The sequence below is a fragment of the Schistocerca nitens genome, chromosome 9, assembly GCF_023898315.1.
Source record: "Schistocerca nitens isolate TAMUIC-IGC-003100 chromosome 9, iqSchNite1.1, whole genome shotgun sequence".
In the NCBI taxonomy this organism is placed as follows: domain Eukaryota; kingdom Metazoa; phylum Arthropoda; class Insecta; order Orthoptera; family Acrididae; genus Schistocerca; species Schistocerca nitens.
The window spans coordinates 386,456,772-386,528,860 of NC_064622.1; the positions used below are offsets into that span (position 1 = coordinate 386,456,772).

Below are 72,089 nucleotides of genomic sequence, written 5' to 3' on the forward strand. Positions count from 1 at the left end.
TTTATTTTATTGTTCGACCTCAAACAGCGCGGTATCAATCATGACAAAATGAAGAACAGTATACAAGATATTAATATTTACTGCTACAGGTACAGTGTGCTCTTTTGCAGTAAATGAAATACACATTTGTATGAAATACACCAACACATTCAGTTGTACTAAGAATTTGTAGGCGACTGACTTTGCCGCACTTACCTCGCTGTCTGCATTTTTTTAACTTTTTTGTTTTGCGTTTTCTGGTGATTATATATGTTAGCTGCGCCGAGTAACTAATGGGGACAGACGTAAAAACACCGAAATTGTCATTGACACAATTTCAGTCATAGGCAATAAATCTGTTTCAGATTCTCTTCGTATGAGCTTGAAACTATGTGATTTCGAGACTTCTTATTATATTGTTGATTTGTGTTGGCTACCCTGTTTGTTTCAACTGACGTGTCTGTAGGCGAAAAGGTTTGATATGGAGGCGGCGAAGTAGTTGTATTGTTGTTTAGACAGGAGGGAAGATGTTGGCGTTGGTTCTGGTGTTTCTTTTCTGCAATTCCTTGTCCGCCGAAGTTATAAACTGTAAAGGATGTGTGCCTTTAGACTCCTATTCATTTGACAAAGTAAGTACACTTAGTTATGTAGTATGATGTACGGTAATTTTATGTGGCACATGATCAATAACGAAAGTAACCGGTGTTAAATTCTTGAGGATTAAACTGTTAATTTCTTTACGAAACTAAGCGTTTCAATTTGAAATTGAACTAACGTTATGTAGTACAGTTCAACAGTATACTATACAGAGATTACTATATCAACTTCTATGAAACTGTGTAACACTCTGTTGTTCTGCGATGACGGAAACAAAATTCGTGGATACCCACCACTTTTATTACCCATGTATCCAACAAGTCTTAAGTATTTCTTTTGTGTTATTTCTGTAAAAGGCTAATGACCACACTACAGCGGTGAAAAAAAAAATAAAGGCCATTGACAGCTAATGTTACAAAGAATAAGACGAAAGGAAGTTACAAAATTGCAGTTTCTTTAATGTGGTACAAAAGCTTTTGTATGTATTTGCTGACTTGCGGAATACTAGATGTTTCCGGAGTGCAGAGAAGTACCTTCGGAAATACGGCTAGAAATTGCAAAAACGAAGTGCAACTTGTTAACCTTAGAGACTGTAACCTCACGATCTGTTGGAATATGAGCGCACGTTTCACTGGATAGAGTGGACGAAAAGTGAAAATTTAAAGATTATTGAGCTTTTATTAATGTAACAGGATATTTTCACATTTTAACGAACTTCACAATTCCATTTTTGCCCTCAACTGTGACACATTACAGAAGTTAGTCATTGATGTATTGCGCTCCAAAATGGAATCTACTTTGCAGCAAAACTGAAAACATCCAGGAAAAAAATTCGTTTAAGGAGACAGTGACAGGGGTAATTTCACGTCAAATCACGCAATAATTAAAGTATTTGTAACCCTCTATCTCAGATTTTCGCAAAACTTTGTGCATTTGCTTATACTTATAACATAGGATCTTCTGCAAAGTATTTTTAGTCCCAGACTGCATCTTTATTTTGTGTCGAATTTTAAATGTAGTGATATTCTGATTACTGGGCTCCCCAATAATGTCAATGCAAAATGGTACTTATCTACATAAATTCCCATAGCTCAGGTGTTGGCGATGCTTTTGATTTGGAATTTTTTCAAAGTTATGTTAGGCATATAGTTAACAGATAGGCCAATAAATGCCATACGATCATTTCATTTTATTGATGCAGTAAAGTTACAAAGTACATTTTTAAGAAATGTTAATGTATGTCAGTTTTCGATTTCAGGAAAATTGCGAGGATGTGGAAAAATGCCTGTATCACATGTCTTCAACCTACTGGGAACCTTATTTTGGTCTAAAATAATCCCTTAGATTGTAAGCTTTCCAATAAAAAAATTCGGGCCTTCTACTACTTGATACACACATCTGAAATCAAAATACCTTTTGCTTTGATGGAAAAGTGTCATTTTAAGTAAGTTCACCCACTCACTTTTCCGTTACCTCAGATGCAATGGTACCAAATTAGCAAATTTAAGTATAACTCATTCTAGGCAGGAAGGTTAACTTTATGTGTGAAAATTTATTTCCTTTCATTTGACTTATTCAGTGACTGAAGACTATAATATATATAATTTATATCTTCAGCCAGTCACCTGCTCACAGTGGTAAAAAAGTGTTCTTAGACAGCAGTAGCTTCTTTGAAACCTTTATAGGCATGAAAACAATGCAACAATTGCTGAAATTCATTGTTGAAAATAAGTGGCATGCAACAATTAGTCTATTTGGCTTCAGTTGCTGTTTGTCTTTCTGTGAGACAGATCATATCTGTTTGTGGTGCTGGCCATGTCATTTCACTTGTATAAAGTATGTTATAGGTGAATTAGTGCTCAGTTAATTGCAGTGGAAAATTTGAATTCATGCACTGTTGGAAAATTGCTTAAAACCGCCATGTCATTTGACACCCTATACCTTAGTAAAAACTACCAAAAATATAAGAGCTGAGAGAAGACTAATGAGATTTTGCTGCGGTTCAGTATAAGTTTTCCACAAGATCAAGAAAGTGCTACTATATGTGGACATCACAGATAGTGATATCCGAAAGTTTTTGAAAGTCATCAAAGAACTTGTTGATTCTTCAAAATATGCAGACAAACAGTTAAAAATCTTTGAGGTCAGTTTGTTTGTCTTTGTCTAAGACATTGTGCTAAAAGAATCTATGTAAAACTAGGCCAGAACATGTGCACATGTTATAAGTTTTGTGAACAGAAAACTGATGTCACTGGTAGAAATGAAAGTGGTGCAGAGACATTTCACGAATCAGTACAAACAAAATGTCGAAGTATTGAGGGTGCAAATAGAACCTCACATGATTTGGGGGTGCTCTCCCTTAAAGCTTCACTCCATCCAAATCACAAGGCTACACATGGCATAAGAAGCTAGAAAAAGGAAGCATGTTTTGGAAAGAAAAGTGTGTAGGGCATAAAATGGCAGTAGTAGATTCTGACTGTAGAGGAGAAAAATTTGATGATGAAATTGTTGAGAAAGCCAAACATTTTGATGCCATGATATTGTTAATGGAAGAAAAAGTGACTAGCATAAGAATACCCGAAAAAATTCAGATTTTAATTTTAGCTCCACCCTCTTGGTCAACAGAAAAGATAATGTCAGAATTCAATGTTGGTGAGCACATGGTTTGACAAGTAAGGAAACTGTAAACAGAAATGGGTATTTTATCAATTCCTAAACCGAAAAGGGGGAAGTTATTGCTTATGAAATGGTGAAGATTGTCACTTATTTCTGCAAAAATGATGAATATACTATAATAACAAGCAGCAGCTCTACGAACCATCCTGCGTGTGGTAATGTGGTAAATGAAGAAAGTAAATAGGTAATTGTGAACCACTGCTTTATAAGTACTGATATGGAACATGATGTAGAATATGTAAATGCTGGCCAGAAAGAAATGTTCAAGTGCCTGGTGGAGCATTACTGACAAGTGAATAAAGTGCATTATATCAGTGATAGATGTGCTGCTCAATATATGAATAGAAAAAGCTTTAAAAATGTGTGAGCACAAAAATTGATGCTGAGCATTCTTTTATTTGCCACTATCCACAGTAAATGTGTGTGTGATGGTTTAGGAGGAATTATAAAATGTATATGGAGAAGAGCTAGTCTTCAATTAGCAGATGATTCACAAATAACAACTGCATCTGGTTTCCACGATTTCTGCAAAGCTAATATTGACATATGTTGTTTTCACCACTTACTGAAAGTTGGTGTAGGATTTCATATGCACAAACCTCAAGAAGAGATTTTCAACATGTGATCCTGTGGAGATTGGAAGAGTAACTTCTTCTGGAAAGCCTTCCTTGATTTTCTTTCATTAATTGAAAATGCCCCACAATTGACATGCACTCGTCCTCAACAAAATTCTTTTGCATCAGCTGTACTTTGCCTTTGTCAGAAATGTCTGTGATGAAGGAGACGTCAAACTGTTTTCTCCGCCCACTTGGACCAGCAGTGTCCTTTTTTTATCCTGAGAAGGAAGACTTTGTCTTTGGAAAACATTTGATGTAATATTGGTGCACCCAGATCAACATCATTAGGAAGAAAGTATTACTTTAATTAAGAAAATATTAGGTTAACACAATATAATTTGTCATAGTGGATTAAAAACAGAGTTGTTCTTAAGAAGTTTCATAGATAGTTTCAGTGATCTTCACTGCTAAACGTGTACATTTTTAATTAACATTGTTGTGGCTAGAATAGTTTGTTAAAGATTTGACATCCTAAATAAAGTTAACCTGTGTAATGAAAATGTTTCAGTTAAATTTATAACTTTTGGTTCTGTACTTTCATGAGGCAGCCTTCCTGAAAGTTTACGTACTCTGATTTCAGTGCTCTTCTGGACAGTGGTGTCATATATTAAAAAACGGTTTCGATAAAAAAAAATGTTGTATCAGCTGTCAGTGTTTTAGATATTTAATAATCATTGTTTGGACCACAACAGCTTAATTCGATTTTCTATATTACCATAAGTGAAGAACAGTTCAGTAAGAAGTGACCGGACATGGACTGCAAGGGGATATCCTGTTCTGGGCCACCGTTGCGAGAGATGGATCGCCGTGTTAGGAAAAAGGAGATGGTAATTACGATGGTGAGGTGAACTATGAACGTGGGCAGTATAATTTGCAAGCAGTAGTTTCCACCGGAGCTGCAATGGGGGAATGTCAGCTTTCACGAGGAGGCTGTTCACTGGGCTCATTTGGGAAGCTCCCATTGCAAGCTGAGCTCCACAACGGTGGATAGGGTCTAGCAGCTGCAGCACGGAAGGTGATGCTGAGCCATTCGAGTCTCTACAAGACTGTATGAGGGCTTTGTACAGCTGCAGCGGTGTATGGTGATCAGCATCCCAGTCAGTGTGGCTGAGGCATCGAATAATATTAAGATGCCACCAGCACTTTTCCTTAAGCAGGCTAAGATGGGGAACCCAAGTTAAGTGGGTGTCGATGATCAGTCCCAAAAAGCGGTAAGTCTCCAATACGTCAAGTAGTTGGTCATCGAGGTAAAGACCTGGATGGGGGTGGAAAATAATGACGACGACAAAAGTTCATGATGTAAATCTTGGCTGCAAAAAACTGAAAAGCCATGCGTGAGGGTCCATGACTGCACCTTTCTTATGGCTTCCCTTTGCTGTTTGTATTGACGTTCTTGTTGTCTCTGTCAATTGTGACTTCTCTTTTAGGGTGGAGATTTTAGTGTGTTACAGAGTGGCTGGTTAATTCTTTTTTTGTTCTTGTAATTAGCCAGCCTTGGCTATCTGCTATATTATTTTGCTACCTCCCACTACTTTTAACTTTAGTGTATGTTTTCCCCATTTGGGTAGCTTGATTAGTTTCCTCTTTCTGTGTGGTTTCCTGTTAGTTTTCTGCCCTTTTCCTTTCCTCTACTCCTTTTGGGAATTGTTTTAACTTGAGCCTCGTTTACATGAGAAAAAAGGGACTGATGACCCCATAGTTTGGTCCCTTTATACCCCAAACCAACCAGCTAATAGTTACTAATCTTTTTTCCAATAAAGATACATCCCTTCTCTGATCTAGGAAAATATGAGAGTGATGTGTTGAAAACAAGATATTTATTGTTGTTGTTATTATTTTTGCCTGGAGTAATGCAATCCAAATGACAAACTCAAGTTGCAGCATTTGCATTTGTAAAAAAATTTCCATTTTTTCCCCCCCTCAAACTACATGAAGTATGTGGAGAAATTTTGCATTCACTATTGCCATGCAAAAAGTAACAAGTAGAAAAAGTTTTGTGAAAATCTGAAGCAGTGGGCGTCATGTATGGATGATCATACCTAGAACTAATTTTTTTCCCCCATCACAACGCAAAGTATTGATTTCAAATTTATGTGTGTGTCCATTCGTAAAAACCCATTAATCATTTTATTTTATCACATTGTGTGCTCTCTTGGGAATGATTTAAGACCAATAATAAGTTCCCACCAGGTTCAAGAAATGTTATACAGGTATTTTCAATGTGTGTGTTCTTTTCTGGAAGTTGGAAAGTAACACATTAAATTTTTTTGTATTGTTCTTTGTAACTTTACTGCTTAAATAATTACATGTTTTAAATATATGCCTCTCTTAACTTATGAAAAAAAAAATTTCCAAAGTAAAAGCTTCGTAAAGACCTGAGTTATGGGCATTATATAGATAAGTAACATCTTGCATTGACATTCTTGCAGAGCCCACTTATCAAAATATCACCACATTTAAAATTAGATGTAAAAAAAGTTTGCCTTAGAGCAAAAGGATTTTGCACAAGTTCTTGGAAGTATAAGAAAATGTACAAGGTTTCATGAAAATTTGAGATGATGGGTGACATGGCCTGCATGATTTGACATGGAATGACTCATAGACTTACTATAGTTTCTCATAAGATTGTCAAAATTATAACCAGAAAAAGGCATCTGAGTTACTCTGTATGTTGCTGTGATTTGAATACTTACCAGAAACTGCAGTGTGTTACCACATCTTTCTCTTCTGCTTTGTCATAGGTACTCAGTTGTTGACACAAATGGCTAAGTAGTGTAAGTCTTGTACATCAATAACAGTGTCCATGTTAAAACATCACAGGGTGTATTTATTATATTATTCAAAGAATTGAGACTTTTTAAGAAATATTTCTAAATGATTCAGCTAGGTCATTAGTGAAGTATGTTCAGGTGTTTAGAAGCTTAAAAATTTTTTGTCATGTGCATCCTTGAGGGCATATAATTTAGTATGTCTTAACGGGCACTATGTTCCTTCTCTCTTTTAGTTTCATATTGACTAAAAGGTAAAAGCTTGTGTTATTTAGGACAGTTGCAAAATTTTGTTATCATAATTGTCAATGGCTCAATTTTGGCTATTTTGATATAATTGACCTGTAATTGTTTTATGTAACTGACAGATTTTCATTTTTTCTCCAGATTATTTCGAGGTTTAAAGCATCAGTGATAAAATTTGATGTTGCATACCCTTATGGTGAAAAGCATGAAGAATTTGCAAAAGTCTCCCATGCTACCCATGACATTCCTGACCTGCTTATTGGTGAAGTTGGTGTAAAGGACTATGGTGAAAAAGAAAACTCTGATCTTGCTGAACGTTTCAAAGTCACCAAAGATGATTTTCCAGTTGTGAAATTATTTCTGCAGGGGAAGGAAGAGCCAGTTACTTTCACAGACACAGATTTCACTGCAGACAATATAAAGAAATTCATCCGCAAATATTCAGGAATCCATATAGGATTACCTGGATGTCTGGAAACTTTTGACAAACTAGCAGGAAAATTTTCAGAAACAAATGATAAAGAAGCAAAGAAAACAATTTTGAGAGAAGCAGAAGATGAGTGGGATAAGACAAAAGGTAAGGTAGATCAACAAAAAGCAGAAACCTACGTCAAAATGATGCGAAAAGCCCTGGAGAAAGGGGACGAGTTCATTCCCAACGAAATGAAGAGAGTGCAAAATTTGGCAAAAGGCAAGCTGAGTAAAGAAAAGAAAGAGGAAATGCAACATCGACTTAATATCTTGCAGTCATTCACACACGATGAACTATAATATCCTATTTGTTCGGATATCAGCTATCAGCAGAAAGACTGAGATAAGGCAAACATTCCAGCACAACAAAACAAGAGTGTGAATAGTTTGGTTGAGTGACTTGTATGTATGACAGTAGTGATAAAATTTTGTGTAAACATGGTACCACTCTTCAGAAATGTTACTTGCTCAGTGGTGTAATTAAATTTTAAAAAGTTCTATAAAATTACCATACTTTTAAATCATTGCCTTTTATTGATACAAATTGTGTTCAGAAAATTATGTTGTATAAGCTACTCATAGCATAAACTAAAAGGTAAATACTAGTAGGTAATTTTGGTGCAATACGGAAGATGATGTCTCACCTTTTCATGTTTCTTTAAAGCCATAAAACACATTACACATTTCCTTTTAATTATGGCCCGATTTGAATGTGTTTTTGCCTACTCTGTATCTTTCCATTACTGTTATGTGTAGCAGACTCCTACAAAGATGGAATGGTTGTGCTTTTGTTTTTAAGGACATGTGTATTTGCTGTCTAATATGTGCAAATTGGCTGTTTGTTGTTTTTGTTGCAGTTTGTATTTTTTAAATACAATGGATTTAAACACGTGTTTGGTTTCCATTTTTCATAGAAGTAGAATGAACCCATTTGTAATTTTCAGGTGTTCTCCTGTATTGAATTCTGTGCGGTGAAGGTAGGGGGACTCTTACATGAAGTACGAGTGAGTCTGATGTTATAACGGAGTTGGCGTAAGTTGATCCCCGACAGTTACAGTGGGCTGGGTACCGCAGCTTAGGGGGGCTACCTCAACGAGTAATGTAATGTGATTTTGTAAACATCTCTATGGAAACACCACGGTGGTATTACAACTCTGCAAGCACCAACTGGTTTCACTTGTAGCCCTTAGCACTTGGCAATTAAAAGCCAGCGACACTGCTGCGAGCTGTCAGACATCAGCTTACGCTGTCTCAACTATGGTGAGCAACAGCCGACAGTCAACTCTAGGTCAAAAATGTAGTTAAAAAGTAACATCAATATAACTGGAGACAGATGTAAATTAATAAGTAACTGTTCCATGGTTTTTATACACTTTCTTCAAGTGGTCTACATGCAAAAATGCGATTTTTTTGCTAAGAATTTACTGGCAGATGCAGTTGTAACCTGTATGTGGCTTAGTATTCCAAGTCTGATCCTCAGTTACTAGGATCTTCTTCCAGCACATAATCACCATACTTGACAATGTACTATGCACACAAAAATTCACTACTGTTTTGTTAACTCACTGAAAATTTGAAGATATTGGAACTTCCCCTCCCTGCATACAGACACAAGCAGACTCTTTGCCTTTACAAATGTCTGCGCGCGCGCGCGCGTGTGTGTGTGTGTGTGTGTGTGTCCTTTTTTCCCCCTAAGGTAAGTCTTTCCGCTCCCAGGATTGGAATGACTCCTTACCCTCTCCAACCCACATCCTTTCGTCTTTCCCTCTCTTTCCTGATGAAGCAACCGTTTGTTGCGAAAGCTTGAATTTTGTGTGTATGTTTGTGTTTGTTTGTGTGTCTATCGACCTGCCAGCACTTTCGTTTGGTAAGTCACACAATCTTTGTTTTAGATATATTTTTCCCACGTGGAATGTTTCCCTCTATTATATAGAGGAAGTAATATGATAATTAAATAATTAACATTCCATATACATAAATTTTTTTAAGGTAATCTGAGGCAAGAGCTTCCCCACAAGCAGCAGAACTTCCACAGAAACAAACATCTGCCTCTATAATGACTTCCCTACAGTATAATTAAAATTTACACTTTTTAATCTACTATCGTCTGCATTATAATAATGTGCTCTGCCTGCATACAGTTTTTGGCTTACATGTCCATACATTTGACAGACTTTTAAATGAAATGGAGAATTTTGACAAACTTCATATACCCTTAACACATTGCTTTTAGCACTCTCAGGAAGTATGAAAAAAAATATAATAATAATAATCCAGTATTACGATGCAATCAAAGTAAATACACTGACATTCAATAAAATTCTAGGTTAGTGCTTCATTTGTCCCACAGCTAACTCCAACAGTGGAGCCACAGCAACAAACTAAAATTAGTTCTATCATGGAGATCACCTCTTATTTGTGTCAAACTAATTTGTTATGGGTTAATTAATGAATTCCTCATAGATCATTAGATAGCACACTAAATAAAAATGAACACACAGAATTATAAGAAACAGAATGGCTACCCAGCACTTATCCTCAAAAGGGTGAAGTTTCAAGGCTACCAATAGACAAAAAAGCACAAAAATTTATCATTTTGGAACTTACCTTCATCCTTAGCAAGGTAAGATGATTAAACTAGGGAAGCTCAGTAAGAAGGGGCAGGTCATTCACTCATGTTTAGAAGCACCCACCTCTAGAGGACTTTCACTCCAGAGATGAGACAACAAAGTGAGAAGTATAATACTAAGAATTGGGAGGAAAGTGAGGATTCAGTTGGCCTTTTAGTGAAGCAGATACTCCAATTTGAATCATGTGAAAGCATGTTCAACAACTTGATACTGGGTATCACCAAAGCAGATTCTTATTTGTGCAAGTTCATGTACTCATCCATTTTAATGGTTGTGACTCCTATGCAAAAATGGAGTGAAAACATGCATAATTTTACATGTTGCTCTGCTTTTGATGGGTTTATCACAGGTGGAGCTCACAAAAGTTATGTGGGTGCATACATGTGACTTAAAGCAGGAATAATCATATGCTATGGATAATGGACTGGCAGTGTCCTGTTTTATAATGATGTAAGAAGGGCAACAGAAGGTGAAGGGCATTGGGGAAAGGATCACATTTCAGAAAGTGATACCCTTAATAAAGTAATGTGTTGAAGTATTAAAAGGTCTACTAGGTATTTTGTAACAAGGCAGTGCTTTTTGGAATTAGAGAGTTGTATTTATTGTGTATGACAAAAGTGCAGTACCTGGATGATTTGTTAATGGACAGGATCTGTGGCCTTGTGCACCCACAGCTTTCTACCTGAGATCTCTGTGTGGTAACCATAGATTCTGCAATGCTTTATTGCGACCGAATATTTAAATGCCGAGTTGCTTAATATGACTGTGGGTACAAACTGCATTCTTGAGTATGTAATAAATATCTTCCCATTAATGCTACATCAGAATAGACAATGCTGAGTATAAATATACAAAAAATATTAAGGTGTCAGTGTGGGAGATTACTAAAGGTCAACCATATGTGACTGACAGTTGAGCATAGAAGATGGCAATATTTCATCTTGGCCAAGTGCATACATTATGGCTGCAGCAGCAGATTCTACATTTCCATTCTTGACACATTTACATATCCTTAGTTTAGGTGTAGTATTGTTTGCTTAATAGGATGTAATAGATTTATCACTACTCTCTGCATTTTTGCAACATGTAAAATAAACATGCCACATGAAAATGAATCATTTATGTTACCACCTGTCAGCATTGTCTGCAAGTGAAATTTGAGGGAGAGGAATTGAGAACAGGGAACAGAACAGATGTGACCACACTCATTCTCTGACTGGCTGAAGCTATGGTAATGACATACACAAATGACTATTGTGTATTTTATGTACCTGTGTGTACAGACTATTTGACATTGATTCTTATATCGGACTACTAATAATCTGATGACAGTAGAAAGCCAAAACCAGTCATCGTGAATTATGCACTTTCATTGAATTACAGTGGACGTTTATGAATAACATACTGAACACGATTGTGGACTCATTTAGACGAGTAATGACTGTCATTCACTTTGTTGTTCTGATCCTGGTATAAACTACCAAAGAGCAAAGTCTGTTAAACTTAGCTGTTTGACCTAATTAATGTGTCATCCAGTTAGAAGTTTCATCAACATGAACAATCTAAAAATTGACGCCCGTTACAGCAATATCTAAAACAGTGTTTAAAATAACCCAAGTATCATTGATTCAAAATGTTTTGGAGCCCACTTTTTTTTCCTTCGAAGTTTTGCTTTTACTCACAAAGTAAGGTCCAATTGAAGCAACACTGGCAGCATAACTACTATACTTTGCCTTCTGATTATTAACAATACTTGGCACATTATTGGAGTAGCATTATTAGCCCAGTGATACTACCAGCATTGCTGGAGCTTTGTGTTTCTCCCTTCATTTGCAGAGCTACATTTTTCCTACCCACAGTGGTAATTTTTTCTAGATTTTCCATTTTACAGGAAAGTAAATTTTTAAATTTCTGGAATCAGGGATTCAGCCATTTTTAATGGTTTCATCAGCACTTAGTAATGTATAGTGGCAACATTTGACATGTTCATTAATTACAACTGAAATTTTGGCAAACTTATGAACAATGTGCAACTCTCAAGGAATTCTACAAACAGGAAACCTCTGTTGTTGCTATTTCAACAGATTGCCTGTATTGGAAACTTAATTTGCTATCACCACATTGTCATTGTTGGTACTTACAGAATACAGTGTACTTTTAATCAGTCTTATTAAATCAGCACTCAAAACCAACTTACAATGATGACATTACTTCACCCTGTAGCAGTTTCTTTTAACTACTGATCAATGCTTTATACCCTTATTACCTAAGGTATTAAAGATCACTCACTACTAAGCAGAAGTGTTACATCAATAAGTATGCACACACACACAGTAAAAATTAAATAAAATAAATCAATAGCTCTCAGAGTAATCCTTCCACAAACAATAGTTTTATCAGTGCAATTAACAATTAGTTATACAGTGGATGAATGATCACTGACAAACTGGTGGCACAACATACTCAATTTCAATTGCTGTTTCACAATGAGGACTATACAGATACTTCCCTCCACCAACAGCATCCCTTAACTACATAGATAGGCATTATACTTGCAGCACATCCTTTGCTCCCATAATTGTCCTGCCCTCAATCTGCAGTAATCCACTCTCCCCACACCCTCCACCCAACAGTTTCTCCTTACTCTCTCCTGTCCCCCTCACATTTCATGTCACATTTAGCGTGTGCTACTTTGCACCAGCTCCAACATCCATGCATCACATGCCTTGCTCGTGTACCTGCCACTCCTCCCTCTCACATTTCTACCTGGCAAACTGCCTCCCCCCTGCCTTCCACCCCTCTCTTCCTCTATCCAACACACCTGCTCTTTGTATTTTATTCTATCTCAAAAAAGGATTACTCTGAAAGGTAGGAAGTTTCATTCCTTTTTGTGTATGCCAACCAATGACTCAATGAGTTAATCAGAAAGTATTTACATACTACCAGAATCTTCCCATTTCACCTAAGACGTTTTCCAGTATGAATTCAACAGAATACAGGTTTCTGTGTAATGTCTGCTGGTGTTTGAGCAAATAATCTTGAGTCATGCACATGTCATTAGGGAGGTAAGGAAGGGGGGGGGGGGAGAGAGAGAGAGAGAGAGAGAGAATCTTTAAATTTAAAGAAAAAAAGTTTTGTTCTACCGTCATGTTACTGGACCACAAAAGTTTTATTTTAGCATGCATACAAGACAATTAGGAATCAACAATGACGAGCAACATAACTCAATAGTATGTTTAATTATATATAATCTCACCAAGCTATATAATAATATGAATAACATAGTCAATATACAGTCATCTCCACACATGGAAAAAAAATATGAAATCAGAACATCTGCAGTTGACAAGGAATAAAAATAATGAGAACATCAGGAATGTCAAGTTTATATTTTCCACATTACTCAACCAGTCACAGGAATCTGATTTCATATCACAATAAAAGCATAATTCTAGGTCCACATATCATACGTATAAAAATATCTTTCACGAAGACCCATAGAAAATCTATAGCTAAAGTAACTTTACTTTGCAGTTTCACCCTCTGCCACTTCAGGCTTTTCTAACTTCGTATCTGCTGTTTTTTCATCAGCCACTTTTAACTGCTCCAGTTTCTCATGCAGATTTTCATCTTCTGCAACACAAATCTCTTGATTGTCATCACTTTCATTTTCATCACTTTGGTGATTTTCTGTATTTATTTGATCGTTGGATTCATTTCCTAAACAGAATTGTGAATATATTAAGGGGCAACATAAATGAAACATTACATTACAGACAAAACACTAGCTCTGAGATACTTAAACATTGGATGATGTTATATTCTGTAACAATGAGCAGGTTTTAAACCAAAAATTTAATTAGATTTGTTGGAAACTTACCACTAGAGCTTTTGTTTAGCTGAGTCTCCACAATCATTTTTGCTTCTTCAAACTTTTCCTTCCATTTCTTTGCATCTGTAACAGACAGTTGATAAAGAAAAACCAAACTTGTTTATGTAGATATACTGACAGTATCTACATATACTTCAGAAACTATAATCCTATGTCCTTCACTGACTATGACTGCAGTTAACAGTACTTCATTTTACTTTCTAATAATATCAGAGGGGGAGGGAGAGACTCCAGTAATATACAGTGTGATGCAAAAGTCACTGGACAGTTTGTTAAATAAAAACAAAAGTAACATCAAGATATAGTACAGTAGAAGTTTTAGCCATTAAATTGTTATTACCAAAAGGTGATAATTACACCTTATCAAGCTGATATACAATGTAATGACAGAGAAACCAAACAATAATCGAAGTAATGAATTTTGAAAGGTTAATTTGTGAGAAGTGTTTACAGTGAGATGTGTTTACAGCTGCAGTTTTCTGAATTGTCCATGTCAACAGAAGGAGAAAGGATTTTCACATTAAAAACACCCTTTTTTTTTATAAAAAGTGGTGCTAGTGGAGTCATCAAGGACTCTGTTTATTCTCATAAGCCTGGCACCACTGCTGAATTAAAAGATTACATACCCGACACATTTCATAATTTGGACAATGATAAGCACACTATGCCATAATGGAGTACATAAAAGTGTTTGAGACTCCAAAGATGTATTAATGAAAACAGTCTGAACATAAAAAATAATTGGAAGTATTGTTTGTATTTGTAATGAAACATTTCCTATATTTCGTTTAAAACAATGCCCAGCATCCAGCAACTTTTGCACCACCCTGTAGAGTTGAAGGACATGAATGGAAAGCAGTAGTGGAGAAGGAAATGATGCTGGATTGTAACCTGTCCTTGATGTTATTCAATCTGTACACTGAGCGAGCAGCCAAGGAAAAACTTGGAAAGGGAACCAAATTACAGGGGGAAGAAATACAAACTATTGAGGTTTGCCAATGAGATTGTAATTCCATCAGATATGACAAAAGGACTTGAATGAGCAGTTGAATGGAATGGATAGCATCGGTAAAGATGAACATCGACAAAAATAAGAGTAATGGAATGTAGTTGAACTCAATCAATTATATTAGGAAATAAGACACTAAAATAGAGAAGGTTTGTTATTTGGGCAGCAAAATAACTGATGCCCAAAGTAAAGAGTATGCAAAATGTAGACTGGCAATAAATAGAAAAGTATTTCTGAGGAAGAGGGATCTGTTACCACTGAATATAAATTTAATGGTTAAGATGTCTTTTCTGAATGTATTATTCTGTAGTGCAGCTTTGTACAAGAGCTATATGATGATAAACAGTTAAGACAAGAACAGAATAGAAGCTTTTGAAACATGATGTTACAGAAGAATGCAGAACATTTTATGGCTAAACTGAATAACTAATGAAGAGGTACTGAACCAAACAGGTGGAAAATGAAATTTACGGCATAACTTGATTAAAAGAAGCAATTGTTTGATAGGACGCATCCTGAAGTACCTGGGAAGAGGCAATGTGATAATGAAGCAAGGTGGGGAAATGGGGTGAGGGTTAAATTGTAGGAGACCAAGGTTTGAATACAGTAAGCAGGTTCAAATGGGTGTAGGTCGCAGTACTACTGCCAAGATGAAGCACACCGGAATTACTAGCTGAAACGTTGCCTCAAACTAGTCATCAAATATCACATTTGACATTACTGCACACAAGCTCATCCTCAACAAGAAATAGTGTGCACACTCCATGTTGTAGTTACATATAATCAACCAACATTTAATCCAGTTTAAAATAAAAGTTAATTAGGTTTCATTAATTGATTCCAATCTTTTTCTATAGTTCTATCAATAAGCGATTTTTTAAAGTCTCTTTCTGCCTTACACATGCAATGTGTTACCAATAGTATCACCCAATCACCTCTCACTGACTGCCTTAGATATACTTCCTCATAGGTTTCCCTTTCCTTTTGAACTTTGCAGAGTTTCTCCCAGTGGTACTGAATGACCCCTCCGAAAGATTGAATATACCAAATTGGGAGAAACTGGTGACAAGTTAGAGCTTCCATTAAGTCAGTGATATGTTCCGATGGTGCAGTTAGTAGTGTACAGCATATAATAGTAGTTCAAGTACACAGCCTGTGCAGTGTTTAAACTTGCCTAGTGATAATCAGAGTTTAGTTCTTTAACTTTTATTCCTATTCAGCCCCTGGGAGGAAATCCAGAAATTTTTCCAGTTGGGGTGTACCACCTAAATAACAATTACTGCCTATATGCTCATCGCCCATTGGTATAGCACTGACATTACAACAAACATATACTTATCTGTAACCGGATTACAGACTATATAGTAACATGTATTTCCTCCTCCCCACTTGAAGGTAGTGAGACATGCTACAGTATGGATTTCGGAAGACTGAAAACTGATTTGCTGTCCACAACTTCCAGAGATTGGTTGGAGCTAATTTCAAGACTCAGAGCCCCATGTTAGTGTGGAGAAATTTTTAAACCATTTTGAGAGAATTTGAGAGCAATGTGATGATGTGTCTTTCTGCCGAAAACTTACTGTAGGAAGAAAGAACACAAGATTTCATTCCATACAAACTTCTTGCTTGCAAAAATACCTCAACAGTCCCTGTTGGCAAACACGATTTATTTCTGATATGGGGTGTGCCCACCCTTTGCTTTTAGAATGGCATGAACTCTGCTGGGGACGATTTCAAGGAGGTGTCTGAATGTTCGTGGAAGAATGGCAGCCATTCTTCCCCAGGAGCTGCTGAAACCAGAAAAGGCAGTTATATTGGACGCAAATGTCTGGAGCAGAGTTGACATTCTATGAGAATCTTATCCAAAGTGTTTAATTGGTTTCAGCTTGGAACTCAGGGCACACCAGTGCATTTCAGAAATGTTATTGCCCACAAACCTATGACAGGATGCATTTTCATGCTGACAGTATCCTTGTCTCCAAATTGTTCCTCTACTGTATGCAGTACACAGTGCTGTAAAATGTGTCCATATCCTTCCACATTTAGCATTTTCTAAATGCAATAAGAGGACCACAGCCTAAAAACATCCCCATTCTGTATCACCATCTGCTCTGTACTTCACTGTTGGCTCTACAAATGATGGCAGGTAATGTTCCCCAGCCAAATCCATCAGTATTCTGATTATTCTGAGATCAACACCACTGACTTTCTGTCAATAGCTTTGGTTTTTCAAGGAATCATTCAATCCATGGCTTCAAATTCCTTTTGATTTGTGAGGTGGTCATATCTAACTTCAGGTGCAATAACTTGCCGAAATTCTTGGCACTGCCATCCAGGATGAGTGAAAGAGCTCAATGTAGGCACTTAGATCATTTCTGAAGTCACAAAATAATCCAATCCATAGTGGCCTACAGATCTGTCCCAAACCATTCTTACTGTATTGTGTTGTTTTTACAGTAGCAGTAACAGCAGAAATTATTTGTATCCGATCATTCACAGACTACTGGCATCACCCTTTATGCCACCTCTAGCATCACTCAGCACTAACTACAGAATGTTTAACTCCTTATGCATATTCATTGTGCTAGCTGGACTGCTGGTAACACTTTGGAACTCCCAAGTGATTCATTTTGCAGATGTCATGTGATTATTTACAACTGATCCCCCTGCAATGTTTGACCGTCCCTGACCATCAGTACATTAGGTCCGCCTGATATTGGTTTAAATATGGTTGTTCTTTCACATTTCCACTTCGTATTCACATCACCACCCATGCTTGGAGTTAATGAGCTCTCCTGACCGACATGTTCTGCTGTTACTGCTACTCTAAAAACAACGTAATACTCCCCACCTCCTTTTATACTGGTGAGTCCACATCCTATGATGTCTAGCATTCAATTCTGGATTATATAGGGTGTCCACATACTTCTGATCAGATAGTATACCCATACATTGTCGCAGACATTTACCGTCTTGAAATGCAATTTGTCAGTCCAAATGACACTTTCTCATGCTTTGAGGGTCCAATACAATGGGCCTGTTAATTTCGGTGACCTAATGTGCAATGAGCAGAGGTTTACATATGGGATGGTACCTGCTGTGATCAATAGAAGATAGCTGTCAGCAAGTTTAACTGTCCACCAGTTAAGTTGGGAAATTAAGCCCTAACATTCTGTCAACAATGAGATCACTGGAGACTGAGCCTAACAAACTTTCAAGATTGGCGAAGGCAAAATGGGCAAATCTTTTCAAGGAAATCATCTGGACATTTATATCAAGTAATTCAGGGAAAGCATATGGAACTCAAATTACTATAACCAGACGTGAATTTGCACCCCACTGACCCCAAATTTGGGGTGATGCAGCAGTGAAAATACTAAATTTGCTCTGTATTCTTTCACTGAGAAATGAAATGTTAAGCAAGTGGTTATATTATGGCCTGCCCAGCAATGTGGAAAGGTAGCTTACAGCACCAGGTTTGATGACGATTCAGTGAAGTGACATACCAAATTCACAGACAGCTTTTCATTGCCAACACACACACACACACACACACACACACACACACACACACACACACAGTATCCTAGCTCTGAGAATTATTAGTCACTTCAATGGCGAGAAGTGAGGGTAGGTTGAGGAAGATTAAAAAATACGGGGCAGATCCTGCCTAAGAGGGGGCCATCTACTGTGAGTTCCTCACTGCATGTGGGTTCATTTCATCTGTTTTGAATCCGTCTCAGACAGCTGTTGGAACTGACAAATTACAAATCCAAAAGATGAAGTTTTTTGGAGGGGACAACAGGACAAGGTACATAATTTTTTTTAAAGTATCTGTCGTTTCTTCGAAATTTTTCTAACCTTCCCACTGGTTACACAAAATTTACATTTTGCCATCCTATGAACCACAGAGGAGAATTTCAGAGCTAGCACAAGGAATTACACCTTAAACTTCAAGCAAGCATCATGTGGTGTAGTGTAGCACAAAATTTTGCTGAATACACATAGTGATTTCATTTTATATTTATGATTTCAGTGTAACAAGTGTTGTACCCTTTTTGGACAATGAACCCCGAAAAACTACTGGAAAGACTGAATAAATTATGCAGTAAGAAGAAGCCACAGATGGTGTGAAATCTGATGATGAAACAGTGGTAGAATATCAACATGTCCCTGATTTAGAACTAGACTGTGCTCCCAACTAAAGTGATGTACAAGGAGATTAAATTATTAGTAAATGTAATGTACACTGAAGAGCCAAAGAAACTGGTACACCTGCCCAAAATCATGTAGGGCCCCCACACAAGGAGATTAAATTATTAGTAAATGTAATGTACACCGAAGAGCCAAAGAAACTGGTACACCTGCCCAAAATCATGTAGGGCCCCCACAAGTACGCAGAAGTGCCACTACACGACATGGCATAGACTTGATTAATGTCAGAAGTAGTGCTGGAGGGAACTGATGCCATGAATCCTGCAAGGGTGTCCACAAATCCATAAGAGTATCCAGGAGTGGAGGTCTCTTCTGAACAGCATGTTGCAAGGCATCCCAGATATAATCAATAATGTTCATGCCTTCGGAGTTTGGTGACCAGTGAAAGTGTTTACACTCAGAAGAGTGTTCCTGGAGCCACTCTATAGCAATTCAGGACGTGTGGGGTCTCACATTGTCCCACTGGAATTGCCCAAGTCTGTCGGTATTCTCCATGGGCATGAATGGATGCTTACATGTGTGTCACCTGTCAGTTGTATATAGACGTATCAGAGGTCCCACATCACTCCAACTGCACCACACCATTACAGAGACTCCACCAGCTTGAACAGTCCCCTGCTGTCAAGCAGGGTACATGGACTCAAGAGGTGGTCTCCATACCTGTAAACATCCATCTGCATTCAATTTAAAACGAAACTCATCCAATCAGGCAACATATTTCCAGTCATCAACAGTCCAATATCGGTGTTGACGGGCCAATGCAAGGCGTACAGCTTTGTGTCGTGCAGTCATCAAGGGTACACGAGTGGGCCTTCAGCTCCGAAAGCCCATATTGACGATGTTTCGTTGAATGGTTCACACGCTGACGCTTCTTAATTGCCCAGCATTGCAATCTGCAGTAAGGTTGCACTTCCGTCACATTGAACAATTCTCTTCAGTCGTCGTCGGGCCCATTCATGTTGGATCTTTTTCTGGCCGCAGCGATGTCAGAGATTTGATGTTTTACCAGATTCCTGATATTCACGGAACACTCATGAAATGGTCATACAGGAAAATCCCTACTTCATCGCTACCTCAGAGGTGCTGTGTCCCAACACTCACTCGCTCACAGACTATAACACCACACGTCCAAACTCACTTAAACCTTGATAACCTGCCATTGTAGCAGCAGTAACTGATCTGACAACTGTGCCAGACCTTTGTCTTATATACGTGTTGCCAACAGCAGCACTGTATTCTGCCTGTTTATTTGTTTCTGTATTTGAATATGCATGCCTATACCAGTTTCTTTGACGCTTTAATGTATGTCAGGAGCATTTTTTTCTTTTTCCAAAAAATAAATGTGACCAACAAAAGCACTGCGAAAGTAACACCTGGTCTGAAACATGTTGATAGGGACATTACTGTGTAGTCTATGCCTTTGTTATAAGTGTTCCCTGTTCTCTTTTCAAGTTCATGGTTTGAACAAGAAGAATCAAGAGCATAGAGAATAATAATTAACTAATTTGTTTACATGCATCCATTTTTTGATTGATTTATAATCAAGTGCAGGGATAAGTACAGTCTAGGAAATCTTTTAACAACTGATGGAAACTAAGAAATAGACGGTGAAGATGCAGGTTCATACAGCAATATCCAACATGCCTCTTGGGTTTGGGATAAATGTTTTTGCACTGTATGATGCTCATAATACAAGCAATATTTAAATCCAGAGGACAGACTTAACTGGTACCTAACAAATCGTAAGATAACATGATAGAAGAAGAAATAGATGTCAATTTGTAGGACAAAGGAGATCCTGCATTAAAGTTGAAGTTTGACACAGCTTTGAAAGACTTGTGATAAAATGAGGCTTAAGGGACACACAACATTTCTTTGGAATTTCTAAAATCATTAGGAGAAGGAACAGCCAAGCACCTTTGCAAAATAATATGAAGAATCGGCAAGATTGGAAATTTAATGTCATACTTTTGGAAGAATATCATCCATGCAATTCTGGAGATAGCAAGAGTTGATAATTGTAGAGGCTATTTCATTACCAGCTTTAAAGTTCATGATTCCAAGTTGCTGACCAGAATTAAATACAGAAGAATGAAAAAGAGAATTACTTTCGCTTTAGAAAAGGTTACAGCGCCAATGAGGCAGTCCAGACGATACATTTGATGATAGCAACAAGCCTTACAAAAAAAATCCAGACACTTTAATAAGATTTGTGAACCATAAACAGGTGTGACAATGCAGGGTGGTGCAAGATGTTTGAAATACTCTCAAGGTACTGAAACACCAGGAGAGAAGTGCTCTGATTACAAAGAAAGTAAAGCAGGGCTGGAGTCCAGGCAGCAACACCCCCCCCCCCCCACTCTCTCTCTCTCTCTCGTGCGCACGTGGTACCGCTATCTTTGGCTGCTTGACCAGAATGCCTAGTGTGTAGAGATGTGTTACTGAAAAATTTGGCACTACGGTGAGACCCTTCCCTTTCTGAGAAACAAAAAGTCACTCCTATGTGATACAGGCTTTTTTCTTTCCAAGAACCACTTACCCTTCCAAACAGCAAATCTTCAAATAAATCAAACAGCAGGAAATAGATGTGTTTTGCATGGTTATACTAAAAATATCCCCACCGCTAATTTTCTCTTCCTGCACCAAGTTTGCTTACTAATGACATGCCCACATTAGCTGCACATGTTACATTATATGGTAATAATAGTGAAACTTAAGAGGTAGGAGTGTATGAGATCAAACATGTCAGAGTTTTGAACATGAACTTACTGTGTGCAATAAAATACAGTAAAAGCCTAATACACTGCAATCTGATATAGCACATATTTTGATGTAATGCAGAATGAAAATCTTATTACAGTCTGCATGTGTCATTTCTATAATATTTACCCCTTGCAACCTTCAAGCCCTGAGAAGAAAGAGGTGTACAGATAACCGAAGCAGAGTATTAACAATCCCAACCATGGGTTTCTCTTACTATCATTATATCAGGGCTGTCGGGAAGAAATCTGAATGCACTTCTCACAGATAACACCGGACACAGTGGCATGTTGTGTCACTTCTCACCAATTATTAAAGCCCAAACTGAAAAACTTAAAAAAAATGGCTCTAAGCACAACAGGACTTAACATCTGAGGTCATCAGCCCCCTAGACTTAGAACTACTTAAACATAACTAACCTAAGGACATCACACATATCCATGCTCGAGGCAGGATTCGAACCTGCGACCATAGCAGCAGCGCGGTTCCGGACTGAAGCGCCTCGAACCGCTCGGCCACAGCGGCTGGCTGCAAAAGTGACATTGCAACACACACTTTATTGTTATCAACAGATGGATTTCAAGCTGGGAATGCCACTGAATTAGCCAAATGACTTCTGAAAGAGAAGGAAGGTCTTCCAATGGTGAATTTGCTTCACAATTTCCTGAAATTTTACATATTCCATCCCGAACCGTCAGTGTAAAAAATTCAGAAAATATGGTGGGTTTCAAAATGAAGACAGAATTCCTCTCCTCCTCGAAAAAAATAAATCAGTTAGCCGTAAGCCGAAGTCTCTATGTTCAGGTTAAAGTAAAGGCCCTAGATGCCTCAAGAATGTAACCGTATCATTACAGTTCACGTACAAGCATTCAAAAATGCTTACAGTTCGGTTCCTGAGCGAGAAAGCACCTGTGATCAGTTAGCTGAGAAGTAGCTCTACAAATACAATATCCCTGTCAGGCTAATCCAGCTGCTGATGTAGTCAGAAGATGAATTTTTGCCTCAAAACACAACAGCATTAATTCAGCCTCTGTATAAGGGTATCATCCAAGTATTTGAAGCTCATTATCACCATAAGGTAAATTCAGGTGGAGAAAATGTTCTTGGAATTTATAAGTCCTCAGAATCTAGTGTATTCATTATGCTTGACATAAATCTGGCCCCTGACAAGAACATCTCTAACAAGTGTTCCATTGAAGAGAATGCAACAGCTGAAGAAGGTAGTTCCCAGCTTCCAACAGCAGTAACATCCCATCTCCACATGGTATTCTGCAGTGCAATAGTGATTTTAAAGACTCTGAAGGCAGGGCAATTACCAATCATGAGGAACCATGACAACAACATTATTGATACTGTTCAAAATGAAAGAGGTCAAGTGGTCAAAGATAAGGATGAAGTAGTGATTATATGGATGGAAAGAAAGTGAACCAAACAATATTTATTTGTTACAGATGATGTACATAAAACAACATGCACAGGAGAAAATAGATGAAATGGCCTGTCAATTGAAGATGGCTGCTTCATAGCAGCAGAAAAATGATCCTTCAGTAGGTTGCAGATAGTGTTTTAAGTATGTGTGTATTTTATACAATGCTATGCAGTACAGTATTTGATTTGGAACTACTGTAGTGTTGCTGTTTGATCATCATTTCAACTTTGCCCAATTGCTGTACACAAAAGATCTTTAAATGGTATATTTCTAATGTTCTTTAAATTTAAATACTGTACAATGGATGGAACAGTAGAACATTGCGTTATGTACTCTTCCAAACTTCTCATGTATAGTTTTATCATTTCACAGATTACTCTCACATACCAGAGTTATGCTATAATGCAGAGGTAAAATATTCAACAAGAGGGTTACGCATTGCTAGTCATGGCCATGACCTTTATGTGATTTTCAAGGCAATTTGGAGAATAAAGGGATATTTTTTAATATTTGATTCAGGATTTGGAAAGAGTGGCAAATTTTACTTAGAAAATGATACATTGTTCAAGGTCATAGCCAGATTCAATGAAGTCAAATAAGCAAATATGTTTTTAATTCTAGTAGCGATTAACTCTTAAACAGGGGAGGGATACAGCAAAATACAGTGTTAGATACAATTTGGAAAGGGCATAAGGGGTGATGTATCATTACCACCAACCATGATTTTAAAGGTAATTATAGAAGATCATTCGAAAGTTTACTTTTATTCCAGGGAAACCCCTTTTTATGAAATTGTATTTGGAAAGAGGGAAGAGAGATTTGAGCTTTAAGTTTTAATTAATGTGTTTATTGTCAAAAATAAGCACATCATAATTAGAACTAAAAATATATTTGCTTATTTGACCTTCACTGAACCATGCTACCACCTTGAATAATTTATCATTAAATTTGATGCTCTTATCAAATCTTAAATCAAATACTGGCAACGCATTCAAAATGCCTAATTTCTAGAGCACACGGAGATTCCTTATAATAGCACAGCCAGTCAAAGATTTTTCTTCTTTTTCAGTAATCCAAATCTAAATATAAGGACAATGTGTGTGACTAGTAATCAAAACATCCTAGGTCCCGGATTAGAACCTACCCATTTCTTCAATTTTTAATTAAAAAATCAGCAGCAATGGCAGCCGGAAACTTCCGGTATAATCTGCCAACAGCCTTGTCAAAGAGGGAGGAGGAGTGGACAGAGTTTCAGGGCGCTCTGCTGCCCTTGGGTTGGCATCTGAAAGGGTATATCACAATTTAAATGAAGAATTAAAGGTGAAAAAATTATCTGCAAGATGGGTGCCGCGACACTTGACACACGTGCCGTCGCCATAGCAAAATTACATGAACTAAGGTATGAATTGTTGGCACACCCATCATATTCACCAGATATGGCTCCGTCAGACTTCCATCTCTTACCAAAACTGAAAATTTTTCTTGGTGGATGAAGATTCACTTCAAACGAAGAATTGATAGAAGGAGTTAACAACTATTTTGCAGGCCTGGAGAAAACTCATTTTCGAGATGGGATCAAGGCACTGGAACATTGTTGGATCAAGTGCTTTAATCTACAAGGAGACTCCAATGAAAAATAAAAAAATGTTTCAGCAATCAGCAATGTAAGTACTTTTTTTCTATTCAGCTCCAAGAACTTTTCAAACCACCCACACACATCCATGGTAGAGGCAGGCACAAATTTCAAATATTGAAAGGCCTTGATCACATAATTCTTTATTAAGCATTATGTGTTTCAAAATTTCATCTGAGTGAAGCTGTGGAATGAAGAGGACAAGAAAAATTAATTATAGCAAATATGTACATAATGATACAAGTATGCATCTAAGTATTCCAACAAACAGAAATTTCAATTAGTATTCTACTTACATTAAAATCAAACTTTAATACAAAGCTCATGAAAGAGGTCACAGAGACTAAATGTAACACAGATTTCATCCCATCTAAGCGTACTTGACAATGCTGAGGTCTATTCGAATAGAACCAGTGCCAAACTGAGTGTAGCATTTAAGCTATCTAAGAAGTGAACAAAGGCCAGTAGGTGGTGCTAGCATTAACCATAGAAAGGAAATCAAAGAGTAATTTTACAGACTTATATGCTTTCTGTTTAAGTACATGTCAGAATCTCGTGAACAACTTCACAAAATTACATTTGTGCTACTTTTATGGAAGAGAAACTCATACAGTAAAAGCATGAAGTGTGCGTCATTAAGTAAAACCGTGAATAACATTACAGAGAGTGTCTCTAACCAAAGATCACAACAGAAGACATTTGCAACCAGTAACTGTTGTGTTACAGTATAGTATAAAACCAATATAGATAATAATGAAAATATAAGTTGTGAAGGACTAAGTTTACAATCATCACTAAATAAAATGTTACAAATGAAGTCATACTACAATAGACAAACATGTAATAAATGATATATCAATCAGTGAGACAAGCCCAGATTAGTGGCAACAACTTGAAATAAAAAAGTAACTATCATACAATAAAAGGGATTTTTCTAATTTTTTAATTTAGTGTTAGGTTGTCTAACTATCCAGCTGTTATCGGTTTACAGCAATCACAAGAAGAAATGTTACGTGAGCACAACCAACTGTAATCATTACACTAGTCGAATAGACAGTGGATGATGTGTAATATAACCATTTAGGTAAGCCTAGATGAATGGCAACAATTTGAAATAAAATATTACAATTATTTTCCTTATTTTATATTAAAAAAACTTAAAGGTATAATATCAGATATATATAATAGATCAGCTAGTATATGAACGAGGACATACAAAAGAAACCTATTAGCATATTGTGGTTGAGGATGTAAAGTCAGTATCATTGGTTGACAAAAGACTGATGCCTAGGCAATCTTAATGCTGAAATAGTGGTCATACTATTTAAAAATTAATGGATTACATTTGGATTTATACGGAATGCAATGCGAACATGTACAACAGTAGGAAATTGTAGGACCATATATGTGAAAATAATCTAATTGAATTGCTAGCAAAACCCTAACGTTCTACATTTGTAAGGTTAACCACAACGTAATATACATGTAATGTAATTATACTTGATATGAGAAGTTAAAATTACTGTGCCCTATAATGAGGAACACATGCGAGGAAGCATGCAAGTGTTGTGATAAAACTGTACTGAATAGCATGAAGTACTAATATTGGTGAAATGCAAAGTACCGATGCACTACACACTGCCTGTAATTAAACGAGCCACACTGCATACTAGATACATCGTGCTGGCAGCTTCCGAGAACAGGTCTTCATCTCTTGGTGTCCAGTGAATCTATAGATAAAGCCTGGCAAGACAGCCTCATCAGACTGGTCATGAAAATTTTGGCACCACGTAACAGAGCAGAAGATACTAACATATCTGCAGCTATAATGGTTGCATCATATATAGCTCACAAATTATAGATGATTATGGCTAATCTAAGCAACCTTAGTGCAATTGGGTCAAATCCGAGATACATTTCATATGATGTCTTCAAATCAATCTAAGAACAAGTTCTCACTGAAAAACTGCTCATTAAGCAACCAATGCATCTGGCAGATACATTGTGTATATATTTCAAATTCTTCCAAAATATCTAACAGGCGACAATGAGAGGTGACATGCAACCTCGAGTCCTTTGGCTATTGGCAACAAGCCATGCTGCTTCGTTTTCAAATGCTGTCCCAGAAAACTGGCATTACTAGGATACGAGTGCTCTCTGTATTTAGTATTGAAATCTCTTCCCATCTTATCGATATAGAAGTTATCAAGTCTCCACATTGTATCTTATGTACATCTGGTTTACTAAAAATACTCCTTGGTCCCCGGCCTACATCATGACATAATTGCATCTGTAAATTACCCCTCATTTTAAATAAAATATTGATAGCCTTTTGTCACAGTGGGGACCATTGTATACTAGACTAATAAAACAACCTTTTTATCCCCTTTTTTGACTACCTTGGGTTTCTTCTTCTGTATAGAATAAAACAATTTATGACTATTTTTAGCTTTATACTCATTTGCTATAGCCACTTCAACAATCGTCTGCAACTCCTTATACCTTGCCTCCTGATTTTACATACCAGGTGATCAAAAAGTCAGCATAAATTTGAAAACTGAATAAATCACGGAATAATGTAGATAGACAGGTACAAATTGACACACATGCTTGGAATGAAATGGGGTTTTATTAGAACCAAAAAAAAAAAAAAAAAATACAAAAGTTCAAAAAATGTCCGACGGATGGTGCTTCATCTGATCAGAATAACAATAATTAGCATAACAAAGTAAGACAAAGCAAAGATGATGTTCTTTACAGGAAATGCTCAATATGTCCACCATCATTCCTCAACAATAGCTGTAGTCGAGGAATAATGTTGTGAACAGCACTGTAAAGCATATCCGGAGTTATGGTGAGGCATTGGCGTCGGATGTTGTCTTTCAGCATCCCTAGAGATGTCGGTCGATCACGATACACTTGCGACTTCAGCTAACCCCAAAGCCAATAATCGCACGGACTGAGGTCTGGGGACCTGGGAGGCCAAGCATGACGAAAGTGGCGGCTGAGGACACTATCATCACCAAACGACGTGCGCAAGAGATCTTTCACGCGTCTAGCAATATGGGGTGCAGCGCCATCCTGCATAAACATCGTACGTTCCAACAGGTGTTTATCAGCCAGGATGGGGATGATGTGATTCTGTTAACATATCGGCGTACCTCTCACCTGTCACGGCAGCAGTTACAAAACCAGAATCATGCATTTCCTCGAAGAAAAAAGGCCCGATAACGGTAGATGTGGTAAATCCAACCCATACCGTGACTTTCTCGTCGTGCAATGGAGTTTCCACGACAATTCTAGGATTTTCGGTAGCCCAAACTCTGCAGTTGCGGGCGTTGACAGACCCTCTGAGTATGAAATGAGCTTCGTTGGTCCATAACACGTTACTCAACCAATCATCATCATCATCTGCCATCTTTTGAAACGCCCACACCGCAAATGCCCCCCACTTCACTAAATCGCCAGGTAACAGTTCACGATGCCAATGGATTTTGTACAGATAGCATCGGAGGGTATGCCTCGGTGCCAACCAAACAGTAGTGTATGGAATGCCGGTGCAACATGCGACCGCACGATCGCTTACTTCCCCGTGCATAGACGAACCTGCTACAGTCTCCATTTCTTTCTGAACTGTCTCAGCAGCATTACGCCTTGTGCTCGGTTGGCCACTACAGGGTCTATCATCTAAACAACCCGTGGCTTCGAACTTTGATATCATTCCCACCACAGCTGCATTTGTCAACGGACCTTTACCTGTTCGAATCCCCTTCCTATGGCGATAGGATCATAGTGCTGAACTAGCACATTCCCCATTCTGATAATACAGCTTCACTAAAAGCACCTTTTCAGGTAACGTCAACATGCTGCGACAGCTGACACATCTGATTCTCTCTCTCATTATAGCTCCTTTTATACACAATTGTCATGCGCAGTCACTGACATTTTGCTGTCCAGCGCCATCTGTCGGACATTTTGTGAACTTTTTTTTTTATCCTAATAAAACCCCATGTCATTCCAAGCATGGGTGTCAATTTTTACCTCTCTATCTACATTATTCCGTGGTTTATTAAGTTTTCAAATTTATTCTGACTTTTTGATCACCCGGTATAACTACATGTCAGAACCTTGTGAACAACTTTACAAAATTACATTTGTGCTACCTTCATGGAAAAGAACCTCATATACCAAAAGCATGAAATGTGTGTCATTAGGTAACACCGTAAACAATGTTAGTGGAAGTTTTTACTCAATCAGAATAGAAGACATTTGCAACCAATAACTGGTGTTGTACAATATAAATATAAAACTGATATAGATAATATCGGTTGAAGTGGGTGTAGTAAGTGGGTATAAAGCTGGAAGCATTTGTAAATGGTTTTACTCTACACAGGTAGCCAAAAAAAGTCATTTTGTTAGAGTAATCTACAATGGCCCCTCCGTGACAAAATTGTGCAAGTTCTGAAAAAGGCTAATATCAATGTTTCATTTAAAATTAGAGGTAATTGGCACATGCGATTATGGTACGACTTAGGATGGAAACCAAGGAGTTAGCCAGGTATATATGAGATACAATGTGGAGATAGCAGTAATTTATATATTGGTAGAATGGGAGAGAGATTTCGGTCCAGATGGAGAAAGTATTCATATCCTAGCAATGCCAGTGCTCTGGGATAGCATTTAAAAACAAAGAAGCATGGCTTGTTGCCGATTGCCAAAGGACTTGAGGTTTCACATGCTGCTTCTCCTAGCTGTCTGTTAAGACATTTTGGAAGAATTTGAAATCTACACACATCACATCTGTCAGTCGCGTTGGTCACTTAATGACCAGAAAGTTCTCAGAATTCATGAGCTATATGAGATGCAACCGTTATACCACTATATACGTTAGTATGTTCTGCCCTGTTAGATGGTGCCACCATTTTCATAGCCAGTCTATGGTGGCTGTCTTGCCAGGCTTCCTCTATACATTCACTGGACGCCAAGAGATGGACCACTGATCTTGCAAGCCGCCACCGTGGTGTAACTACCTCGCAGTGTAGCTCCTTTAATTATAGACTATGTGTAGTGCATCGGTACTTTTCATTTCACCAATATTAGTACTTCATTCTATTCATTTGATTTACTTTCTAATTTTATCACAACACGCACATGCTTCCTCACTATGTGTTCCTCATTATGGCCACAGTAATTTTAACTTCTCATACCAAATAGAATTACATCACATGTGTATTACGTTGTAGTTAACCTTACGAAAGTTGAATGTTTGGGTTTTTATAGCAATTCAATGAGTTTATTTTCTTATATATAGCTCTACAATTTTGTACTGTTGTACATGTTCGCATTGCTTTGCATATAAATCCACACGAAATCAGTTTATTTCTGAATAGTATAACCATTATGCTTTACTAGAAGAAGGGATTGGGATTGGTTGGTAGGGCATATTCTGAGGCATCACGGGATCACCAATTTAGTATTGGAGGGCAGCATGGAGGGTAAAAATCGTAGAGGGAGACCAAGAGATGAATACACTAAACATATTCAGAAGGATGTAGGTTGCAGTAGGTAGTGGGAAATGATGAAGCTTGCACAGGATAGCGTAGCATGGAGAGCTGCATCAAACCAGTCTCTGGACTGAGGACCACAACAACAACAACAACAACATCTTTAAGTTTCTTAATATAAAATAAAGAATTGTAATATTTTATTTCAAACTGTTGCCATTCATCTAGGCTTACCTAAATGATTATACTGATCATCATCCGCTGTTTGTTCGACAAGTGTAATGATTACAGTTGGTCGTACCCCTGTAACATTTCTTTTTGTGATGTGGTGAACTGGTATCAGCTGTATAGTTATACAACCTAACACTAAACTAAAATGTTAGAAAAATCCCTTTTATTGTATAATAGTTACTTTTTTATTTAGAGTTGTTCCCACTAATCTGGGCTCTCCTAAATAATTGTTATATCATTTATTACAGGTTCATCTATTGTAGTTTGACTACATTTGGTGATACTTATGTAACATTTTATTTAGTGATGGTCCTAAACTTAGTCCTTCACATTTTAATGCCATTCGTATAAGGGTTTTTCTTCCATAAAGTAGCACAAATGTAATTTTGTCAAGCTGTTCATGAAGTTCTGACATGTACCTAACTGCAATGCATAGAAGTTTGTAAAATTACTCTATGACTTGCTTTCCACAGCTAATGCTAGCGCCACTTACTGGCCTTTGTTTACTTCTTTGATAGCTTAGTTGCCACATTCAGTTTGGCAATCCTACTATCCGAATATATAATGAGAGTGTCAAAAATGCCTAGATGAGATGAGGTCTGTATTGTAGTCAATGTGCTCATTTTCGTGAGCTTTGTACTAAAGTATGATTTTTATGTAAGTACAATACAAACTGAAATTTCTGTATATAGGAATATTTAGACGTATCTAAAAAAAGATGATGAGACTTACCAAACAAAAGTGCTGGCAGGTCGATAGACACACAAACAAACACAAACACACACACAAAATTCAAGCTTTCGCAACAAACGGTTGCTTCATCAGGAAAGAGGAAAGGAGAGGGGAAAGACGAAAGGATGTGGGTTTTAAGGGAGAGGGTAAGGAGTCATTCCAATCCCGGGAGCGGAAAAACTTACCTTAGGGGGAGACCAAGAGATGAATACACTAAACATATTCAGAACGATGTAGGTTGCAGTAGGTAGTGGGAAATGATGAAGCTTGCACAGGATACAGTAGCATGGAGTGTGTGTGTGTGGGGACACACACACACACACACACACACACACACACACACACCAATATTTAGATGAATACTTATGTTATTACGTACATATTTACCATCATTAATTTTCTTGTACACTTCAATCCACAGCTTCAGTCTGATGATGAAATTCTGAAATGCATAATGCTTAACAGAATTGTGTGATCAAGGACTTTCTATATTTCAAAGTTGGTACAAGGAACATAACTGTGAAGAAACCACAGAAGTTTTGAGGGAAATTCAGGAATACAGACATACAAGTCACTTAGAAATGAAATAAATAGGAAGTGCATGGAAGCTAAGATGAAATGGCTGCATGAAAAAGGTGATGAAATTGAAAGTTTACATAACCTTCAGTGAAATAAAAATTAAAGTGCAATAAAATTAAGTGTGCAATGGAATTCCACTGTTAAATGTAGGGAGAAGAGAGAACAGTACACTGGAGGTCGCTATGAAGGAAGTGGGGCGAGGGGGGGGGGAGATTTTGTTGTGATGCGATAGAAGACTAAACAGGAGTTTATCAATGATCCAATATTGGAATTTAAAAGAGCTTTGGGTGACTTAACATCAAATAAGGCAGAAGAGATTGACAACATTCCATCAGATTTTCTAAAGCAATTCGGGAAAGTGGCAACAATCAGGAAAAAACATCATTCACACAATTCCAAAGACAGCAAGAAAGTTAAAGGCACCAGACAGGTATCCTGACATTGCAGCCGATAATAATAAGTCAAGAGTTGCTCATAAAATTTGTGGTCCTGGAAAAAGCATTCAACCATGTAAAATGGTTCAAGATGTTCGAAATTCTAAGGGAAACACAGGTAAGCTATAGGGAAAGGAGGGTAGTACACAGTACATACAAGAACCAAAACAAAACAATAAGACGTAAAACGAAGAACAAAGTCTCTGGTTGAAAGGTGTATGACAGGGATGTAGTATTTCCCCCCAACTTTTTGATCTGTATTCTGAAGAAGCAATTATGGAAATAAAAGGTTAACGAGTGGGATTAAAATTCAGGGTGAAAACATCAATGATAGGAACTGCTGATGACACTGCTTTCCTCAGGGAAAGTAAGGAAGAATTACAAGGTACGTTGAATAGATTGAATAATAATGAACACAGAACATGGAACTGAGACTAAATTGAAAAAAGTCTACAGCAGTGAGAAGTAGCAGAAATGACAACAGTGAGAAACTTACCAGAACTGGGTATCACAAAGTACACAAAGTTAAAGAATTCTGCTACCTGGACAGCAAAAAAACCCATGATGGATGGGGCAAGGAGGACATAAAAAGCAAACTAGCACTGGCAGAACAAGAGAAGTTCAGCAGTATCAAATATGGGCCTAACCACACACAAAGGAAATGGGACAATTTTAGTCAAGCACTGCTTGTTCAAACAGTGTTTCTGTTAGAGTATTTGTACCAAGAATTTGAGGCAGGTTTGCTAGGATCCTTCTACAGATTTTTTGAGTCAAAGTACTTTCACATGCCACTGTAATGCCACAAACACTCCAAAACATCTTCACTAGCAGTATGTTTTAACCATGTGACATTAGGAAGTTCTCTGGTTACTAGCATCCACAATACTACTACACTGGAGAAGCCCAATGAATTTAAGGTGTACCAAGGAACATCCATTAGCCATACACTGCAATCTCTGAAGTATCTTTTTTCCATAGAGCTAATGCACCAATTGACACAAACACACCAATATCACCTGGCTTTTCTGCTGGCCTGTAACTTTTTGTGGTACATAAGCAAATCCACTTTATTACAAGAGGAAGAGGCTGTACATGAGCACAGAGGAAAAGGATGCAGAATGAAATCAGCTATGTTCTTTTGTAAAGCAATAGTCCCAGCATTTGACTCTTACATGATTTCAGAAAACCAAAGTCAAGATGGGAGAATGGGCATTCGAACACCACTCATCAAGAATGTAAGTTCTTAGTTTTACTTACTGAGCAACTTCACTGTTAATAAGCCCAGCCTGTTGTATGCAACTACATACTGCAGCTTATAACATTCTGAATGGTTTTAAAAGATTTTTGATTCATCTATTGGTAATCCAATATGGCTTATCAGTGCTTTTCATTTTGTGGTAGTATGGATGTTGAAGTCTCCCTGAACATGGCGTATTAGTATGAATGAGATGTCTTTTAAGGTATTTTTATCACATCAATGCTACCATGGTATCTAATGACACATCCACTGACAACTGCTCATTTATGACCACTGTCCCACAGTATATCACCTATGACACTGCTGCTTTTATTGGTGAGACTGCATCTTTTCACATTGCATTACCCACAGAAGGAGGCAGGTGACAACAATTCTTGTTAAATGACAATATATCTGCCCAGAAAATTCTGAAGTAGTTGCCACAATAATTCCAGACCTAGAAACTATTGTTCCTTACTTCAACAATATTTTGTGTCTGAAGTGTTACATTACATTCAATTCCAGTGCTATTAAGCACAAATGACAGAAAAAATATGTGTGAAAAACTGATGGAAAAAACACTTCTCGCATATTCTGCTCGCTACACCTGAAGAGAGAAATTTGACATGTTGAGCCTCATCCCTTACAAGCTGCAACAGAACTTACTTTCAGGATTTGCAAACATCATTGCCAGCAGTTCTTTCTTCACTTCACCGTCTGCAAATTCAGCATCTACACTGTAAACCCACGATCTGTTACTGCCACAGTTTGGTTTCAAGTCCATCCATGGTGTCACTGCAGACAAACACACTACTTTAACAATACCATTCAATATTGAAAATGAGTAAAGATGGAGGTATCATAAAAGGTGGTATATCAGTATCAGGTAACTTACCAAAGTGGTTTGCACATAATTTCAATGTTTTGTCCCTTCGCATAACAACTCTGACAGTATTTTTCGTAATATGCCTTAGTAGCTTTACTTCTCCTGTACCTCTCTCTTTCCATTCAGGTGGAGATTCTGATTTGTCATAGCGAAACAATTTTGCCCGCCTGTAACAAATTATACCAACATCATGAATTTGAAATGTTTTTTAAGTGGACTATTTTCGGTAGTCAGCTTAAAAATTACACAAATTTACTGACAATATAAGGAAAAGATAGACTGCTACTCACAGCAATTATGACACAGAGTTGCGGGCAGGCACAATGAAAAGACTGTCTTTTCGCTGTACCTGTTTGCAATTCATGCCATGTTTACAGTGAGTAGCAATCTATCCTTTTCCTTATATTGTTGATATTCCAACCTGGAGTTTCCATTGTTCAGCACTTAAGTATTGCAATTATTTGGAATAATAATAAAATTTAATACCGACACACTACTGGCAAGAAATATCCAAAGCAATTGATAATGAGGCAATAGCAAATAAAAGGAATATATGATGGAATGAAATATATGAAGCAGCCATAGCAGAGAGGAGATAGGTCAAAAAATAAAAAAGGAAATGCTCATAGAAAATGCTGAAACCATGGGTATGAGAGTTGTGATCGATTAACCTAGTCTTGTGGATAAAAATGAAACTGGCAAAGGTTATTTAAAACCAAGAGTACAGGAACTGATTATGGTTCACCAGTACAAGGGCCATTCAAATGAAACCCGGTCACTAATGTAAAGTAACTGTAACGATTTTACTAACTCAAAAATGTAGTTATACACAGTACACACACTCAAAAATAGTCACCAAAACCGCCATTTGAGTATTGCACATTTCGACAGTCAGTTGATGGGAAACCCACTGGGTGCAGATTTTTCGAAAATTCAAATGCTGATGCATTATGGCGTAGGTGGTTCCCATGCTAATACCTGGTAAACGATGGATCTCGTCCATCGTGATTCTGCAGTTGTCCACAACTAAAACATTCACCTCTGCAACGATTTCCAGAGTGATGATGAGCCTGTCAGGGACGAGATTTGTCTTCCAGTGACTTGTGTCCCTCAAGGAATCGTTTGTGCCATTCCACAACACTTTAACAACTAAGATTGTACTCACCATAAACTGCCTTCATCCGTCAATACATTTCATGGTCTCTAACTCCCTCCACCGCCAAAAATCAAATCACTCCTCGTTCTCCCTGCTTACTTGCCTGCCTGTTTGATAGTGGACGATAACTTGTGTGACCACCTTCTCTTCAGTGTGAAACCACACTGGTGCTAAGCAACATCAAACGGTGCGCACGCGTCAGTCTCTCTACCAATAGATGGCGCCACCTTATGTGTAAGGGAAAGGTAGATGCACTGACCAGGTTTCATTTGAATGAACCTCACACATGGAGGAACATTAAAGAAGTAATGTTTGCATTCAGCATTTGAGCACTGACATCTTTCAGGGTCCAAAAAATTTCGAAATGAAAATATTCCCTTTTAAGTCAACAATAGTCTTAGCATGCAGAGGTACACAGCCATGCATAGAAAAGGTACTCCCTTATAGTTTAATATGTGACAAGCTTTCCCAATGCACTTATCAGCTCATTTATTGAGTTCTTGACAAAGGTTGAACAGCCACCTCTACGATTTTGTATGTAAGTCTTTACGACACAAACGTTTGCTGTCAGTATATGCAGCACCATCATCTAGTCCAGAAAAAGAACACACTGTCCTCGGATATCTGGTACCAAATGCATCTTAGAACTCTTTTCAGTAGGCCCCTATTGAAACCTGACATTTAAAGCTAAATGGGGACATATCAATTTTACACAACACTGTCACAAATCTTAAATTTAACCTGAACACACATATTTCCAATATTTTGCTTGCAATGTGTGACTGTTGACCAAGTTAAGCTGTGTCTGCATTTATTTATAACAAATCAAAAATTCACTTGAGAAATCTTCAAAATCACAAAGAGGTAGAATTGCTGGTCGGTACTCACATGCAGAGGGCGAAATTAAATTTCAAAACTATCAATACACATATTTAAAAGCTAAAAACTATTCCCAGCTTTTAAAACTATTAATTCTTTCCTCGCAGAGGAAAGAGGAATAGACTGTCAAAAGTTAGAAACTTTCAAGCCTTATAATTTCAAAATCTGGGATCTTTTACAACTTTTAAAAGTATCATGAGTAATGAAATTACACCTGCTGACAGTGACCAACTGTATCTATAACCAACTGTATCTATTTCACCATTTCTCAAAGACACTTTTGTAACAGCCTAAATAATGACATCACACTATCACATTCATTATAATCCACAAATCATACTGAAATAAGATTTGTTTAAGAATGTTTCAATTTCTTATCACACAATTCCTCTATATTAAATAAAGCATCTTCTTCCAGAAACAAGATACTTTGACAATAAGTATTGGACATAGTTTCTTCCTGCTTCTATTAAATTTTGTTATGACCTGTCTTACCAGAAAATAGGAGTCAAACTGCAATAGCAATGCACTCAGGAGATGAATTTCTTATATAAACGGTTTGCTCCATATACAGTATATTCTTCCATGAACACACTACTTCAGTGATGCAAACTTTTCTGTTTGTCTTAACTTATTTATTTATCATGTCATAACTAAAGAATACAGAATCCAAATACATCTAAGAACAAAAAGATGAGGACAGACAACTGCAGAACAGAGTCTGCAACTTCAAAAACAGTGATACTCACTTTGGTTGTCTTCTGTGGCACCCAACACTAGAAAAAAAGAGGCCAATCCTTCCATTCCATAAGCATCAACAGAAGAAAATTTGTCCAACGGTGTCAGTGGCCCATACATTGCATGCTGATGTTGGCAATTCATTGATATCAGTCACAGCCACTCAGTTGACTGTATACGGTAACCAAAGGGTAACACTGAATCTAATTATTTTTTTCAGTGAACATTTGACTTGATTAAATTTATTTTCAATACGGAAAGTGCCAGAATAACTTTCACTGATCTCACTATCACAAATTTTAAGGACAGTTACCAATTTTCATATTTCTTTGCTTGGAGAGGAAAATGACTGACCTATGAAGGCCAATGTTAAGTTGAAATGTAATTATTCGCTTGTCAGTTGGTAAAGCCAATGAATTGACACAAAAATAGAATTGCCGTAACAGACTGATGTGTAGCAAAGCCTGGGGTATACATTATTCATCATTGCAATAATCTACTTTTATGTCTTATTTCCCATTTTGCCAAAAATTCTGGTGTTTACAGTCTAACCTAACAGAACAAAATACCAACTTTATTTACAAACCATAGAAAATTATGAATGGGAACTATGGCTATCAACAACTGATTCCTAATTCATAATATACAGTTCCATCAACCAACATGCAAGATGTTACAAATAACGGCATGCACTGCAACAGCGGCATACACTGGAAGTGCACTTTAACTGAAGAATTCAAATTGTTGTTTCAGCACCTACTATGTATATCATACCCAAAAGTCTCCACTAACACTGTGCATATTGTAAATACGTAAGGTATGTCAACAGCCAGACTAATTTTTGCACAATTTGTTCTAAGGCAATGATGCAATATCTTAAGCATTCAAACAACATACAAAGTTCATATTTTTTGAGTGGTTCAACCCTAATGAGGTCATATACATAACAGTTTTTATAAATAAAATGATGGTTGGATCTACACTGTCTGGTTACATTAAGTTCTACAAGGTACTGACCGAGATGAGGAGCCATGCCAACTCCTGTGTTGTGGCCAGCTGCTGTAGGTTTCTTTGATAAGAGTGCAGAGCCCAAACAGCCTGATGGAATCAAGTTAAAATCTGGGGAGTTTAGAGGGCAGGGGAGACACTGTAAACTCATCCTGGTGTGCTCCAAAACACGCACATACACTGCGAGCTGTGCAACAAACACACTAATATTTCCAACAAGAATATGACATAATGAAAGCGCATTTGATAAAACATCTGCAAATCAAGCTCTTTCCAAAAATAGATGTGAGCCCCATAATAAATGGTTTATCTGATTGTGGAAGTCAAATGGCAGGAATAAAGCATTCACATCAATCAAGTTTCGCTAAGAGTAAAAATTACAGTCTCAAGGAATCATACATGTTGAGTCAGTCACATTATTCAGAGAAATTACAAGCTGAACAATGAGAAGTAGAGTACCATGAACACACAGTAGAGTAGAAATCTTATCCTTTCCTCAAAAACATCTTATTACAATGTCAATACAGTCTTTTGCTTTACACCCAACTTGAAAAGTTAGTGGGCGTTAAGGGAAAATATGGTTACCAACTCAGCTCAAAAGTATCTTGTGCCCACGAAAGAGAGCTTTACACAGGCAGCATTGCAAAATTCTTTGCCATATCATCAAAAATGGAAAAGCTCAACGCACAAGAAATTCGAAATTACAAACAGGCAACAGCAATTTGGAGCATTATTAGTCATGAGTGAATAAACCCAATAAGGGAAATCACACTCAAATCCTTGGTGACAGTGAGTGATGATATTAAATTCAAATAATTGGTTATTAAATCCAAAAAATTCTTTCTAACAGTGCCAGGAAACACAAAGGAGGCAAGAGGACCATCAAAGGCACATCCATTAGACTTACACATTGTATACTCCACTACCAATCATTGGTTTTAGCCGAACCATCTGTTAGTGATCTCACAATCGTCATGTCACTGGAATGAAGTAACTCTTCTGGTTATGTTGTTACGTTATGCAAAGAACCAAAATCTTGTGCTGATGTGGTATTCACTCCCTTGAATTACCTTAACAAAGGGGGAAAGAAAACAGGTGAGAGGATGAAGTACCAGTACGTTGTTGTAAAATCCATTTCTAATAGTGGAGATAAGTAATTACAAACACATCTCCCTCCTTCCGGTGTTCTCAAAATACCTGAGAAGATAACTCACACCAGAATATTGAACCATCTCTCTGGAAACATTTTAACACCTGCTCAGATTGGCTTCCATTGCACCATTTACATTGAGAGAAAGCAATATATAATCTCTCATACTCAGTTTCGGAAGAAGTAAACAGAAAAATTACTCTGCTGGCATTTTGTGTAAACATTCACACATGTTCCCAATAAACACTGATAAAGTTTCATTTCAACAATTTAATACTCTTACTGATACAGAAATTTGTTTGACTACATAGTGCAGCTTTCGACAGTGCACAATAGTTCTGAGCACCCTTGACAGTAAATATCTCTGGCAATATTTTCTTGAAAGAAAAAAACTATACCACATTGTACTCATAAGTGAAATAATAGAACAAGATTTTGTGAGCTATTTTCATATATAGATAATTTGATGCAAATTCAGTCAAAAATACAGTCACCTGGAAAAAAAAGAAGGAAAAAAAAATCAAGCTACGCTTTTTATACCTCTGCAAGTAATTGCATGTAATAGCATACCAACACAAGTTCTCAGAATATGAAATTTCTGTTCTCCTATTGCTTTCCAATAATTTAAAAATTGAGGGCAAAGTTGACATTTCTTGTAAAAATGCCAAAAATAGCTATTTTTAGCCCACTTTTACATGAAAGTATTTGCTGCAAAACTAACCATTTTAATTAGAAAGGCCATGTTCTATACCACCTAATAAAATTTGTTTGGTTTTGCAACACGAGCATATAAAGTCCTAAAAAGCTATGACAAGGTCAAGGTGCAGGAAAAATATGCCCATATTCTGATGGTACTCAAGTTAAATCTGACAGTTTGTACAGGGTGTTTATAAATGAATATCGGGGTTTTAACACTTTATAATATTTATTACTTTATACTTTTTTATACTTTTTATATAAATGATATGTCAAATGAAAGAGCAATCAAACAGTTTTACCAAGAACCTTATAAATGTTCAATGTGAGCACCATTTGTCACACCACACACATCAAGGCTATAGCCAAGTGCTGGATAGGCTGCAAGGGGCCCAATGACAGGGCTTGCTTTGCATGGCCTCCACGTTCCTAATGCCATGTGATTTTTTCCTTTGGGGCTTCATCTAGGATTGTGTGGACATGCCTCTGCTACCAGCAGACCTGCCTGAATTAAGAAACCAGATTGAAGTAGCTGTTGCTACAATCACTGAAGACACACTTATCAACGTTTGGGAAGAAGTCAGCTATAGACTTGACATGTGCCGTGTGACAAATGGTGCTCACATTGAACATTTATAAGGTTCTTGATAAAACTGAATTGCTCTTTCATCTGACATATCATTTATAACTGTAAGTTTAATATAATAAAGATTATCAAGTGTTAAAACCCCAATATTCATTTATAAATACCCTGTATTATGTCTCTCAACTGTTCAGAAGTTTACGGGGAAAGTAAACGAGTCCTAATGAACAGGAACTGAGCTCAAATTAGTAAAACTCAGAAACAAACAGCAAAACATCGTCTTTTTTAAAAATTACATCTCGAAAACATTCAGCTGTTTAGAACACTTCTTATAAAAAATGAAAGGGCATAAAGAACCCAATAATAAGGATGGTGTTCTCTCTTTTGTATCTCCAATAATTTGAAGTAATCACTTGAGTTTCTCAGCACCAATATGCAGTCTGGAATTTAAAAAATGCATGCAACATGCTGTGAAAAATGTTCTGGATCATAAGCTGTAGCATCTGTAGTTGCCAGATATTTCATATCTCATGATCCACAAGTAATTATTGTCTAAGATCAATGGATCCATACCAAATGGGACACTCTGGACACTAATAAGATGACAGTGGATGAATTTATTGAGAAAATGGGAATAAAAATTTGGAATCTGTCTTACCAACAATACATTGCCAAACTTGAAAGCTTGCATCTTAAAGCCCTTAAATGTGATCTAGAGAGAGACAAGCATATTATTCTAATAGAATTTGCCAAAAATTGTTCATTCAGGATGCAGTGCAAAGCTTCCACTGGGAAAATAAAGCAACAATTGTCCATTTTGCCAATATTAGAAGATCGAAGCTACGAGTTTTTGCATTGTCGAAGATTGTCCTGACAAGACACGTGTACTGTTAATGTTTTTATCAAAGGTATATACGTAAATACACAGTTTGCTCATATTTCTCACATCCTCTATTTCAGTAATGGCTCCAGTGCCCAATACAAAATTTTTAAACATTTTCTCAAATTGTGCCAGCAAGTCTTGAAAAGGCACCTTGTGATGGGACTGAAGGTACAATCAACTGATTTACAGCAAGAGCAAGCTTGCAATGGTCAGTTAATAAGGCAGATTCTTGTGCTATACATCTGCTTTGCTTGTGCACTGAGAGCATTAATGTCATTACTTTTCCTCTCATCAGTAAAGAAAAAAATCTGAACAAAATAATGGATCCAAATTGGTGCCAGAGACAGGGATTCATCTGACATTATTCTGAATGTCTTGTCTAGAAATTATTACAAGCATATGGAGAACCACCTAGTAAAGGTAACATCTTAGACCATCTAGCAACCCACCCACCATGGTTTAACAGCCATGTTAGAATATTGCTCCATAAACAAAGAACTTCATCTCAGATTCAATGTAAGTCAAAACCTAGTCGCTAAACAAAAACTGAACAAAATGAAAATGAGTGAGGAGAGCAGTTAGAGAAGTATTTAATTGCTGAAAGTAAAATTTTGTCAACTGATCTGAGTAAAAACCCTAAGAAGTTTTGGTCTTTCATAAAATGAGTAAGCAGTTTGAAATCATTTATTCAATCACTCAGACTATGCTAGCACCAAAATAGACGATAACAGACAGAAGGCGAAAATACTGAATTCGATTTACCAAAATCTTTTCACAGCAGTCTATCATAACACAGTCCCTTCTTTCAATCGTTGTATGAATGTCAGAGTGTCAGATATAGAGATAAGTCTGTTATTAGGTTATCTGTCTTGAGCTGACTGCAATGTAAACAATTACAGCAGACACGTTTCACTTTTATTTACAAAGCATCTTCTGTGGTATTCTGTAAATTGGATACACATGTTTGTACATTTATTTATTTTTGATTCTTTTAGGTTAAAAACAGCATTTTCTTTATAAAGTTAGTCTGCAAGCTACTTAAGGTGTGTCTTTACATAATCTGCTCCTTCCCCTCTTGCTAGCAGTGGTTGGTGTCGACAGGCTTCATTTCACATCTGCACTTGGCAGTTTTGGCATTTTGCATAATTTCCTGCACTGCACTATTTACAGTTGACTTTCTTAACTGTTTTTCATTCATCACTGCCACAGTGTTTATGCTTACTTGTTTGGTCTCCTTTATGGGAGAAAGACTTTTTCTAAAAATTACAATCCTTACATGCTCTTTCTATTTCATATTGCTTAGCAGTATTATGCCTTGATACTCATTTTGTGTGTGTGTGTGTGTGTGTGTGTGTGTGTGTGTGTGTGTGTAAAAGGAAGAGGGCAGGGGGTACACATTACCAATGCCGTATTCAAACATTGTGGGCTTATTTCTCAGACTCATCTGCATTACCTTTTCTATATCTAGAGCTAGCTAGCTACCATTATTTACATCAACCAGTAATTTCGTTCAAGTCATTTAGTTCCCTCCTACAATCACTCAACAATGACACCTTCCTGTACACCACAATGTCATCAGTAAACAGCCACAGATTGCTACCAGATTGTTGACATATAAAGAAAATAACAGTGGTCATATCACACTTCCCTGTGGCACTCCTCATGATACCCTTGTCTCAGATGAACACCTGCCATGGAGGACCCCACAGTGGGTCCTGCCACTTGAGAAGGCTTCAAACCACTCGCATATCTGGGATCCTATTCCGTATGCTCATATCATCATTAACAGTCTCCAGTGTGGCACCAAGTCAAATACTTTTTGGATATCTAGAAATACGGAATCCACCCTCTTGCCCTTCATCTGTAGTTCACACAATATAATGTGATAAAAGGGGCAAGTTAAGTTTCACGCCAGCAACACTTTCTAAAACCATGCTGATTTGTGGACAGAAGCTTTTCTGTCTCCAGGAATCTTACGATATTCAAACTGAGAATATATTCAGGAATTCTGCAGCAAACTGATGTTGAGGGTCTTTGTCTGATTGTGCGGGTCTTTTACCCTTCTTATATACAGGAGTCACTCTCGCTTTTTTCCAATTTCTTGGAACTTTACGCTGGTAGAGAGATTTGTGATAAGTGTTATACTACATGATGGTAAAGTAGGAACCTTTAGACCACTTGATATGGGATGACCGTAGTGTACACCATAAAATTGTCATAGAAACTAAACTGGTATGGTGTTACAGACATTCCTTTTGCACGGAGTCTTCTATTGATAGAAAATAGACAGCAACATTATTAATCAATATAATAGAAATAAACAATTTGGAGTGAAACAACAAAAAAATTAAACAAAATATGTTCGGTGAGGTGATGTGCTTGTACCTCTCTAGTTCTTGGTGTACATACATGATATATCTGGAACACTTGAGAGCTCTTACAAACTGTGAAACCTGGTTATGACCTAAGCAACCAGATGGATAATAAAATTAGGTGTCTGAAGCACATGGATAAGTTAATCAAAAAGCTGTCTTCTGCCTGCTTTGCACTTAGCAATCTAATAATGTTGACCTGCAGACAGGATTGCCAACATAGAGTTCTTCATATTCTTTATAAATCATTTGACATAAGTAGGCCTGTAAGCTACAGACTTTGTCAGTAAGTTAGGTATACTGTATTTCTTAGTATTAAATACGCAGAAATACATTACTGCAACCTTAAACTTATAATGGGCATATGAAGGGGTTCTTCTATGGAGTGAAATGGATTTGCTAATAAACTATCGAGCTGTTCCATAAACAATTAACAAATTGCCTCTCATACTTTGTGTTTAGAAAACTTTTGTAAGCCACCACACTTTGAATGCAATACAAACCTCACTAGTGTTAGTTTTTTGTTGCTCTAAACATATCAAAAAAAGTTCTGCATCACCTGGGTTCCCAGAACTCCTGGAGATAGACGTTCACTGTGGATGTTGTATCACAGACACAGTCCCTTTGACTGTTCAGAGACGTCACTAAACCCGCCCAAAGATGGAAACAACCATGCATGAGCGGAGGGGGTCCGACAGCCGATCAGTTCCAGTCATTCCACCAGGAATAGGTACATGGCTCGCATTGTCTGTAGTTCAGCCATTCCTAGACTGTCAATACCACAGTTCGATCACATCCACATTGTTACTTTGTGCCAGGAAGGGATCTCAACAAGGGAAGTGTCCAGGAATCTCTGAGTGAACCAAAGCAATGTTCTTTGTACATGGAGGAGATACAGAGAAAAGGTTCAAATGGCTCTGAGCACTATGGGACTTAACTTCTGAGGTCATCAGTCTCCTAGAACTTGGAACTACTTAGACCTAACCAACCAAAGGACATCACACACATCCATGCCCGAGGCAGGATTCGAACCTGCGACCGTAATAGATACAGAGAGACTGGAACTGTCAATGACATGCCTCGCTCAGGCTGCCAAAGGGCTACTACTGCAGTGGATGACCACTACCCACCACGACACCATGCAGCGCGGTACAGATGGGTCCAACAACATGCCGAATGGACCGCATCATGTTCTCTTCACTGATGAGTGTCGCATACGTCTTCGACCAGACAATCATTGGAGACGTATTTGGAGGCAACCTGGTCAGGCTGAATGCCTTAGACACACTATCCAGTAAATGCAGCAAGGTGGAGGTTCCCTGCTGTTTAGGGGTGGCATTATGTGGGGTCAATGTATGCCACTGGTGGTCATGGAAGGTGTCGTCACGGCTGTACAATACATGATATCAACCTCTGATTGATAGTGCAACCATATCGGTGAGGCATTCATCTTCATGGATGACAATTCGTGACCCCATCATGCACATCTTGTGATTGACTTCCTTTAGGATAACAACATCGCTCGACAAGAGTGGCCAGCATGTTCTCCAGACACGAACCCTATCAAACATGCCTGGGATAGATTGAAAAGTGCTGTTTATGGACGAGGTGATCCACCAAACAAACTATGGGATCTACGCCGAATCGTCATTGAGGAGTGGGACAATCTGGACCAACAGTGCCTTGATGAACTTGTGGATAGTACGCCATGACAAAGACAGGCATGTATCAATGCAAGAGGATGTGCTACTGGGTATTAGAGGTACTAGTGTGTACAGCCATCTGGACCACCACCTCTGAAGGTCTCACTATATGGTGGTACAACATGCAATATGTAGTTTTCATGAGCAACAACAAGGGTGGAAATTATGTTTATGTTGATCTCTATTCCAATTTTCTGTATAGGTTCCGGAACTCTCAGAACCGAGGTGATGCAAAACTTCTTTTATAGTCCACAGGTGTCATGGTGTCTTTGGTTACAACTACAGGTCAGGTGAAAGCCCATAATAATTCCCACATAGCATACTATTAACCCCATCCGTCTGCATCTGCACTGTGACGCACGTTTCGAGCAGACAATCACCTGAATGACTGTGTGCACCTTGGCTGACTTTTGAGCCAGTGTAGACATGCAACATGATTACCAGACCAGGCAATATGTTTACATTGATCCACAGTCCTATCTGCATGATTCTGTGCCCACTGCAATAGTAACGGTAATTGACAATGTGTCAGGTTCTTTGGCCGATTTCTGATGATTTGCCAGCAGAAGTGGATGGCATTGTCAAAGCTTCACCCTCCATTGCTAGTGGTTTGACAATGCCAGCTACTTGTGATGGTGAAAAATCATAAAAACCATCAAACATCAGCCAAAGAACCCGAGACACAATCCAACAGGCAGTTTGTAAACAAGTGGCCACAAAAAACTTAATTTTGAATGAACAATAATATTGGGTCAATATGGAAACATATTACATGACTCTTTCCACATCGACGAATATTTTCACTTTATGAAGGTGTTTCCAGAACACTGTATGAATGAACTAACATGACTTCAGTTAGTCAGCAGCAATAAGTATCACAGATGACTAGAGATGCAGTTTGGAGTAATTTTATCCCCGTGACGTTATATGCTTCAATAACTCAAAATATCCTCCCTTACGCTGGAAACACAATGTGAATGAACAGACAAATGATGCTAACAGCTTATCTCTCCATAAGTCTAAGCTCAATTATCTTAATCCAGTAAATATCGACAGGCATTAGATACTTCTAGATATGCAATTGACTGGATATGTAAAGTAGTACGTTCTTCACAGCATTAACCAAGATGTCTGTCATATTTGTCACATACAAATGCTGATATATCACGCTTCAAATAAAATGACTGTCAAATAGTGTGCAATTAACAACGCTATCTTCAATTTTAGTGTGCTACATGTCCCATCCACAGTCCATTTATGTGTGAAAGGGCGAAATTTAGAGTTGAGATAGTTGTATTATTGGTCCAGGACACTTGTGTGGCTATATTTAGCAGCCAGCGAATTTCTAGAGTATCTATTTCACAAATATAATATTGCTTCACAAATTTTCATTTATTAATATTGGGGCATATTTCAGCATAATCTCATAACACGCAAACATATCATAAAATGAAAATAGTAGATCAAGAATATGTCAGTGGGACTGTATGATGGCTGTCATTCAAATTGACTTTCATTTCTCACTTTCAGCTTTTACACCACGCACTTCTGTTATCTTGCCTTCAACTGTTCACCTTTGATCAACAATACTGGCGTATCTGTCAAAAAAACACCTCCTGTACACTTTTCCTTCAGTTCTGTTAACCGTTACCAGTATGTTACGTGTATCAGACGAGAAATACACAAGGAAGAGTTTTATCATGCCTTGGCGAAAGGTAACTCAGCAATCAGGATGCTGGAAGCTTTAAGTTTAAATGGTGCTACGTATATATATAATATCAACGGAGCCAGTTCGGAGTACTGGAAAAACACCCCGAGTACGTTGTAAGGAAGGACCCCACTGATAACGGACTACTCTGATTCAAGATCTCAAAATTTCTTAAAACAAATGTGCTCACATTTTTATCATTTCAACTTCGTCTTCTTCCATAGTTCTTATTTTCACCTCTGGCAATGTCACGATGGGTTCAAAATGTGGATCATGTTCCTGCACTGCCTCATCGGGTGCTGTCTCCTCGGTTGTTTCCTTATGGTCTCCCTGGGGACAAGACGCCGAAACACGAAAATTCAGTGTACGGTGGTTTTTTTTGTGATACATACATTGGACCGTAAACGATCAGTTTATTCCATCTGCTCAAAGCTAATACTCTACAGTACGACATAATACATACGTGGTCCTCAGACATACTAAATGTTTTGAATCGTGCCCACACACAACTTCTCAAACACAATTGCCGCCAGCACACACAAAACTCACTCAAACGATGCCAAAGAGTGTCTGCTAAGACCACAGATAATTTCGTCTCCGATGTACTAACCAAAGAAAAATAATCTCCCTCTGATATTAAACCAAGCTGTGTATAGCATTTTCGGCGGAAACTGATGACAAAGTATTCAATATGACAGTTTCTTGTGTATGTCTAATGTCACGCACACAAAGAGAGGTATGAGATAATAAAACTAAAAACAAAGGCAATGTCTCAAGGGTTCATCGTATTAAGTCAAGACGCTTTTGGATGCTACATTGGGTTTTATTAAAGCGTAACTTACGAACTTGCAGAAACTAACAAACGACAAAAATGCAAAGCATCATCTCCAAACCCAAAGAGAAAACGTAATGTAAAACTGAGTCTCTTCCAAACCTCACAAAAATACATTGTGCGGTTTATTCTGCCAGCGGCGATTCACACACAGTCTCTCTGCGGAAGAGCGGAGCTCCAGGAACGTTTGGGTATGTGTACAGAACACGTCGACCAGCTCTTGTGCAAAATATCGGCGTCCCCTCTGGGTTTGCTTATCGTGTTGAGGTTTGCGTTTACTGTTCTTGATCTGTTCCTTTTTTCCGTTCCGCCGCTGTGGACATGGTTTACCCCTTCTTTTCCTGAATCATTTTGTAGCCCAACGGTAATAAATATGCGGGCTTTACTAGTCCTAGGGAACTTTTCTGCCGTTGCACTATATTTGGATCGTATGTTCATCACGTTTTAGGACTGTATTGTCTGGCATACAGTGATTAGAGAGGGGGACATACCGTGTCTGTTCTCAACATTACATGCGAGCATGTACTTAGATCTTCGTGCACAAAAACTTATGTTCCCCAAGCTGTGACGCTGGTGATGGATGCAGCTTGGATATTTGGTTTTGCACTTGTTCTAACAAGTATGGAAGATTGATCACCTTCAGTTCTGACTGTGTCGAAAAAATTCTGATGGTAGGCGTAAGGTCTCCCTGTATACCACTTCTGCTGTGAAGCTTCTGTATCTTGCTTATATGTAATGTAGAGGCCTTGCAATACCACGAGAAGTGCAGAGGTCCAGCTATCTTCGTGACACATGATCGCAGCTTTCAATGTTCTGTGCCAGTGTTTCACTATTTCATTACTTGCCAGGTAGTATATAGTTGTATGACGATTTCAGAACCCACACAGATTAGTCAGTTTTAGGAATAGTGTCAACCCTGGACTGTGGTGACATGCAACAGACAGCTGAATCGTGCTACCCACATTGCTAAAAAATTTTTTTGCCACTGTCTCTGCCATGAGTCCTTTGATTGGGACTACCTTCGCCGATCGAGTATATTGGTTGTGTAACATCCACGAGATAAATTTTAGCTACAGTGCGACGAGAGGAAATTATGCCTCTAACAGTTATAAACATTATCTATCCGACATATGAAAAAACAGTGAAAACGATGATAAATATTAATTATTTATATAATATTTTATGATGTAATTGGACATATCGATATGTATCATACAAAGACAATGATAATTGTAAATTCCTTTTATGATCCTCGTTTGTCTTCTTTTGTTTGTACCTTTTGTTGGATGGCTTTTGTAGGTTGCGGACGCATATAAAACTGGGGTCTGTTAAGAAATTGTAATTATTTGTTAATTATTACTTGAGAATAGAGTTCATTATTATTATAAATATGAGTGAATAATTATTTGTAACTTTTGATTCCTCACTCAATAAGCATTATCTGTGTTAATTATTTCTTTCCGCTGCAAGGAGCCCAGCCATTGATGATACCGATTTGTATCGTTTTTTTGTCTGTGTTTTCCTTAGAAAAAAATCAAATGTTTGCTTGATGAAGTCTAAATAGTGCACAACACGAAAGTAAAGTTTAATAAGCATTTCAAATACTTATCTTATTTGCTCTAACAATAGAAAGTCTCTATTAATTATCTGCCGCCATCTTAACAATTATCTCAGCAGCACATTCAAATTACGGAACTCTGCAGACATAAATGCTGAAGGTAATACAAATGTGTAAAAAGAAATGTGCACCGGTGGTCCCAAACTCATTTTAATGAAAATAATTCGAATCAGATTGGTTCTTTAAAAACAGTGCTCATAGCACGATCGTTATAACAAACTTTTCTAGCTGATGTATAGAGCCGAAACTAATTACGCACAAGTTGCGAAGAATATTGTTTCAGGTAACATACGTCAATGTTGTGCAAGGCTGATATTCAGTGGTTTTACTGATCATTTTGCTGAAGATAACTGTTTCCATCATAATAAATAGTTGTATAGAATCTGTTGTATGAACTGTGATTTAGTGACAAATACACAAATGACAGACAACACTTTAACACAACCTTAACTTGGATTTCTTTAGCAACTTGACCAAATCTTTAGCCAGGAGAAAAATTATTTAGTAATTACTCAGTGTAATAAAATAAGATTATCATTTTCATTTACAAATTAATAAAATACCAAACCACCGAATAACACAGCGAACGCCACACTGGCGCCCAATGTGGGGCCACCAATGCACATTTATTCCTTGTAATAATTGAAATTGTGATCTGTTACAGGTACGGGGTGCCAAAACAAACTATTAATAATTGTATATTTACTTGTTTCATGAGCATTGACGTCTTCCTACCAAACTGCTGTACGAATCTGTATCTGCACTGATGTGAGACACAGGAGTAACTTGATACAAGCAGTGCATCCCACAACTCTCAATCAACACAGGTAGTAAAGCTGCGAGGATGGGGCGTGAGTCATGCTCGGGTAGCTCAGTTGGTAGAGCACTTGCCTGCGAAAGGCAAAGGTCCCGAGTTCGCGTATTGGTCCACCACACAGTTTTAATCTGCCAGGAAGTTTCAAATCAGCGCACGCTCCACTGCAGAGTGAAAATCTCATTCTGGAAACATCCCCCAGGCTGTGGCTAAGCCATGTCTCCGCAATATCCTTTCTTTCAGGAGTGCTAGTTCTGCAAAGTTCCTAGGAGAGCTTCTGTAAAGTTTGGATTGTAGGAGACGAGGTACTGGCAGAAGTAAAGCTGTGAGGACGCGCTGTGAGTCGTGCTCAGGTAGCTCAGTTGGTAGAGCACTTGCCCACGAAAGGCAAAGGTCCTGAGTTCGAGTCTCGGTCCGGCATACAGTTTTAATCTGCCAGGAAGTTTCATATCAGCGCACACTCCACTGCAGAGTGAAAATCTCATTCTGGCATACATCCAGTAGTTTTCATTTGAAACTTCAAAAGTGTTCTTCCAAAATCATGGTCGGAAGAACAGAAAATACAGTTTGTGGTTCACATATTTCTGGTGATGCGTCGCTCTGGGCAATAAATGCAGCAGAAACTTGCAAGACTTTCCTCGACTTTGAGAAGGCGTTCCTTGATCAATTCTGGTCAGCGTCTGCTCAAGAGGGACTCCGTAAAGTTGTTTACAATGCAGAAATGTACAATCTGAAGTCAGGTTCCTTAAGAAAGTACTTTGAAAAATATATTAACATGACCCGGTACTGAGATGAGCCAGTAACCACCAGAGACTTATTGCGAGTGTTAAAAGCTAGATTACCCATACATATTAGAGAAAAATTATTTAATGTTAGAGACACCGATCTGAAAGAATTTCTGTCTGTAATTGGTTCTCTGGATCTAGTGCAAGAAGATTCCAGAAAAAATTCTGACGTGATCAGCAATAATAATAGTCCTAATAGAAAAAATTCATGGAATGGAAATAATGGAAATAGGGGCGAAGGTAGTCCAAAGAAAAATAAAAGTAGAGCATATAGTAACGGAAAATACAATAATAATAATAGTAGTAGGAGTCCATACAACCAAAATTTTGGTTATCCTAATAATAATAACAGTAATTATCAAAAGGCTGAAGAACACCAACAACCGAATGGTAATCAGAGGCAGTACCACAATGAAAGCCCAAACAATAATAATAGCAACCGAAAGAGATGAAATGACAACAGGTCAGACAGTCCATATAAAGACAAGCCTAAAAATATGCGGGGTGACAGTGAATATTGGCGACAGCAAGGGGCAAGTCATTGGCAGCCACAGCATAATTCTATCAATTCAGGACAGCCAATAAATTATGTGCAGGCTATACCTATACCAAGCAATCAATATCCACCGTGGTGGGATCCAAGCAGGCCTCCTCCGACTGAAAACTCATAAAATGTTAGAACAGTGGAGGTACCTTCGAAAGCAAAACAAAACACTCAGAAGCCAACAAACTAATTTCGGTCCCTGTAGGCCTTCGCCAGGTGACCGAGGCCAACAATGAAGGCAATAGGTCGATGGAACAAAAAATAAACATGATACGGTATCAGGACGGCAACAGGATCGAAGATGAGCTATATCAGGAACCTGCTGTCTCTGATAAGCCACAAAGGGAAAATATCCAAGCAAGTGTCACAGGATCTGTAAATGGTGTAACAACTACTATTCTGCTTGACACAGGTATGAATGTATCAGTTATGAACACGCAGTTTTTCAAGAAGGTATCGGAGATAAGAAGATTGCCGATTTTGCCGGTTGCAGATTTTAAGGTTATAGGGGCATTGGGAAAAAAGGCACAGAGTATAAAATACCAGACACAGGTGGAAGTTTACTTAGGAAATGATCACTTATTATACACGTTCCTACTAAGGGATGACTTGTCAGTACCGGTGCTTCTGGGTCTTGAGTTCCTTCGGAAAAGGGAAGCTGTAACTGATCTCGCCCGTGGGACATGTGCTCTTAAGTACCAACAGCGACCCATAACATTAATGCTGAATCGGGAGTTTGATGCGAACCTTACACTGATGAGAAAAATGAATCTTTCTGTCAGCAAACAGAAGTTGCTAGTGTTGGATCATAAGCACCCACAGATGTGTCACAAAACTCGAAATAACGATGCACCCAGCAACGTGAGTGACATCGTCACAACAATAGAAGAGAAAGTACAGGAGACAACTTGCATTAATGCTCCAGAGGCTAGATAATTAACAGAATTATTATCCGGATACCTCGAAGTATTCACTGAACGCCCTGGAATCATAAAAGATTACCAGTATAATATGAAAGTATATCCGCACAAGACCTGTTGCAGAGCAACCCACTCGGTCGCCTGGACTAAGAAAAACGAAGTGATGAAAGAAATCCGAAAAATGGTTGATTGGGACATTATTGAAACATCTAATTCGGCATATAGCAGTCCCCTATTAGCACTAACCAAAGCAGATAAAAGTATATGCTTAGTTCTCGACGCACGAGACATCAATAAGATTATAGTGCCAGTGCGAACGAGACCTGAAAATTTAGACAAACAAATCCAGAAGTTTTTTGTCAAGAAATATCTAACCTCGCTCGATTTGCGTTCTTCATTTTGGCAAATCCTCTTATCAGAAGAATCTAGAAAATGTACTGCCTTTGTGTTTGGAGGCCGAAGCTATCAGTTTCGTGTTCTTCCCTTTGGATTAAATATTAGTGCCGGTGTGTTCATAGCAGCGTTGGATCACGTACTAGGGCCCAGTTATTAGATCAAGTCACAGCATATGTTGATCACCTATTGCTAGCAACAGATACCAGGGAAGAACACCTTGATTTAATACAAAATGTGATAGACAAGTTTCTAGCAAGAGGAGTCACAGTAAATTTGAAAAAATCCAAATTTGCTAGGGAGGAAATAAAATTCCTTGGTCATGTAATATCGCCACAAGGTATAAAACCAGACCCTAGCAAAATGGAGGCAATTGCAAATTTTCTGTACCCACGCACGAAGAAACAACTCAAAAGTTTCATTGGCTTAGCATCTTTCTTCAGAAGATTTTTAACAGCTCAACAGTTTAACAGTGAAACGTTATTGAGTTTGCTAAAGAAAAACGCACAGTGGTTCTGGACATCGAAATGCAAAGAAGATTTTGACAGTATCAATGCACCAATTTTACATCAGCCAGATATGTCGAAGGATTTCTTTATTGCAACAGATGCATCGAATTATGGGATCAGTGCATGCCTGTTTCAAATAGAAAACATCAACAACAAGCTAGAAGTCAAGATGATTGGATTTGCAAGTAGGATCCTAACCAAATGTGAACGATCCTACACCATGACCGAAGTTGAGGCACTTCCCGTAGTATTTGCCTTTAAAAAATTTAGATACTATGTTTACGGGAAATATGTCAATGTTTTATGTGAGCACCAAGCTCTGAGTTTCATGTTAACATGCAAATTACTGCACGGGCGGTTATCTTGATGGACTCTTGCCTTGCAAGAGTATGACTTCGAAATTAGACATGTCCATGGACCAGATAATGTAACTGCCGACGCATTATCTAGGCTACCACGAGCATTACCAGTGTTTGCAGCTCTAGTAGAAAGATCTACAGAATATAAAATTCTTCTTATAAAGGACAAAGCTAATAGACAAAAATATTTAGCGTTGTGGAAAAGGGTGAAACAATGTCAAGAAAAGGATCCAGTATGGAAGAACGTCAGGGACGCATTGTGTCAGCAAGATAATAGTGCTTTCCACCAACATTACCAGTTGAACAATGACATTTTATTTTACAAATCTGACAATCTTAATAGTACATGGCGAGTGTGGATTCCATCAGACCTGCTTGATGATTTAATTTGGTTAATGCATCAGGCATGGGGGCACTTCGGCATTATTAAGTGTACTATGAAGATAAATCAGTATTGTTATTATCCAAATTTAAAAAGAAGAGTTCAAGAACTTATCAGAACCTGTAAAATATGCCAGAAGGTCAAACCGAGCAATATTTGCAGAGATATTGAACTACACCCTATTACTGCAAAAGTCCGAGGCAGATTGCAGCCATCGACATTGCAGGACCCCTACCAACTGCCAGAGGAGGAGTGAAATACGTGCTTGCAGTGTATGATTTACTTTCAAAATACGTGAAAATGTACCCACTTGGGGCATCGACTTCCAGTAGTACAGCAAAAAGATTGACAAACAATTACCTCAAATCCGTTGGGTGCCCATCGATTGTCATAACAGATAATGCCACTTATTTTATTGGAGGGAGGTGGAAGAACCTTATGGATGAATATAACATCAAACATGTTCTAATTTCAAGGTTTTCACCGAGCAGTAACCTGGTTGAAAGAACTTCCAGGGAACTCAACCAGTTCATCCGAACGTACGCCCACAATAGGCACCCTAAGTGGGTGGAATACCTAAATAGTTTCATGGAAACGTATAATAATTTACCACATATGACAACTGGTTTCACGCCCAGTGAACTAATGAATGAACAGAAGAATGAAGTGGACAAATGGGTTAATCCAATACCGAAGATCGAAGAGGAACAATTAACTTATCAGAAGAAACTAGATACAGCTCTACAGAATATAAATAGGCAAGCAGAGCTCCGCAAGGCGAAGTTTGACAAAAAACTTACTAAGACACAACAATATTGTATCGACGAGTTAGTATTGTTGAGGACACATCCCAAGTCATCGATAATCAAGAAAAAAAATAAAAAATGGCAATTACTGTATGAAGGCCCATATAAAATAGCTAATATCCCACATGAGGGGTGCTATATACTAGAGCATGTCAATACAGGAAATAGGAAAGGACCAATCAGAAGTGCAAGTGCACTATCCTATAACTGTAATTATAATTTTTATGGTAAAATAATTAGCAGTAATAATGTGATAATATTATGTATGTATTAGTTTATAAGCTTTCATGTCAAGTATTACAATGTAATGTTCTTGAATTATTTGAACAAGGAGTAGAGAATCTCCATAATAAATGTATTTTTACTCTAAAAGGGATCAATAACTTGATAGACACTTGAGTGTTATTGCATTAAATGTGAGGAATTTTACCTTTCTATAAGTAGCATAGAAATGATTAAAATGCTTAAGAATGGTAAGAATGGATGTGTAAGAATGGATATAACAAAAATATTTTCATAAGATTGAGTCATGTATTCCCACACACGTAGCGAGTGTTGGTGGTATGTTTGCTGTGTGACTGAGAAAAAAAAATAAAAAATAAAATAAACTGCTTTTACCACTAGTGAAGCGAAACCTGAATGTGTACTGATTTACATACACGGTTTCATTATGAAGTCATTTAAAATGCTCTTATGAGTAACATTCCAGTTATATAAACCAAACATGGACATCTGTCCCAAAAACATGGTAAATAACAATCTCAATAAAAAAGTAAAAATTACAAATATGTCCCAAAAACACAGTAAATAACAATCCCAATAAAAAATAGAAATATATAAATATATGTATCTGTAATAAAAATGGAAATGTACTGTTATCTGGACAGTTCAGTAATGATCTCATGGTCAAGATAATGTAGCAGATTCTGAAAGTTTTATATTGTCTCATGTTTATGTGACAGCGTAAAATTTTAAATTTTGTTATTCAGTCATGGTAATATGAACTTATGTGAAAGTGTACCATACCTCATTACTTGAAAAGTGTCATTTGCATATAGATTGTCTGTTAAGTACTGTGGAAAACTACTGACAGCAATCAGAACAGCGAAACGTGTTTCGCAGGAACTAGTGGACGGATGAAGAGCTGTGATTTATTTTGTGAATAATGATGAACAGTGATAAAAACCGTGATCACGTAACTTTATGAGCGCTCTTGGAGTGTCAAAGTTAGCAGCAACGCTATGAACGTTGAGTACTGTTGACTGTATTAATAATTAACTTGAACTGATGACCTTTAGTAGTTTGATACGAAGCGTCTTCGCGTGCCAAATTTAATGTGACAGACTGTACAGCCATCCTCGCGGCAAAACAATAATGCAACGTTGGTGACGCTTAAGTAAACGAAGCACACTACGGACATTTGTATGATTAATGGTGCAGTGTTCAAAATGTACATATTGTTATAAAGTTACATGTGAATCACTACATTGTGTTGAACAGTGTCAAAATACAGAACATACTCCAAAAACAGTCTAATTCCATCCATGTGAATGCGAGTGAAATGGACACTAATAACCTTTTCCACAAGATGAGAATAGTAATTATCTTGTCACTGATGCTTATATTTCGACATTTCATGTACCTGTCTTAAACTGAGGGACGTGGGAAAGGAGAAACAAGACCTGCTGCAGCGCGACTTCTAGCCAGCAGCAGGCGGTCCAGCAGCAGCCACTACCTATCTGCGTTCCAACGGTTCGACACGGGGGCGGTCTTACGACGTCAGCGGCAAATTCTTGTGACATTCGATAAATGAGTGACTTTGGAAATTGTTATGATATACCACCACGAAAAAACATTCATTGTCTCAGATGCTTAGAACAAAGTCATAAATCTGCATTTTCTAGCTTATTTTATTACATTCCTATCAAGCCTGACTGTTAAAAGCAGGTGTCTGTATTTTCTTGAAGCCCCTTGGACGGTTTTATTCCCGGTTTTCTGAGTCCAGTGAACCCAAATGGGGGGAGGGGGGGATAAGTTAATCCGGGAAGTATCCGCAGCAATTTCCGAGATAATACAGTCACTGAAGTCATCTAAAGTACTAGATTCAACTATAATTTTATTATGTCTAAAACAACACTGAAACTAAACATTTGCATCTTGAGAGTAGCAAATCTACATGGATTACGTGGACTGATAAAAAAATACAATAAATAAACTAATTTTTTTTCTCAGCCCAAGGGGCATTGTAACATCCACGAGATAAATTTTAGCTACAGTGCGACGAGAGGAAATTATGCCTCTAACAGTTATAAACATTATCTATCCGACATATGAAAAAACAGTGAAAACGATGATAAATATTAATTATTTATATAATATTTTATGATGTAATTGGACATATCGATATGTATCATACAAAGACAATGATAATTGTAAATTCTTTTTATGATCCTCGTTTGTCTTCTTTTGTTTTTACCTTTTGTTGGATGGCTTTTGTAGGTTGCGGACGCATATAAAACTGGGGTCTGTTAAGAAATTGTAATTATTTGTTAATTATTACTTGAGAATAGAGTTCATTATTGTTATAAATATGAGTGAATAATTATTTGTAACTTTTAATTCCTCACTCAATAAGCATTATCTGTGTTAATTATTTCTTTCCGCTGCAAGGAGCCCAGCCATTGATGATAGCGATTTGTATCGTTTTTTTGTCTGTGTTTTCCTTAGAAAAAAATCAAATGTTTGCTTGATGAAGTCTAAATAGTGCACAACACGAAAGTAAAGTTTAATAAGCATTTCAAATACTTATCTTATCTGCTCTAACAATAGAAAGTCTCTATCAATTGTCTGCCGCCATCTTAACAATTATCTCAGCGGCAAATTCAAATTACGCAACTCTGCAGACATAAATGCTGAAAGTAATACAAATGTGTAAAAAGAAATGTGCACTGGTGGTCCCAAACTCATTTTAATGAAAATAATTCGAATGAGATTGGTTCTTTAAAAACAGTGCTCATAGCATGATCGTTATAACAAACTTTTCTAGCTGATGTATAGAGCCGAAATTAATTACACACGAGTTGCGAAGAATATTGTTTCAGGTAACATACGTCAGTGTTGTGCACGGCTGATATTCGGTGTTTTAATGATCGTTTTCCATCATAATAAATAGTTGTATAGAATCTGTGTATGAACTGTGATTCAGTGACACCTACACAACTTACAGACAACACTTTAACACAACGTTAACTTGGATTTCTTTAGCAACTTGTCAGTTGTCTTGTGGTACATATATATTATGAACGGTATGGCCTCCATGTTCAGACGAAAGTGCCCCACTGCTTCATGCACATCTACTAGCTCACGATCAAATGCTCTCCATTCAGCCTTCAATGCTGTGAGCTCGCAATAAGAAAATTTAAGATGTGCAAACAACCTTCCACATACTGATGGAATGCAGCTTCAATCGCCTATTGGTTGGCATCTACGACTAGTGCACCACTGTGTCATGCACAGGATGGACTAAAAGAATTGCTTTCTGCAAGCTACCTTTTATCTAGCTAAAGGCTTGTTACAACTCGGCTGTCGACCTGTGGCATCTTTACCTGCTAGCACTACAATTAGTGGGACTTGTACCTCAGCTGCTCTTGGTAAATACTGGTGGTAGAAGTTTATGACTCCTAGGGATCTTCTTAATTGATGAAAGTCAATCGGATGATGACTTCGATTTCTTCTTTCATGGGGGAGAAGGGGAGGGGGGGGGATTCTGGCCACCGAAGCTGTATAGCTGAAGAAATTCGCTTGCTTCTACTGCAGAGCAGAACATGGAGGCCGTAACGTTCATAATATATATGTACCACAAGACAACTGACAATGGATCCCAAAGACCATTTTTACATGGTCCAATTTTTTCACAGTCCAATTTAGCCACTGTCACAAATGATGAGGATGATCATGATGATGAAATGATGAGGGCAACACAAAAACCCAGTCCCTAGGCTCCGAATGTCGTGTCTTCTGCTAGAACATTGGTGAGCTCTTTAATGTTTAACATCAGATATGCCGTACTTGCATACCTGGTCAAATACTGCCCTGAGGTGTTCCTCATACACTGTGGCAGTCCTGGAAAATACCAGTTGTCATCCAGGTACACAAAGCAGAAATATAGTCCTCTGAGGACCTTGTCCACAAAACGCTACCATGTTTGTGCAGCATTCTTCAGCTCGAATGGCATCCATAAGAACTCAAACAACCTGAATGGAGTTATCACAGAAATCTTCATTATGTCGTCTTTTGTCATTGGTATTTGATCATACCCTTTTTTTACAATCGATTGCGCTGAATGTCGTGATGATGACGATGATGTTCGGTTTGTGGGGCGCTCAACTGCGCGGTCATCAGCGCCCATACAAAGTCCCAGTTTTTACACAATCCAATTTTTTCACAGTCCAATCTAGCAACTGTCACAAATGATGATGATGATGATCATGATGGTGAAATGATGAGGACAACACAAACGCCCAGTCCCTGGGCGCTGAATGTTGTGCCATCTTCTAGAACATTGGTGAGATCTTTAAGATTTAGCATCACATATCAATTTGGAATTCCAAGTCTATTCAACATGTGGTAATCCCCACAGGATCTCTAGGTTTCATGCTTCTTTTTGACTAAATTCAGCAGCGACCCCCACAGGCTGTCTGACCTACATATGAAACCCATTTGTAGCATACCCTTAAATTCTGTCTTGCTGTGGCAAAACGGTTGGCCTCTAATCTTCTCAGTTATCGTGAGACCAGTTGACCCGGTGTCATTTTGATATGGTGTACTGTGTTAGGCAACCCCCTTTTTATCTCTTTGCTGATATCCACACTGCTCACAGCACTTCAGCCTAAAGATCCTGTTAAACCTCTCTGTCAATCTTCATCTGTGCTGTACTGAGATTTATCTCGACCTTCTGTTACAAATAAACAGAATGGGCTCTGCTACATCTGCTAGTACACAACTTCATATGCTCTTCCTACTTAATCAACATGTACTTTGTGATTTCCGACTATCGCCACGAGGTGAGTAGGCTTGGCTGGTGTTGCGCTCCTTTTTTTACAAGCCAGTAATGTACTAACATCAGACCTCGAATTAACGAGATGGTAATGATCTGCCTTCAGATCTCACACATATTATCTTTCTGACAATGTGTTGTGTACATAGTTCCACATAGTCAGCACGTACACAACTTTCCCACTAGAGCGCGCTCCGCTAAGCACAACAGTGCAGACGCAGCGCTCGTCTGTCTACGCACTACGAGATGGCGCTGCCATAGAGACGGACCAAATTCTGCTTCCGCCGATCCACGTATTAATATGTAACACAGCCAATGAGATTGCTGCTAACGTAGAACCTTTTCTCCTCGCGGATCACAGTCGTGCAGTGATACATGAATGCACGAGGTATTATAACGAGTGTACAGACCTCCGATTAGTCAGTCTGCATTTGTCTGCCCCTGTCTGTACCAGTCTGCATTAGTCTGTACCAGTCCGTACGAGTTCTACATTTGTCTGTACCAGTCTGTAGTCAAGTTTCAGTCTGCGCCTAATAAGATTACCATGTTCCTGTACATAGCCATGAAGATAACTGTATAGACACTTTTGTCAAGTATCAGAGATATATGTGAGAATAAGATTCACGTACCAATACCAAAGGAACTTCAGATTGTCAATTGTAAATAGCATCCAGAACCAAGTTAAGTAATTTTTATGCTTGTTATTATTTTAATAAATGTGTGTGAAAATTAATCAAGTTCCTTTTAATGTTGGTCACCGTCAATCTGCTACTCTAAGCGTGCAAGTGGCATTTCTATCGTCTGACCTAACGGCAGAAGATAAACACACCACAATAAGACCACGAGACATATTGCGGACACTTGCCTACTTCTTTAGAGCGACAAGTCAAATAATCTGATGGTGTGTGTACTGAAGGTCTTACAGTACACACACCACACAATGTTAACAGGCTTGCTTGGGTACTCACTCTTTTGGGGTACTCACTGTTTTTGGACCTACTTTATCTTCCACTTCCTTGTTATGGAACTTTTGTTGAGTTTTGCAGCCCGGCACACCTTTTAACTGCTTTCTAACGTCCATGTGTTGTTCCTTTTGGATAGCCACAGTCTTTAGTGCGTTGATTTCTTCAGCCACTTCTATTACACTCTACGCATTTGCCTTGTCCATTGTTGCATATACTCTGCCTATAAACGTGATACCGAGTTAATGTCGGTTCTTGCACATGTAACTATAGCTGTTTTACTGCTACTAGCAGCTGCATCATCTATAAATGTCACAGTAGTGTATCCGATAGCTTTTTCACAATGATGCTTCGTAAACGCCTCCAGAATTCTAAAGACATTCTGTCATCTATCTGTTCGTTATGCAGTACTTGCTGTACCCGTCAGTTTACTTTCTTACACTGGTCGATTACTGTTTTCTTCAGATGTATGTACTGTTGTTCTTGGATGTTTCAATATTATGTCCGCAACTATAGTGGTCGCTCTAGCATCCAAACTCTTTACCATTAACGCGAATTATGTGTGATCGGTGGTCACACTGTTCTGTTCAAATACTAAGTCTAATATTGCAAAACAAAATTTCAGGTTTTCTGGCAAGAACTGGGGAGTTTGCTCTGTCATAATTGGCTAGATTTCTATCTTGTATTTGTCAGATTGCCTGTTTATTGAATTTCTGCCGTCTCTTAAAATCATGGACATGTCTCTCTGTTATCGTGCATTCCTATTGCAGCCTGAAGATCTTTGATGTGTTCCTACAAGTTTTCTTGTAGTTTTAACGACTGCAACTTGGCCTGAGCTTGACTAACTTCTTGATATGATGATACCATATGACTCTGCTTGGTCTTTGCTGTTTGCGAATTTTTCTCCGTTTTTGTATATTCATCATCCTAATAAGCTAACTAAAAGACACGTTTGGATGATACAATTTATTAATGTGTGACTTATGAACTTACACAAACTGTCAAACAACAAGAATACAAAGAGTAATGGCCAATTCACAGTGGCCCTCACAGCACAGTCATGTCATGGCATCATTGCCTCAAGACGAATCCAGGCTGTCTGTCACACCATGGCATGTCAAGTCAATTCAAGACACATGGTCTCAACTCACATTGTCCTCAACTGTTTTTTCGCAGGAATTTCGATCTGCACACAATGATTTTCAACTGCTTTTACACGCATATTGTGCACACACACTATGTGTCAGCTTATATATGTGGATGCTGGAGTCCACATTTGTTCAAAAATGTCACGTATGGAACTCAAAACGGAATCTCAAAACAACTCATAAAAGGTTATAAGTCCGAAAAATGTCATTATGTGGTACATAAGTGGAATTTCACACTCTGTACAGGGAGGTCGAGGCAGAGGGATCTACATTTTATAAATATTTCAGAAGGTTGAAGGACCAGTTTTTTCATTTGTTACATCAAACTGCACCCAGAATAACTAAAAGGGACACAGTGTTACAAGCTGCCATCACATCCTGTGAAAAATCTGTGTTTTAGGATAAGTTCAGTTGTCTATCCAGTACAAATATTTGCATATTCGTCATATCTCTCTCAATACCTTCACCTTCAACATTTATGGGTCTTCTGTACATAGAGTATTTGGATTTTAATGGTTGAGGTGCCTTATTTGAACTAGGGGTAGTTGATGGGGCGCATAAATACCGACTGCAGATGCTTGTAAAACTGTCTCACGCACCAACAAGAAAAGCTACTTAACAATAAATAAGACTGCCACAAACTTTTTAAACAAACAACTCTAGTAAATTATTTGACATACACTTCACAAAAAAACATTTTGTCATTGCAGTGCCTGAAGGTTTCAGTCCATTACTTTATAAAACATTATAAATGCCTAACAATGTACAAATAAATTACACTTACTGATCAATCTGATTCTACTCACAGTACTTTTTTCCCTTCAAGTTGAAGCCATATTGTAATTCATTTCTTTGTAAAATATTAAATACAGTACTGGTACGTAAAAACTCCACTTTATAAATGTAGTAGAGGGAAAGTGGTTTAGTACACTCATGTTATACAATTCAGAGTGCTGCTTCAATGCGCCAATTAATCTTTCATAATTTATTACGAAATTAGAAATTTTAATAAAAGGAATAACGAAACAAAGCAATTTATGACATATAACAAAACCAACAAACAACAAACAACTGATATGAGCCACAAAACGATGACAAACCGACAAACGGAGATTTGAACATGGCTGCATATTGGGAGCAAATGAGCTTGGGGTCATGTGATCAACAATGGACACATGACACCAGCCATCAAATGTGTCCTTCTGAGAAATCTTGATGGTGCCATAACAGGACAACCAGTGTGGATGCCACCACTTTAAATGCATTGCAGAATGTTTTGATAAGAGATGATGTGATGTGACTTGATGTGATGGCCAGTGTGAACTGGCCTTCATCTGTAATTCCAAAGAGTATATGTAATGTGAAACTGAGTCTGTTCCAAGTAACACAGAAATACACTGTGTGGTTTTTTTTGCACAGCCGATTTCCGCAAGGGCAAAACTGATATAATACGAGGGATATCCACAAAGTACATTACGTTTTGGAACTAAAAATAAATAAAGTGTTGGAATTTTTTTTTATTATATACAGATGAAAGCCACACTTTACAACTTTTCTACATAGATGCCATTTAAATTAAGGCACTTATCGTAGCGATGGACGAGTTTGGAAATTCCTTCGTCGTAAAATTCGGCCGCCTGCGCCTTCAACCACGTGGTTACCTCTTCTTGAAGCTGTACGTCGTCATCAAAACGCTGCATATCCAACCACTTCTTCATTGCTGGGAATAAATGGAAGTCGCTCGGTGCCAGGTCGGGACTGTACGGCGGATGAGGAAACAACTCCCACTTAAAAGTTCGAGAACTTCACGAGTGGCATTTGCCGTGTGGGCCCGGACGTTGTCGTGAATCAGCAAGTTCTTTGAGCCCAACTTTCCCCTGCGCTTGTTTTGTATTGCTCTTCTGAAGTTGTGCAGAGTTTGGCAATACCTTTGAGAGTTTATTGTAGTGCCTCTTCTGTCCCAAAAGACAGTCGCCATCACCTTCCTTGCCGACATTCTCTGCATGCATTTCTTGGGTTTTTGGGGGGAATTTGTGTGCCCCCACTGCATTGGCTGCAATTTTGTCTCGCAGTTCACATCCTTAACCCATGTTTCGTCACCAGTAACGATGCGATCGAGTAATGAGTCGCCATCTTTCTCGTAAGCGTCCAAAAACGTTAACGCTGCAGCCATTCGCTGATTTTGTGAATCTCTGTCAAGATTTTTGGTATCGATCTTGCACAAAACTTGTGGTAACCAAGCTTTTCGGTAATGATTTCGTGCAACAAACTTCGTGAAATTTGTGGAAAACTCATAGAGAGTTACGTTATTGTGAAATTACGGTTTTCACAGACCGCGGCATCGACTTTTTCGACAAGTTCGGCAGTCACTGTCCTGGGTCTTCCACTTCGCTCTTCGTCGTGAACGTTAGTTCGGCCATTTTTAAATTTTATGGCCCATTGACGCACTCCACCTTCAGTGATTATGTTGTCCCCATACACTTCACAAAGCTGCCGATAGATTTCTATCGGTGTACAGTTTTTTGCAGTCAGAAACCTTATTACAGCACGCACTTCACACTTCGCGGCATTTTCAATTAACGCTGACATTTCAAACTGTCACAGTAACTCAATGGAGTACAGCACGAACCTCTCACTAGCACGGCAGGGTGCCGACTGAGCGGCGGAATGCCATGATACCAAGATGGCCGCGCTAGCCCCGCCCGTAACGGACACAAACGAAAACGTAATGTACTTTGTGGATAGCCCTCGTAGTTTTCATATATTAGCTTATTCACACAGCACATTAACGGACTTGAAAGGAACAGAAGACGACGTCTTCATCAAATGGTGGCGTTTCACACGGGATAGACCCGTTAGTTCAGTACCAAACTGTGGAAGTAAGATTATGAGTTACCATCCATGGCACAAAAAGTCGGAATATAGTGTCAGAGTTAAAGAATTAGTAATGATAAAGTTTATTAATGGCCAAATCAATATTAAATACCGATATTGTCGACAAATTTATTTGATGAATTGCTGTGAAGGGGGAAAACAGGAAAAGTGTCATTCAAACATTGCAAAATGCTGATATTACCTTTCTATCTAAAATACAGAAATTGTATATATCAAACAATATTTACAAAGTAGAGCCTTTGTGTATAATATATTGCGTTTTTTCTTGCTAAATACCAAGTAACATGTAAAAATCTGTATTTTTCTTCTTCAGTAGATCTGACTTTTCCACCAATAATAATAAATAGATTACCTAATTTAAGTTTTTCATCAATTTATATTCTTATTTATAGACAGTGTAGGCTTTTCTGTCCCATTACTGTAAAACCTATCTTTTTTGCTTATGGATATCTGGCATCTTTTCAGAAAAAATAATTGTGGATTAAAACCCAAATAAGCGTATACTGATTGGGCACTAGCGAAATGTAACTCTTGTAAAAGGGTTCTGATCACTAGAACTTAGTTTTTGAATAAATAAATTATAATAATTCTTATTGTTCCATATTATCATTCAGCAGACTCTTCCCAAAGTTCATCTTGACAACGTGGCAGTTGATAACTGTCATAAAAGCATTCAAAATACATAAATACTCTGCACCAAGCTGACTGAATAAAGGCCACACTTCTTTGGATTAATAGTTGCCAGAAACAGAACTTGGATAATAACCATGAAAGCTTGTTTGTTAGTAATCAGTTAATTGTAAGAGACTGAATGATGACATGGTTCAAATGGCTCTGAGCACTATGGGACTTAACAGCTATGGTCATCAGTCCCCTAGAACTTAGAACTAATTAAACCTAACGAACCTAAGGACATCACACAACACCCAGTCATCACGAGACAGAGAAAATCCCTGACCCCACCGGGAATCGAACCCGGGCACATGAAGCGAGAATGCTACCGCAGACCACGAGCTGCGGACGAATGATAACATGAAATGTTAGACCTATGCCTTATCATTATCTATAAGCACATATTATCATATTCTTGACTGTATTATTATATTATATTGTAATTATTTCACAAAGTAAAATTAATATTAATCTTGGCAATGTGTCCACATGATGTCCTGATTGGTAACAGTGTCCTCTAATGGGATGTGAATGTATTCATGGATAAGGAACTCATCAAGATTTTTGAATTATAGTATGTAATTTCACGTTCCACTGTATTGTGAAGCCACTGACTCAAATGCGATGCTAATAATTGTATGCAACAGAAACTGAAATAATTTGTTGCATAGCTCTGGCTTTTGAGGTTTGGTATGCTCCTATGCATGCCATTGCTAAACAAAAGTGAACCTGGATCAGAGAACTACTGTTAAATAAAGAGGGAGTCATGAATCAGAATGTATTACAGAGAGATACAGAATAGTAAATAAATAGATTGCCACATTTGTCTCTCAGAGATGATACGCCATACACGTACAGTATGATGCTCGAGCCCACCACACGCATTACAGTCACAAGATGTGTTGAGTGTTGACCAGTTTTTCTTTTTGAGTGTTGGACGTTTTCTTTCTTTTTATTGTCTGAGCAAGTGTTAGTGTGTTTGGTGCAGAAAGTTTTTTTTCCTTTCTTGGCGTTTAATTACTTTTGTAATGGGTGAGTATGATGTTTTATTTATCTCCTCCTAAAACATAAGATGAGATACTGACCTGTAGGAAGTCAGTTTATTTTTGTAGTTAAATGTTTTGTTTCTGTGGATTTTATAGGTTGAAATGTGACTAACTGGGAACGAAAGCAACACAATGGCAGGGTCAAGGATGCAAGCTGTGTCGGAACCAGAAGCGGTACGGATTTTGTTGGAAAAGGTAGCTCAATTAACAGCGGACAATACGCAGTTGAGAAGTGAATTAAAATCTAGGAGTGAGCGGGAAACCGCATCTGATCAGTCGTTGTTACCTAGGGTGCCATAGCAGGAGACTGATCTAGTTGCTGCAAGTTTGATTCTTCTGTTTTCTGGCAAGGCATCTGAGGATGTGCATTCGTTTGTGGAGGACTTGGAAACTTCAGCTGTAATGAATGGTTGCCGGCCGAAGTGGCCGTGCGGTTAAAGGCGCTGCAGTCTGGAACCACAAGACCGCTACGGTCGCAGGTTCGAATCCTGCCTCGGGCATGGATGTTTGTGATGTCCTTAGGTTAGTTAGGTTTAACTAGTTCTAAGTTCTAGGGGACTAATGACCTCAGCAGTTGAGTCCCATAGTGCTCAGAGCCATTTGAACCATTTTTGAATGGTTGGTCTGATGAACAGTTGTTAAATGTAGCCAATATTAGATTAACGGGCGAAGCGAAGTCATACGTATGGTGTTCTCAGGCCTTAAGGAAGGCAGGACAGTTTAAGCAGTTGAAGGAGGGTCTTTTAGAGGGGCACAAGAAACAGAATAGCGCTCGGTACTTTAGGGAGAGGTTGAGTACAATGACGAAGAGACAGGGGGAGACGGTAGAGAAATTTGCGGACAGAATAATTAATGAGTCTACTTACGAGTTGGGTCAGAGCTATGAAGCGACTGGTGTTCTGTTGCAGGAGGCCAAGCAAAGGGCATTTGATGTATTTTTGAGGGAGTTACCGGCGCATATGGCGTGGAAATAGCGAAAGATTTGTATTCGGCCATTCAGCTGGCAATCCAATGTGAGAAAATAGATGTGGTAACAGAGGTACATGATAGACAAACTGTGTTAACATCAGGTTTAATATGTTATGAGTGTGGTCGTAAGTGACATGTGTAGAGGCAATGTACCCAGTCACCGACAAATACAGGAAGGGATGGAAATCAGCGGCGTAGACGATGGAGAAGTGGAGTTAGTAGAGGTGGACAATCGTTAAACGGCAAAGGGGGCCCAAGACCCACCTAAGGAAGCTCCAGTTTTTTTCAATACTACAAATACGTCTGCAGAGGTGGAATGTTCAGTGGTAGGATCCATAGGAATTAAAAAGTTTAAGATTTTGTTGGACACAAGGGAGCAAGTGTCAGTGGCTACTAAGAGTTTAATGTGACGAGGGAAATTAGACCCACCACGTTATAGATTGCGTGGAGTGGGGGATAAGGAGGTCACACCTTTGGGGTCAGTGACAGTTGACTTTCGCATAGGTAAAGTCCGATTTGATGCATGCATGGAGACAGTACTATAGGTAAGGGAGGGCTACAACATGATCCTAGGAGTAGATGTCCTGCATCAACATCTTGCCAAAATTGAACCTACACAACGATCTATGGAACGTGGTGGATCTATGGAACGTGGTGGAATGTTATTTCACCTAGGGGAAACTGTTGTTGATGCAGAGCTGTCGCGAAGGGCGTTTAACATAATGAACAAACCAAGTGAGACACGTACATTAGCATTAAGGCTTAATTCACGTGAGTGTCTGTCTAGTGGCACCGGGAAGTCGCTTTGGGTAAGTGCAGAGTCAAGTCTACCAGTGGGTACAGTATGTGGTACTGCACCATTGGAGGATAATGAAGTTTTCGATCCACTATGTTATTTTGTGAACCGTAGTATTGTTTGTGTTCAAGAGGGAAACAGCGGGCTAGTAGTACCCGTGAACATGGATAATTTTAGAGCTGTAGACGTGAATTTGGGAAAAGGAGTTTCAGTAGCGAATTCAGATGTACCAGATGATGAAGACTGGTGGGCGAGAGGTAGGCGTAGCGATCAACCACTAACTGTCGATAGAACTGCATTGCTTAACAAAGTTAAGCATTTGAAAGAAGGAGAAAGAGAGCATATGGAAGAATTGTTGTCTGAATTTAAGGATTTGTTTTTTCCGTGAGGGCTGTTACCAGCAACTCCATTAGTTCAACATAGGATACCAACAGGGAACTGAACCGTGAATTTACTTTCAAAATCTTTTCTTAAGAATTTACTTTATTTACTGGTGATTCATTAAGAACATTAACACATTTAATCACACTATGTGAGCGTGGAAGTAGTTGCCAGTGGGTAGCTAATGAAAACAAATTAAATTTCTTTCAACAAATGGAAATTTTATTCTTAAAAGCCCTTTTTTCTGAAACAGATTTAAAATTATAATCAGAAAGCACCCTCAAAGTATCAAGTTACAATTTTATTCAGAGGCAGAAAGAACAAATATTGACAGTATGAGCATTCAGGCTGAGAACCTTGCCGCTACCTTTTGACACGGCCGTAGTCACGACCGCTCACAACAACCTCTGAAAGACTACACTGGTGCAAATCTGCAGCACACCAGACTACTTTAAACTAAAAATTTTAACAACTCACACAAGCACATAAACTATGCACACCGTAGGAGGGATGGAAATGGTACAAAACACTAAAACATTTTTAAAAAATTAACTTGCCACTGAAGGTGCAACTTGATTTAAAAAAAACTATTATGGTGGAAGGGTGGCAATTTTATATACTAAAATGACCATTTAAATAAAACCCATGAAATGCAGTCTTACATAAAATATACAACATTACACATATACCGCCTCTCAAGATGATAGGCAAGATAAAAACATATTTCAGAAATTCGGCTGTTACCCTTCAAGCAATAAATTCGTTAGCACCGAATCCGACAAACATGACAGAGGCAGCTATTAACGTATGGCAGACTGACAGACAGACAGACAGAAGCTAACTGCCTAACAAATTCGGATGAGAGATAGACGAGCAAGCTGGTGACGAGAGACTGACCAAGAAAAGTAGTAGAATTTGACAATGAAACAACATATCACGAATCACTTAACTTCTAATAAACTGTGATGTCTGGCGAAGACCTGGCACAGCACCCCCAACACGCTCCCAAACTGTCCGCTGCCAGCCTCTTCAACGGACGCAGGAAGGCGCGCTGATGCCCCGTCTCACGGCGTCGCAGCTCGCCCCGGCCAGACCGATGTCGTGGGTTGACTCCTGTTGTTCTCGTGTCGGCCGCGAAGCTACTACCCCTCGCTATACAGCGCGGCCCACTGGACTGACGTGGCGGCCTCAAATGCACCGACGCTCAAGACGGACAAGTCATCTTGTGTCCCAGTGCGCGAGCGACCAACCGATCGATCTAACCGCCAATGACCATTGCCTGAACAAACTCGAGCAGACTGGCGGCCTGACACATACTAGCACTCCGGACGACAGACGGAACTGACTGCCCCACACTGACCCGACTGACCAACTGACCAGACTCGCCGTGACTGACACACTGACCCATTGCCAAGCTCATAGTGCCCCTGAAATGCACGTGAACAGGCAACTTTTCCCCTTTCCCATCAGAGGGAGACACCAAAGCTGCGATTGCCACAGCGACGCCACCCCCAGAAACGGAAGGCGACTGCTTTGTACTACGCACTGCGGCGCGCTCTTCAAAACAGCACATTTTACCACGGCTCAGGAACGAAGCATCTGTTTAACGTAAACCATACAGAATACCGAGGTATTTGCAGCCAAATGTGGAGGATTTCATTGAACAGCAGTTGGCGGACGGTATTATAGAGCTTAGTAATAGTTGCTGGCGATCGGGCATTGTTGTTGTGCCTAAAAAATCTATGGATGAAACTAAGAAATACAGGCTCTATTGTGACTACCGATACCACTATAATAAGCAGTAATGGGTGCATACCCCAATCTAAACAAACTGGAAACTTTGGATCAATTAGGACAGTGCCAGTACTTTTCTACTATGTATTTTCTTTACTCCTGGACGCTATTACCAGTACATCAGAATACCATTCGGTTTGAAAAACGCTCCGGAAACGTTTCAGAGATTGCTAGACAGTGTGTTAAGGGGTTTGAAACCACGACAGTGTCTTGTCTATTTGGATGATATTATAGTCTTTTCAGGTAGTGTGGAGCAGCAAAAACAGCGGTTAAGGGAAGTCTTTATGACGTTAAGAGCAGCTCGTTTGACGTTGAGTCTGGTGAAGTGTCATTTTGCATTGGAAGTAGTGAAATATTTAGGTCATATCATCAGTAAGGACGGAGTGCAAACAGATCCAAGGCTGGTACAGCCTGTAAGGGATTTTCGGGAGCTGAAAACAGTTAAGGAAGTGCAATCATTTGTCAGAATTTGCAATTTCTATCGAAAGTTCGTGAAGAGTTTTGCACATTTAGCACAGACATTGACGCGATTGTTATGGAAGGGTGTGAGTGGACAGAAGAGTGTCAGAAAGCCTTGTCAAACTGAAAGAAGTGTTAACATCAAGTCTGGTTCTTGTGTTTCCAGATTTTGAAAAGGAATTTATTGTATCATGTGATGCATCGATCAACCATTAGAGTGTGTTCTTAGCCAGGAAACTGATGGGAAAGAACATCCTGTAGCCTATGCATCTAGGCAGTTGAATGCAGCAGAGAGGAATGAGTCAACAACAGAGAGGGAGATGGTTAGTGTATTCTATGGAATCATATATTTTAAATGTTATTTATATTGGGGAAAATTTCGGATAGTGACAGATCATGCTGTGTTGATGTGGTTGTTGGGGCTGAAGGATCCATCCACTAGACTCGCTAGGTGGAATGTGAGGCTTAGTGAATTCGACTACAAGATGGTGCACAAGCCTGGGAAGAAGCACTGTAATGCGGATGCACTGAGTCGAAAGATGACAAAA

General features: G+C 38.3%; 2 protein-coding genes across 2 annotated transcripts; one reads left to right on the forward strand and one right to left on the reverse strand.

Annotated features, from left to right (window-relative positions):
- Window positions 1–438: 438 nt before the first annotated feature.
- On the forward strand, window positions 439–8,247 carry LOC126203705 (endoplasmic reticulum resident protein 29). The gene is made up of 2 exons (XM_049938074.1): window positions 439–608; window positions 7,025–8,247. The coding sequence occupies exons 1-2, from the start codon at window positions 507–509 to the stop codon at window positions 7,652–7,654; spliced, it is 732 nt and encodes a 243-aa protein (XP_049794031.1). The 5' UTR covers window positions 439–506; the 3' UTR covers window positions 7,655–8,247.
- Window positions 8,248–13,134: 4,887 nt separating this feature from the next.
- On the reverse strand, window positions 13,135–48,009 carry LOC126203765 (ran-specific GTPase-activating protein-like). Its single transcript, XM_049938133.1, has 6 exons — window positions 47,865–48,009; window positions 47,592–47,731; window positions 34,535–34,692; window positions 34,306–34,434; window positions 13,865–13,939; window positions 13,135–13,704 (listed from the first exon to the last, which is right to left on the reverse strand). The coding sequence occupies exons 1-6, from the start codon at window positions 47,877–47,879 to the stop codon at window positions 13,508–13,510; spliced, it is 714 nt and encodes a 237-aa protein (XP_049794090.1). The 5' UTR covers window positions 47,880–48,009; the 3' UTR covers window positions 13,135–13,507.
- Window positions 48,010–72,089: the final 24,080 nt, after the last annotated feature.

Excerpts from the sequence above, each read along its gene's own strand:
- LOC126203705 (XM_049938074.1), top strand. The coding sequence starts at position 507 with ATGTTGGCGTTGGTTCTGGTGTTTCTTTTCTGCAATTCCTTGTCCGCC. Across the intron at positions 609-7,024 it reads ACTCCTATTCATTTGACAAA|ATTATTTCGAGGTTTAAAGC; the intron begins GTAAGTACACTT and ends TTTTTTCTCCAG.
- LOC126203765 (XM_049938133.1), bottom strand. Across the intron at positions 34,693-47,591 it reads GAAGTTGAAATGATAAAAAT|GCGGGCAAAATTGTTTCGCT; the intron begins GTGAGCACATTT and ends AATTTGTTACAG. Across the intron at positions 13,705-13,864 it reads GCTAAACAAAAGCTCTAGTG|GAAATGAATCCAACGATCAA; the intron begins GTAAGTTTCCAA and ends AATTCTGTTTAG.